We start from the raw sequence: 72,089 nt of genomic DNA, 5'->3' as shown, positions 1-72,089 counted from the left end.
ATAAAATGGTGCAACACTAATATTTAGTTTAGCGTACAGAAGCTTCTATATGTGCCTGTTGTCCTGTAGGGTTGAGAAGCCCTTAGGTGCTCCCAACACAACCAGAACTTTTAAAATACATTGAAGCCACAAAAAAGCCAGTGACAATACTCACACAAACAAGGAAAAAGTAGTGCAATCAAAAGCAACTATCCTTTACAAGTGTTAACATCTGCAGAATGAAACAGGAGAGATCAAAGGCTTCAGTCTGTAAATGTTTGATGTGTCTGACATTCTGTACGGCACGGTTACACTGCGCCGGGCTGTAGCTCGACTCTTTTCTATCTGTTTGTTTACTCAATTATTCAAAAAGGATGCAACAGGCTTTAAAAAAAACAGTGGATGAGTGCAGCCAGGTTATTCCACCTCTTGACCTCGGCTCTCCGAGTTCCTCTCCCGGCTGCTCTTCTCTCAACAGACCCGCTGTGCTGCGATCTCCCACTCGACGGAGCATCGGTAGAGCTCAGCCCCAAAATCGCACGAAGTTCATAGTGTTTTTAATCAGCTGGACGCGATTGAAATGTATGAGACAACCTTGTAATGCAGAGTGCGGGGGCGGTCCAGGGATCAGTCTGTACCCACGATAGAAACCTCATTGCTGCCTCGATTATGATAGTTTGGAGTAGATTTGGAGTTGAGGAAGGGAACCTCAAAAACAAAGACCCCAGGGTGACAAAGTATCTGGACAAGAGGACAAGTCCTCTCACATTTAAAATGATAGGAAACATCCATAAATCACAGAATTGCTGATGGTAAATGTCAACAAGTTTCTGCCTCAGAGGTTCTCGCTCAGGCAGCTGTGGTTGGTCACGCATCTCCTGTTCCACAGCTGTGGTTGAAAGTATTCACGCCCTTCGTCCGAAACACTGTAATCATTTGGTTTAATCCCTCATGTTCATTCAAATATATGTATTGACCGTGTTTGAGTTCCCAGTTTGCCGATTCGTGTCATGACAGTGGGGTGTGGACACTTTGCACTGCCTGTCCACTGATCTCTAGCTAGCTAGATCATTCAATCGAAATACCAATCAGTACAGAAGGCAGAAACCAAATATGTCTTCAAAGTGAATATGATACTCGCATCTGTACCCCAGCAGTAGTGATCATAAAGTGATGGGTTTTATTTTCATATGAACATGTGAAATGTTTATTATTCCGCTTCACGTTGGTCCTCAGAGACCCGCTGGTGTCGTGTCAAATTTTCTGCAGAATTCAGGACTTCTTCCCTTTTTTGTACCGCACACCAGGTTCAGAGTAATTGATTTTTATTCCGGTGAGCTATTGTACTCGGCCCTCTCAGATACAGAGATGAACTGTAGTCGTGTAACAGCCCGGGCGCCATTCAGCGGCACACAAAAGGGGGTTGCGAACGCAAGTTCCTGGGAGAAGGGGAAGCCGAACAATAACCTGTAATCTGCCAGTTTGACAAAGTCTTTCTCAGAGAGACGAGCGTGGTGCCTGTCCCTGGCATGGCGATGGGTTTCCACCTCCCGGGAGACTCACTCCCACTGACACACGGATGGGAAAGGGCCGGGCAACGTCTGAACAGAAGAGCGAGAAAGAGAGAGACAAGTGGCCTTTCAATGATACATATGAATTTTCATATATAGAAGATTCTTGCTTTTACTGGTGTGCATCCTGCGCATTGACGTTATACCATCATTCACTCTAGAGGCTTTATTAACCCCTGCTTGTCATCTGACCCTCTGGGACCCCCATCTGGGACTCGCTGCGGAGGGAGACGCTTGATCTGAGGAAATCTTGGATGCAGTCTATCTGAATTAAAGTTTGCCAGAAATAGTGAAGTGCAATTTCAACGTCTCTCAGAACTCCTGTGAATTTAATGACCGAGTTTTTAGTGCTTTTCAAATAATTTCCCCCTGCCCTTATACACCGTCCCTAAATAAGACTTTAATGTTTTTGAACGGAAAAGCCTGGATTCATCTCGGCGCTGTTTTACTTTCAGTGTGACTCATGATTGTTTAGCAGGGAGTGCGGTGATGAACGCGGTGCTAGCAGGGCGCTATAAAATTACTCCCATAAGGTGACAATGCGGGACGTTGGCCTTCTGAGAAGTCCACAGATTGGAATGGGGAAATAGTCATCTATTCAGAGTTTATACTTAATTAATCACTAAAACTCTCTCTCTCTCTCTCTCTCTCTCTATATATATATATATATATATATATATATATATATACAGCTCTGGAAAAAATTAAGTTCAGAAATCAATGTTAAGTGTCTATATATGTATATATAATGTGTGTACACATTTTGGTCCCTAACATTAATTTTGAATGTAGAGCGTTTTGTGGAATGTTTCGATCCATAATGCCTGATGAAACTGAAATGCCGTATTTTAAAGGACAGGCATGTGTTTGAGCCAGTAGCATTTTTTTTATCCTAGAATTGCATTTAATATAATTCGGCTTGGAAGTCTGTTTTTTCAAAACTGTTAAATTATATATATTTTTAAAATCAGAAATGTTGACAGTCTTTTGTTTATTGAATTCCCCTCCAGCCTCGGCAGCCGTACTTTTAAAGACATCTACAGGAACAAGACTTTGAATAATAACTTCCACCAAGAACTTTAAACACCGCGCACCACGCGTGGGTCCAAACATTGTGCAAGCATTGATTATGATCTCTGAGTTGCTGCCTCACCTTCGGGAGATCGTTAAATACTGAGGCGGGGACAGAGAGATGTTCTTCCGCTCGATGAATGCATTTCAGTAATTCCCCAAATAACGGCATCGGTGGAAAGGGACAGACAAACTGAGTTATTATTCCAGGAACTGTCAAGAAATCTCCGGCTGTTGCTGAATAATGAATAATTTGTTTTAAGATTGATAGTTTTCCAACAAAAGATTACATTAGCCGCCAGCTACAGTAATAAATATTTGACATTTTGGGTGGTTTGTGGGCTTTACTTTATGTACATTTTTTACAGGAGTGGTGATGATTTGAAGGCAGTATAGACTCTTTTGCTTTGTAATGAGGAATGATTTAAAAGTGACGGTTGAACCTGTTGATGAAGATTCTACAAGTAATACATGATTTACATGTCGTTTATACACACCTGTGTGAGGCGTACAGTTGACGTAACAAATAGTCATAAAAACGCACCTGCTGCAGACATACCACAATATTCCTGACAGTAAGTGTTCATTAAAGAATCATAGAGATTCCCAACAGTGTTCTGAGCACCAGCACATTTCCTGGCATGTAAACGCACTTTTACCCTGAAAAGCTTTTGCTCCTGCTCGTGCCACAAGACCTCCAAGCATACGGGAAGGTCCTAGTAGAACTGTCACATGTTTTCTGCCCCCCATTTCCAGATACATTAGTTTTGGGGAAGTGTCGTATCATACTGACCTTTAGTTACACCAGGTGTTGTGTTCCAGAAAAACACAGAATTGAACCTGTTGCTCCTGGTTTATTAATGAACAAGTCTGGTTCATTATTATTAATGAACAAAACTGAAGAACTAAACCTTTTAGAAAGTTAATAATAGCAAAACATCTCCAAAAACCTGAGGGAGACTGAGAAACAACTTTTTTAAGGAGCTGGACAACTATCGCAGATCCCAGAATGACCAATATGACTCACAAGACCTTACCCATAATGCATTCTGGGGAGCGATAGATTTGCATCAAGCTGATCAACCTTATTTAAAAGATAATTGGGCTGGGGGTTTGTCAGCCGTCGCAGAGTTTCTGTGCTAATAATTGTGTTCAGGACTCCTGCAGACCGAGGACAAGGAGTGCTTTTTGAAACACAGGACTGCGGGACTATATTGCTCAGTGTCATCTGATTACAGGGAAGAAGGCAAAGCAAGAGTTGACAATGCTGGTTAAAGCGAAACCCAGGAGAGAAAAAAAGTCCCAGAGGTCTGGAGAGCACGTTGACGGAGCAGGAGCCGGGCCCTGTGTGGATTCAAGAGACAAGATGAGTGACAAATTTCAGAGTGACAGGAGGCAGCCAGGGTCCGATAGTGCCAGTTCTGCTATCTGCTAAATCTCGGCCTTGAATGGCTCTGAACAGGGTGACAGCTATGAGATAATACGTTGTCAGGGGAATCGGCGTCCAATCAATGGCAGGCTTTTATTTCCTGCAAACAAACCCGGACAAACAGCGGTAAATAAAATGTAAAAAATAAATAAATAAACGAATACAGAGTAGAGGTCAAAGAGGATGGACCGTGTGTTGGAGGATGAACAGATTGAAAACCGAGGAGAGGGAAGGAAGAAAAGGTTTTTTGAAACGGGTTTGTGAAAATGGGACGACGCAGCTTCACTCGAAGAAAGTGTGCAGCATCTCGTGTGGGTTATGAGGGGTATAAAAAACTAATGAAGCTTTAAATACTGTGCAGTGTAAAACAAGAAACAGAGCTCTGAAGAGGCTGCCAAGACGTCTGCTTGCCGGTCCCCGGAGATGCTGCAGACGGAGGGATGGAGATCGTTTGGGATTAAAGATTTTCTAAACGAGCTAATAAGTTAACTCTGGTGTGTGCGTCTTCTACAAAACTGTGGCAACTGGTGAGAAAAAAGAAAAACCTGTTCCCATGCAGAGCTGTTGGACGGCGGCCATGTGTGTGCGTGTGTGTGTGTGAATAGTCCACAGATATTGGGGCCAGGCCTCGGTTAGTTGGATTAATTAACGGACAGCTGCCCAAACGACCACGGCTCACCCTTATAAACGGCACGTCACGTGAATGTCAGAGACGAGTCACTCCAGGCCCGGGAAAGTGCACCAAAATCACACTGTAGAAAAAATAGCACGGCACAGGTCATAAAGTAAACGAATAATACACGATGCACAGCCCCTAAAAGAGAGCACAAAGAGCTTGATTTGCCCGACTGATTTATTCGCTGCGGAACAATATCCCTGTAACGCGCCTCTCTTCTTTAACGTCCCGCTGACCGGACGCCGGCACGCGAGCGATTCATTATTTTAAGTGTGCGCATGGCGAGCCCCGTGATCGAGCGCAAGTTTACAGCAATAATTAAAGCCTCCAATAAAAATGATTAGGATCGGCTCCTGACATTCTCATCCAGGATAACTTCTCTTTAATTGCCATCGCAAATTTTAATGCCAGTTTTATGTTCCGTGGCTATAAGCTGTTTAAAGTTCAATAGCTGTACTTTTCAAAAACCTCCAGCCGATTTATTCTGCATGGCGGAAGGGGAGCGATTCAGAATTCCTGCGGTGTATTTATTAAATAAGGAAATAAATAGTCAGTGGAGATTTTTGGCCGAAAGGGAGGCCACTATTGTGTTCCTATAAGCTAGTTAGTCATTCCCTCTACAGCATCTGTTGAGGACTAATGGATGTTATAACCTCATAAACGTCATGCAATTGGACATTATCCCTTAATTAAAAGAACAGAGATGCATTACAATGATTACAGTGGCACGGCGGCCGAGTGGTTTCCAGGCGGGAACGAGTGTAAAACGAAGTTAATGCTTCTACGGACGCACAGCAAGAAACCGTCCAGAGCTATTCCAGGGAGACTTTAATTTTTAATTCGGTATTTAAGTCCCCCGGTTTCATTGCCATTAAGCACATGCGTGTGAGGGGACAGCAGGCGCGGAATCACGAGTGGTGCAAGTGACTGGTTAATTATTCACCGTTTGCCAGCCCAGCGACTTTCATGTTAACCTTTTGGATTCCAGCAGCAGGCCACTGGCACCGGACCAGCAGCGTCTACGCCTCCGTCATCTGGAAGCAGATTGCAGGTGTGTGTCGTGGAGAACGGAGCCCAGCAAAGTCACGGCTGCTCACGTCAGACTGTAAGGACAAATATATTAAGGAAATATACCCGCTTGCCTCACGAGAAAAGTATTCGATGAACACAGATGACCAGAGCTGTGAAACCTGGTCACTTCCTGCACAAATGATGCAGAAACTGTGGACGACACACAGGGGCAGAGAGATTGGAATAACAGGAAGAGGTGGAAAAGAAACGAATGCATCCGAGATCAAACCAAAATATGTGACATCATTGAGAGTGAATATGTTAAAATGGCGATGGGCCGGACACACTGAGAAGAACAGATCAAAGATGGATGGATCACAAGAGATGAAAGAAGACTTATAAGACGATCACTTAGAAGATGGGAAGATGAAATGATACACTGCAGGCGTGACGTGGAAAAGAGGCTGTAGATGCTGCTGTAAGCGGAGACCGGTCTGGACAGGTATTGAGGAAAGACTGTATTATTCACACCTCAGTCCTGTTTGGACTGGTATTCAGGTCTGTGGACTTGCATTGTGACAGGGTTGTGGTTTTGAATCCTGGGTGCAACACTGCTGCTGTACTTTACCCAGAATGCTCCAGTTAAAACGGTATGCTGGGGTACCGATGCAAGTAAAAGGGCCAGACCTTCTCTAAGCAGCCTTGTGTACAGTTCAGTGGGAGAAAGGACGCCAGGACAGAGGCGATGATGGCGGAGAAATACTCCTGACTTCCTGAAGGGGCTGTGCAGGTTTAATCCCCCCGTCCCCCACAGGACCACCTCGACACGGCTGCAGTATTGCAGTCAGAGGACATGTTAATGACGCCCATCTTCTAAAGCACAGCGGCTTATCCTCGGCTAAGTAATGGTGGTCCCTGAGTCTCCTCTGGACGTGTTGGCCATTCCCTACCGTCCACAGTTCCTGAGGTGATTGATGACCCCCCGGCGTGTGCATTAAAATATTGAAACTGTCGCAATTAGCTTAATGAGGTTGGCTGTGGGGCTCCTGCAAACACGTTCTGCCCGGCGGACAGCGCTGATGTGTTGTGTTTTCGGTGCTGAGGGTCCCAGTTTAACACTGTCAGGAAGACAAATGCCGAAGCGTTTCCAGCAGGTTTTGTGTGGAAGCACAGATCGTATGACCCCTCGTTTGTAGTTACCGTCGTAACTGAATGTATTGGTTTCATTAATATTGGTAATGAAACTGTAATTTTTGGACAGATGTCTTTTCTGAACCGGTTGAACACAGATTCAGACAAGAGAACCAAAACGTGCCTAATTGATTTAACTGAGCTTAGATGTGTGTAATATTTGGACTGCTACTTTGGACTCGATGACTATGGAGTGGCTACCAAAAGTAAAAAGTTATAAAAGATCAATAATGAACAGTTGTGCTTTAACCCAACTAATCACAGGATAATGATTCCAGTGAAGGGTGTGGAAACCGTCAGCTCCGATGGTTTGATTGCCACAGAGGCGACTGTATTTAATTTGACTCCCGCACTGCAGACTTCCTGCCGTGATCGTGCTGTGCTGTTGTCTCTGTACACATGTGGGATGCGCAGGGTGGCGAGGAGCAGCGCGGGGGGCAATTGGCAGCGCTTGGCTCAGTTGAAGGTTGGCTGCCTGGCAAAGGAAACCAGCTCTGGCATGGCATGGAAAACCCCCCAAATGGACAACTTCAGTTTCCAGCGAGTTAAAAGTGACTCCGGCCTATCGCGCCTCTCGCTGGGAAATGTCACATTGTCGACGGCCCTGATTTACAGTCACATGGTGCCCGAGCCATTTATAAATATCCCCAGCTGCCTGAAAACAAGAGCTATTTATGAGATTTCTTACTCGTGATGTGAGTGACCTTGGGGGTTCGGTATCACGAGACCCTCTCTGTGCTTTATAATCCCACACCTAAATGGATGAAGAGGAAAAAATAAAAGTGTTATAATTGCAGGTATAATAAGATGGTCCGGTCTATTCTTTGGGTGCCATCGGACAAGTATTTTACATAAAATGTGATCTATTTATTGATGTTTGGAGCTTTCCGTTGTGCAGCTGAGATCTCTGACACTTATAAAGCACTTTGGCACTTTTCCAGGCTGCTAACGAGGCAACTGTACACCAGCAAATAAAAGGTTCGGGTACAGAAGGTTGTTTTTTTCTTTTCGTGCTAGAAAGGAAATAAAAATAATCAGTGTGAGCTTAATTGCAAACCCCTCTTCATGTGTAAAGTCACCTAAACGCACCTGTGATCAAAAACAAGGTGATAGTTTGAGTTTACGATCGCCATACTGTGATTAGTTTTGATTAAGTTAATTATATAAAGAGAGACTCTCACTGTAGTTTGTTTCCTCCTCACTTATTATCCGTAACCTTTGCTTTCTGAATTGCCTTTATCCCACAAACGCAGTGATTGATTCGCAACGTTGTAACCTTGATGGCAAAGGCATCGGCGCAGCGTATTGACTCTGCTGTAATGGCACATTTAGCTCCGGTGACTGGAAGTGAAGGAAAGGTCACCCGGGGAGGATGCGGGAGATCTTTACTTTAGAAAATTACTACGGCGCTCGGCTTGCCTCTGCTGCTCCCCGGCGCGGTGATGGAGTGTCTTATTCGGGTCCCGAGTGAGACACGCCGGGGCTGTCACCTCTGATCGGTCGACAGGCGGCTCCTGTACCGACGAGGCCTGCCTTCATATGGGACGGACGGGTTCAGGGGAGATCTGACTGATGCTCTTACTGCACTTCGTCTTCTTCTTCTGATGTTCTTTCATAAGAACATAAGAAAGTGTCCAGTGGAGAGGAGCCCATTCGCCCCATCATGCTCGTTTGGTGTCCATTAATAACTAAGTGATCAAGGATCCTATCCAGTCTGTTTTTGAATGTTCCCACATTGTCTCTTCAGCCACATCGCTGGGGAGTTTGTTCAGATTGTGACGCCTCTCTGTGTGAAGAAGTGTCTCCTGTTTTCTGTCTTGAATGCCTTGAAGCCCAATTTCCATTTGTGTCCCCGGGTGCGTGTGTCCCTGCTGATCTGGAAAAGCTCCTCTGGTTTGAGGTGGTCGATGCCTTTCATGATTTTGAAGACTTGGATCAAGTCCCCACGTAGTCTGTCTTCTTCTTTTTCTTCTTCTTCTCCTTCTGATGTTCTTTCTTTGGAGATCTTTGGAGATGATTTGCCCATCGGAGGAGCCATGTATTCTATCTCTGGCTGTTCATCCACGACGTCCAATTCTGCACCATAGTCCTGCTGTTGTCCTGAAGTTAATTGATTAATTGAAACTGTATTTGTCCTCATTTGAATACAGCACTAAGCCTTTAGATTTTGAAGCCTAAAGCTCAAAACTGTTCAAAACAAAAGACATAATAAATCAATCAATCTTATAATAATAACATTCATGTTCATATGTACATACACAATGAGAAAAGATACGTGAATTGTAAATCGTACAGGTGGCACAGAGGGGTGTATTCGCCCTGTTTCCGTGGTGGGGGAACGGTGGCGTCTGCCCTCTCATAATTCTCTCTGACTGTACGATTAATCTTCCTCTACGTGCCCGTGCCGGTATCTATCTTTCTTTATTAAAGAAATCTCTTTAGCAGTTTTAAAGCTATTCCCGAGCAGTTGTAGAGGTGTGCACTGAATATGTTTCAACAACCTCAGTCTAATAGGAGAGCTTTGAGGCAGAGGAGACAAATGAAAAGCAATGCATCATTTTGTGTCATTAATTTCTCCTGGCATATGCTGATTTCACTTATCTAGCTTGACCTGCATTTAGAAAATCAAACAATCCTCTTTGGAAAGGAGTTTTTTTTAATGGAAAACCTCATTCAGCAGAATCTAAAAGACTTAACCAAACAAACAAATCATGCTTTTCACTTCATGTAATATTCACATCTTCCCTGAGGTGGCGAATACAGTTCCCGTTTTTAGAAGCAAGAAGACTGGAGTGCGGGCATCTTGACGTTTCCAGGGGGTGCATTCCCTCTCTCATCGAGTTAAAATGCCACAGGGATCCACGGTTCCCAGTCTCTGGAGTCGGAGGAGCTGCGACCAATAAATGTCAGGCGATTCTTTATTCTGGTGCACGCGCCTCTCCCCGAGATCCCATTAAGCTGGAGTGAGCGGGTTTTAAATGACGGCATTCCTCGTGTGGGACGTGCCCTGCGCTCCTGCGTCCAGAGGAAGCGCCCGACTCTGAGACACCACGTTCACTTTTCTGCATTTCCCAGGAGGTTAGTCTGCCTCATCATCACACGGCTGCACCCCCTCTTCCCCTGGGCCGCTGCTTATTAATTTATCTGTTTGTTTGCTTGTCTGTTTGTTTTAATCAAAAGTTAAAACTTCCCACATCCTTTCTTTACGATGCCTTCAAGGACTGTCCCACAGCACGCCCACCCCCTTATCTGTGTAAGTTTGTTCATATGTAAATCAGAGCGGCAGGGAGCGGAGGATTTTACAGCACGATTAGAGGTGTGTTAGGATTTCGTGTGGGTTTTCTCTTCTGTTTTTTGGGCCGACACCTGTTAGGGTCAACCTGCAAGTCTTCAGTGGAAGAGAGTGAGTCACTCTCCGTGACGGTGTGCGCAGAAAGTAGAAGAAATGATTAAGACTTTAACTTAGATAAACTTCAGATTCCTTCTTCCACAGGCACTGCATTGCACAGCGTAACAGGCAGGCGTCCTCTCCTTGTGTCTGTGGTTTGCAGGGCAGAGTGACCGCCAGTATTTCTGTCCCGATACTTTTGAAAACACAGTGAATATCAAGTGAAAGGGTTTGGTTGCTGCTGACACTGAGTATTGGAATAATTCTTGCGCTTTAATCCCACACAAGGCCTCCTAGCACTTTCTGGGGCTTGGCTTTCTGAACGATATCCCTTTTCTCAAGTGATAATTAACACTCCATCCCGCCAGAGGTCCAGCAGAGTCAATGAGGTGCTCGCCCGGCTTTATTGCCTTCGTCCTCCAAGCAGAAGCAAAGGTTTACGATCCAGGATATTTATTTAGTTAGTGATTAAGCAGCTGCCTGCAACCGATGTGAGGAATCTGGGGAAGAAAGTAGAGCTGGATATATAATCACATTTCACCGGCTCAGATGCGATTCTGGGCCGTGCAAACCTGGCATTACAGCCGACAGCTGTGGTCGGCGCCAGCAGAGCGATCTCTGTAGCTGCCTGGGACCGACCTGCAGAGGGCAGCAGGACTTTAAGTGTCCAGCAGCGATCACATGGGGTCACCGGGGGAAGGGGGTCCACAACACGTTTACAAAGCGCCTGCTGCTCTAAGGGTGAGCTCATATTAACCGAATCTCCATCTGTCTGTTTGATGGCTGTTAATCGGTGGCTGTAAAGGCTTTATATTAAGTGGTAATTAAGTTCTGGCGTTAAGGAGCAGAAGTAATTGCTGGATCTTGAGGGGGGGATGGAAACAGTCCGTGGGGATCTGTGCGGAGTCGGGCCGTGTTCACAGGCAGACCCCGGCGTTCAGAGCGAGGCATTTCGGCCGCGTGGGGATGGCGTGTACCGTGTGAACTCACTGTTTTGATCCCTGTTTTGTAAGCGACACAAAACAAAAAGCGAGAGAGATTTTTCAACTTCAAATGCTGTGTTTTTATGACAGATCCCTTTCCTGCTCTCTTGTGTATCTGCGCTGTTGTGGTTAAAGCACAATAAGTTGCTGCACAACACTGGTTTCTTAATTTGGACCTGGGGATATTCCTTTGTCTTCCACTTGCCCATACTGAAGCCCACGCAGTTTGAGCACACGCCTGCGCCGATCACCCGTAAAATATAACCCAACAATCAGCTAACAACCTCCATCCCTCCAGCCAGAAACCTGCTGAAGACATCCCATTGGCCGCTGGCTTTTCAAAGTGCTTTGTAGTCGTCCAGTTTAGTCACGGTCCATAATATAAAATCCGAAGGGAGTGTATTACATTCAGTACACAAATCTAATCTGTCGAGTAACCTCCTAGCCTTTTGAAACAGAAACCTCGGTGGGTGTAAGTGTAGCCGGGAAGCTTCACTGCAGTCGTGCTTATTTAATTCTTCTGCAATTTAATTTAAAGTACTTTGGCTGTGATGTTGGCATCACTCTTCTGCATGTGGACATTTATTATCTGCGTTTATTTTATTGTTTAAACCTAAAATGCTATTACAGATCTTCTTTTCGTAGTCATAATAAAAAAAACAGGGTTGCAGGTAACTTTGCACACACACACACGCACACACACACGCACATGCACACACACACGTACGCACACACACGCACATGCACACACAAATCAATTATGTGCTTTGGAACCTCGCTGAACTACCTCCCATCTAAACCCACATGAAGGAAAACTAAATTAAATTTTGTAATTGGCTACATTGATATGATTAAAGAGAAACAAGTCCGGATCGGAATTCATATTTGAACAGTGATTTGGATTAATAGTTGGGGGGCTTTCCTTTTACTCGCGCTCATGTCAGAAACGAGAGGAAGAGAAGAAAGAAACGGCAGACGATGTTTAATTTCGTTTTGTCCGCTGTGGAGGTAACTGATCTGGGGTATTTAGCGTTGGGGGCACCGGCTGCCCTCCGTGTCATTCATCTCCGTGTCCGTTCACACCCGCCAGTGGCTTCATCTTCGTCACCGTCATCCTCATCATCATCTTCTTCTTCTTCTTCTTCGGTGGGCCGGTACCCCATTCAGCCGTGCTCTCCGGCGTGTCGTTTCCGGTCTGTCTCTCCCGAGAAGCAGATGTGCCGTACCCTCCCGAAGAGCGGGACCCGGTGTGGATCGAAGCGTGTGCGTGACTGGAGCTGGGATCCGCTGATGTGGTTTGATGTGACCCTGCGAAGGCACCACCGTGCAGCGAGGAGCGCACGATGCTGGCAAGAGAACGGCACACCTGTCTCCCACTGCCACTCACCGGGTACGAGCCGATGATGCGAACGATGTGTGAGAGAGAGGTTCTCCTCCCGATGACTCATATGTTTTGCGTCTGTTCTTTGTGCTCTTCGGCTGTAGCTCGGTTGCAATGCAAGGACTTCAAACACACCATTATCATCTATCTGTCTATCAATCTGTCGATATATGTGTTTATTTTTTATGTAGCCGCCCTCACACACACTGTTTCAATAAGTTGACTGTGCCGGCCGATTGTGCGCCGACTGGGGACTGCACACGCGTTGGTCAAGCCTAGTGACCGAAGACTCAGTGAGTTCAATACAACACCAGGGCTACTGCTGTCTTTGAGGGAAGAAATACATTTAAATAAAGAAGGAATTCAGTAGGAAAATGACCAAAACCAAAAATAATCACAGTCATTCAAGTTCACACACTCTTATATGGATTATTATCAATCTCCCAGCACTTCTCTGATAAATAGTCGATATAGTCAAGAAAGTATTTTCTGGTTCCTCGTGCTACTTGTAGTTGTTCTTTTAACAGTAGCGTAATTAGTAGCGTTACACTCCTCATTTTAATACACTATTATTATGTCAGACAAAGAAATACCACATCAAATTACAGGTTCTACCTTGATATGATCTGCTCTGTCTATGTACACCTATCTGTGTGTTACATGTGACTTCACCCAAGAATGTGTTGTGTTTGTTAAAAATAAATCACATTCTGTCCCTGTGATGCGGACGCCAAAGCCCTAGTTTTTCTCTTATTCTCGTTTCTCCGCAGGCCGTTAAAAAAGACTGTTTCACAGTTAGAGCAATGCAACTGTGTTTTAACGATGAACGGTAAAGCTGAGGCTCTCTGTAGCAGCAGCAACACTTGTGTACAAAGCCAATCCGGGGAGAGGGGGAATACAAAGGGAAATCACATCGAGTCAAGCCCAGTTCAAGTGCCTCCTCAAACAGCTCAAGATCCCGTCAGGATCTGAGTGAAACGGCAGTCGAGGGCGTCTCGATACAGGCCATTGAGAGCGAGTGTCTGTGGTGCGCCGCGCTCAGAGGAAGAGTCGGGAGCATCTGGAGTTGCAAGTGAAGCGTTCGGAGATGATGGGTGTCGAGTGGCTGTGAACGGAGGATCTTGTGTTCGGCTGGTCGTTAGGGCGGCAACAGAGATGCCGAGGTGCGCAGATGCACGCAGGGATCCCCCGAGGAGGAAGCGCAGGCCGAGCGGTCAATAAACGACACCATAAATATTCTGAGCGCGGGACCTACGAAGCAGTGACCTGTCTGGAAGAAGACGCATGTTCAGAACGAGAGGTTAAGACACGGGAGGAGCTGCCTGACCCGTTTGCTGTCTCTCTCGAAGTCGATCGTCTGTGGGCTGTGTGGTCCGTCTGCTCGACTCAGCCATTGTCACGAATGGGTGTGTAGTAAAAATATTGATCCCACTCCCCTCTGGGCAGTATTCTCCATCTCTGTGGATTCCTTGTGTCCAGATGTTTCAGTTTAAACGCCTCAGAGATGTGCAGGGGCTATACATCGACCGTTTAAATGCCACAGTAGTACTAGCTGCTGAATAACTGACCGGGCTTGTTTATTTTGACCCACAAAAATGTGTTGATAGATTGTTTAGGAGCAAAACCTCGCTGGAAATGAGCGAATGAGAGACGCTGTGCTTTTAAACCTCTGCAGTTATCAGACACGGACAGTCACAGCTTAGTGTGGAGGCTGAGACTGTAAGATGTCTCCGTAGACAAATAAGGGATGTAATTCATGGGATGTTGCCTATTCTTAACTTGCCTTTTTATTTCCTATTTTTAACAGCATTCTCTCCTCTTTTAAAACCGAAACGTCCCCCCAAAAAAATGTTAACGGCACAGCAGAGTAACGGCTCAGTGATAATGTACATCAACATATGAATCATGGTGGAGACCTGGTAATTAAAATTAAAAAGGAAATTCTTAAGCACTTTTTTTTCCATCTTCAAAGGGATACCTTAACAGGAATGAATTTATGGTTAATAAATCCTGCTAATGAGGACAATTACATTCAGCTTCCGTTTTTAAGTGGTAGTGCCGCTACCTCGAGGCAGTAACTAGGGGAGACGGGGAATAAAATGAGCCCGGGCTCGGCTAATCTCCAGCTTCTCGCCCGCATCTCTTCCCTGGTTGTCATCGCACATCTAACATCTGAGACGTGTGTTATGCCTTCAGTGTGAAAGAAAATAACAATAACACAACGATAGAATAAAGTCGAGTCTGTTTGCTGTATTTCCCAATGCATCATCGCAGCTGACACTGAAATTTTAGGAACATCAGACATGTAGAGTCAGGATTTCATGCAGGTGTTGAGAGCTTTGATGGAAGATAAGAACATGAGAACATAAGATAGTGTCCAATGGAGAGGAGCCCATTCGCCCCATCGTGCTCGTTTGGTGTCCATTAATAACTAAGTGATCAAGGATCCTATCCAGTCTGTTTCTGAATGTTCCCAAATTGTCTCTTCAGCCACATCGCTGGGGAGTTTGTTCAGATTGTGACGCCTCAATCAAGTCCCCACGTAGTCTCCTCTGTTCCAGGGTGAAAAGGTTCAGGTCCTCAGTCTCTCAGTAGGACTTTCCCTTCAGACCTGGAATAAGTCTGGTTGCTCTCCTCTGAACTGCCTCTAGAGCAGCGATATCTTTCTTGAAGTGTGGAGCCCAGAACTGTCCACAGTATCCAGATGAGCTCTAACTAGTGCATTGTACAGTCTGAACATCACTGCCCTTGTTCTCAATTCGACACTTTTGAGAACAAGATCAATAAGAACAGATTTGTTTATTCTCTGTTACGTGTCTGTACTGTCACACTGAAATATGACTAATAAAGCTGTGCAAAAACATGCAAAAGAAACAGAAAACCGAGCCGCCCTGAAGCACCTCACCACGAGAGTTCACCGTGGAGCCCGGCGTGGGTTTCGGCAGTCAGGGCAATTCTGATAATGCTGAGCTTCAGCATTGTGGTGAGAGAAATACAGATGCGAGCTGTGGATTTATATAATGCTGGTGCAGCAGTAATTCCCATCTGCCAGGCGGAAAACAAATGTTTTCCAACGCGCCACTTTGATCTGGCGCTCTCCCCTGCTGCGAGGTGGAAGCGCCGGACTGATGGCTGCGGCGGCACATTACAAATGATGAGCCTCAGATCCCTGTGATGAGACGCTCGTATCTCGAGGAAGATAACCCCGGCCGTCCGTGGCGCTCTCTCGGACAGCAGGAACCCCATCGTCCCGGTACCGGTGAGGGAGTGACCGACTCGTACATTATTCCATTCTGGTGTTTTACCCCAGCGTTTACATACAGATCGCCACCCACTCTTCCAGGTGATTGTTGTGCTCGTGTCGTTCACCTTGAAGTGTTCCTCAAACCGTCCGACGCAGTTGAAGGTCCACAGAGCCCAGGCGGCCGTCGAGATACGAACTCTCACAGATCTTAAACTCATTATGAGAAATTGCGTGCACACATTAATGCAAGGCCAGTGCAGGAAATATTGTGCGTTCATGCTGTTCACATCCTGAAGCTTTTAGGATGAGGTAGTTGAAAGCTAAAAGGCTCCCGTGGAATAAAGATAAATACAGTCAGTGACTTCATACACAGCCCCCCGTGGAGGACGTAATTTTGTCAGTATAATTTCTGGTCTGAAGTTGAATAATTCCTCAGCTGTGCTATGGGTGCCAGTTCTTGGTATTTCATTATTGTTAGTGTGTTAATTTATCCACTGCGGACCGAGAACCCTTCAGTTTAGAGAATTGAGATACGAGAGAGATTGTGTTGAGGAGATATGAGCGGAAACTGCTGTTGCAAACACAATTAGGTCAATCACAACAACAAGCGCGTTTCTGTGGTGGCTGAGAGGGTTTCTCCAGGCATCTCTGCGCGACTGCCTTCGCTTCTCTCTGTCAGAGACCTGCACCAGCTGGTCTTGAGCTTCTCCGAGGTAACGCATCCTATAAACCAGGGGCTCCGAGCATTCCTGTGCCAATGTTTTCTAAGCGAACTTTGGCTAATTAGTTTTTATTCAAGTTGCTGAAGGACATTTCATTTGAAATATTTGTCTGCTGGACTGACCTCTCTCTCTCTATCTCTCTCTTTCTCCCGCTCTCTCTCTTTGCTAATTTTGCTGAATATCTTGACATTTATGGGAGTGAGGTATGTCAGGTGGATTACAGATGCACGAGAGATCTTTATTGGCCAGGCCTGCTGTACTCTGAGGGAAAGAAAAATGTCATTGAAACCCAACTGCGTTACAAAAATATATAAAAGAAAAAACCCGGAGATGTTTCTGTTTTAATGGAATGAAGGATCTCAGACTCATTTCTCGGGCACTCGTGACACGCGTTAAAATAAACACGCGTCACGGGCCTGCTGTTTGTCTGACCCGGGACAGGACTTGGGGGCTCTCGCACCAAATCTGGGCTCCAGATTTCTGTGGACGCTGTGCCTAATTGAAAAGGCAGGGGAACCAGGATGCCTAAAGTAATAACCAACTATGATAACTGTAAACTTTTTTGAAACCTCCTCGCATAAATCCAAATGTTAAGCAAACATTAATGTTAAGCAAAGAGCAGAGGCGGGGTAATAAACACAGATCTACTACCCCTGCAGAGGTGGGGGGGTATAAAGCTCAGTTGTACTATAAACACCATCACTTTATCAGGACCAGCATTTAACGTTTTAAAGATTCTCCGCATGAGCGTCTCAGGAGAAAGCAACACACTTAAACACAGCTTTGGGTTTACAGTCGTTATCATCAGGAAGACTTTTGTGTTTGTGTTTGTGGTTGTGGTTGTGGTTGTGAGAGAGAGAGGGAGGGAGACAGAGAATTTCCTAATGAAATTGCTAATGTCTATCTGTAGTGATTTGGACTGTGTGCAGAGAATGCATTTTGAGTTCATTAATTTGCAAATTATATTCTCAATAAAGTGCTTACAAAAAGATAATTGTGACTTTATTAACAGTTTCTCCGGTGACAGATGGTGTTGTGCGGCTCTGCCATGTAGCATTAGCTCTGATGTCGTCCTCCGACGCTCCCCCTGCAACAGCAAATCCACGCAGCCCTCCGACAAAACACCATGGAGGGAGACGGGTTTTAAGGTTTAAGAAGTAAAATAATTACATCTGAATATGTGTAGACATGTATTTAATATGTGGCAGTCGGCACAAAGCGTATTTACAGACAACTTGTAAGCAAACCTTGACACGGGCCTTTAGATGTTTTTGGCTTTATCTCTGTGGAAAAAAAATATCATTTTTAAGCAGGAACCCTCTCTGGATTATGATTGATGCCAGCACCAGGATTCCTTCATTAAATAAAGCTGTCGATGTCATTCGAAAGACCTGTGAAAGTACTAGTGGCAATGTTATATATGGTTTTTAATAAGTTGTGTAACAGAGGGATGAAACGTTTTTTTTAAGGGTCCGAATCCCCCTTCAAGAAATCGAATTTATTCTCTAAATTTACTTGAACCTGGATGTTAAAAAGATGAGAGAACTTGAATACATTTGGACGGTTTAATCCTCAAATGTTTTATTAAAAAGACAAAAACAAATAATGCCCAACAATGAGGCTCTTCTAATCCAGCACATCGTGTCCCGTTGGCCGCGCAGACGATCCCGTGAGGGTTTTTAATTAAAACCACAAATAATATATGAACAGAGAAAAGGGATTAGACTGTTTACTACCAAATCACAATTTAATTTCAAATCTTCTCTTGGATGTTTTCCAGCGTGTGGTGACTTGACATCTTCCCTGGGTAAATGATTGGCTTTGTCAAGAGCTGCTGGCAAGAGGGACAGAGGGGGAACCAGCAGGTCCTTCTGAGGGAAGTTCAGGGCTTGGACCTCCTGGGCTGGAGACCCGCGCCTCCTCTGGGGGTCTCTGTTCAGGGTCCCAGATCCCATGCCTCTATGGTCTCTCTGACACTTCTGTCTGGTGTAGTTGTGGACCAATCATGATCACTGTTGACTGAAGCAAGCATCCGATCCGATTAATCGCGTGAGACAGGATCAGGATCAATCTGGCCATTTACCGTCTGCGGGTCGGATGTTTAGTTATCTGCAGTAATGGCGCAGTGACTGTGTCCTGCATTGCTCCATTTTACTGTGAAATAATCCCTTGGCCGCTGTATTCAGCTCACACCGCTCCTCCCCTCCTCCTTTTTGTAATCATATCATATCATGAGACCTTAGAAAAGTAGAAATAATCAATAACGAATACGAAACCCCTCTTAGCGTCTCTCAAAGCCGGGCTGAACCGTCTTAAGTTTCGTATAATATCGCTGTACTGTTAGAATCAAAGTGTGAGATTTACTTCATATTGTATCTGTAATCCCTTTGAATCCATCCCCTATCTGCTGTTTAATGACATTTTTCTTTTTAAGTAGATGGTGTCTTTCATGGCTGGACCAGGTTCTTTGGGATTATTACTTAATTAGAGACTCTTCTGAGTTTTACTGGAGGTGATCTGCCCCGAGATTGAACGGGTTTGAACATAAGAAGATATTTATGTGACCTACAATCTTCCTCTCCAAACAGAGCCCCCTGTTTTGCCTCTCTAAAGTTCAGAGAATGGCATTATTTTTTCAGGCGGTGTAAAAATAGCTGCTCTGCGTTAATTCCACAAATTGAAGCTAAACATCGTGGCTCGGTTCACACTGAAGTGCGTCGCCCGCAGCCTCGGAGGAGCTCCTCATATCGGTGACAGAGCTCTGCTGCACACAGACAGAGACGCTGCCGGTCGCGTTACACTGAGCTAGAGTTCCCGGATCGTTATTTAGCGAGAAACCTACAATGTCACGTGCCATATTGGGAGGTTCGACCTTCATTGTGCGTCGTGCTTTATGCTGGTTTGAGTTCTGTAACGAGGCAGCAGCACACAAACACGCACACACACACAAACCAGGATTCCCTCCCCCCATGGCTTTTGTTTGTGAAGGAAGACAAATTCCCTCGTAATAAAACGGCTCTGCACTTAATGCATTTTCAACAGTTCACTGCTTCAATTACATGTATTTACTTACAAGTCAGAATTTATTCTCTGCCGGGCACAGTGCGTTGTGTTGTGAGCGGCGAATGAAAATGTTCCCTCTCTCTGTTGTGTGTAAACGTTGTTGTCGGGATTCAGCCACTCCGGATATCTGCGGGTCGGCTGCCCTGTGGATACCTATAATTTCCTCCACTTTTTAAATGCAAATAATCTAATATACTGAGAAAAATAAGTAAGTGAATCCACATAAAGCCCAGGAATGAATTCATTTAAAAATACCTCTGTGCATAAGAGGCCGCCGAACTGCCCTTTAGAAAGACCAAATTGAGCAGCTGCAATGAAATTATTTTGCATCCTTTTTAAATTAATTTGAAAGAGTCCTGTTGCTGTTCTTGCAGCTGGAGAAGCGTTTGTTAGTTATAAATATCCCGGAGCTTGTGATGAATTGTAAGACATGGGAAAACAGAGCAGAAAACCAGGGCCAGACAGGAGATCCTGAATGTCTTGATCAGTTTTAGGAGGTACTGGTTTGAATGCCGGCGGTGCCACTGATTGGATACGGCCTTGAAAGACTGGATTCCCTGAAGACTGACCCACTGTGATCGCTGTGTTAGAAGTCAGAAGCATTTCTCCAAAACCAGAGTCTGGGGTGTGTGCTTTGAGCTTGAGAGGACAAGCAGATGGACTGATCGTGTTGATGGACACGTGATGGTTCTCTGTCTCGTCCCACTGGCGCTGGTCCAAAGTGGGGGACGAGATGTGAAATAATTGCCCACTTTAAAAGTTTTGAAGAAAAAAGAAATGGAAATCCATCCCCTTACCACCTCCTCTCCCGTTCCCAGTCAGGGACTCGCAGTCCTAAGTTCTCACACGTTCAAGATTGGAGTCGCGGCCGCGGGGCTGATGGAAATGAAAGCTGCCGGTAAGCACGTCCTCCGCGTGTTCCCGTCCGTTCTCGGCTGTGGCGCTCATTAAGGTGCTGGGCTCGAGGGGCTGAGCGGGGGAGTCCTGGCAAGGTCGGCCTGCGAACACATGCTGCCGTAAGACGCGTACGTCCTCCTGCCAGACCGCAGCACAGCATCGGGTTGGCACCATCGGGCCTCCATTACCAGTGTGCTCGCCAGTATCCCTTTGCCTAGGTTTTAACCACACAGGTCCTTTGCTTAGTACCAGTGAAGCTGAGATGCAGTGCGTTTCGTTTGGTTTTGGACCTGCTGGGGACTGCAAATAAGACAAACAGTAGTACCTGTTTTGTCAGTTTTCAGCTTAAATAATTAAATAAATACAGGTTCTATCTAACCTTGTTCTTGTTTAATATGTCTAGTAAAAAACTAAAATACAACAGCCGTCTTGAAGGGTATAGAAGGCAAATGAAAATTACAATAACAATAACTTTTTACAATTGAAATCATACAAACCATCCCGGGTTCGGGTCAGAATCCCGTTGTCACTCGAAGCCAATACCAGCTGCAAAGGAAGATAAATCTGAGGACAGAAAAATACTTTTTGGCCTCCTAATCAGACGAGGGACATGAGGAAAGAGAAAATCCTTTGCAGAAGTTTTACGACTCGGGCCGGGTGACCTCTGGAGCCGCCCGCAGAAGAGCGGTCAATCTGCTGATTCAAACGGTCAGCAAAGCTCCTGTAATCCTCGCTCTTCTCTGGGAAGAAGAAATATATATGTGTGTGTGTGTGTGTGTGTGGAAGCACCGCTCCGAGGGAGAGCAGAGGAGCCGGGTCTGTGGTTGCACCCGTCCCCTCGGTGGTCCATATCTGGGATTGGTCTGCAGATTGTGAAGATAAGCTCACAGATCTGCGGTCGAGGACAAAACTGTCCTTCCTGTTGAAGCATGACTTGTATATAAGAGGCAGATATGTTACAAAACTTTCCAAAAAAAATTATAATGCATTTGGACTTAATAAAAAAAACAAATATATACAGACGGGTGACAATTAAAAGGAAAAACCCACATAAAGTGTCTCAGTGAGGTGTTGGGCACCACAAGCCCCAGAACAGCTCCAATGCTCTTGGCACAGATTCTAGAGTCTCTACTGGAGGGATGAACATCATTCTTCCAAAAGATATTCCCTCATTTGGGGTTTTGATGATGGTGGTGGAGAGCGCTGTCTAACACGTCGGTCCACAATCTCCCATAGGTGTTCGATTGGGTTGAGATCTGCGACTGTGAAGGCCAGAGCATATGAGTCACATCATTGTCATACTCATCACACCATTCAGTGACCCTCGTGCCCTGTGGATGGGGCATTGTCATCCTGGAAGAGACCACTCCCATCAGGAGAGAAATGTGTCACCACAGGATAAAGGTGATCACTCAGAATCACTTTGTCATGATTTGCAGTGACCCTTCCCTCTAAGGGGACAAGTGGACCCAAACCATGCCAGGAAAATGCCCCCCACAGCATAACAGAGCCTCCGGACCCCCTCACTGTAGGGGTCCAGCAGTCAGGCCTGTCCTGTTCTCTTGGTGTCCCACACATGCACTCGCCCACTTGTCCAGAACACGAGCCAGTTGAGCGTCTGTGTGACTGAAGCTCCTGCCATTCGTGCCCAATAATGACCCCTCTTTCACAGTCACTTAGATACTTTCCTCTCGCCATCTTGATCCAAAATTGAGGTCAACTGGGCTGCTCAGCATTTGTATACATGCACAGAGCATGATGTTAATTGCTTAATTGTATCATCAGAACACCTGTGTGGAGGAATCTGAATTCGTTCCTCCACTCATTTATTCAGGTTTTTCCTTTAATTTGTCACCCGTCTGTGTGTGTATATATATATATATAAGAGTACAATCAATTATTATAATATGTAAAGAATACAATTAATTACTTGTATATATGAAGAGTACAATAAATTACTATTAATGCCTAATTACTGGGGAGGCTAGAGTTGTGCTCTACTTTATTTCAAGTTCTATTTATCTCTTTATCTCTTTCTCATGCAATGCCGTACATTTCCTATTTGTAGCTCGTTGCAGCCGTGTGTTTGGGGGCCTGGGAGGACACAGTGTTTTTCCTACCTGTTAACAATGTACTGTATAGATGTGAACATGTGAGATGGCTGCTCCTCATCCCACACAGTTGAAAGAAGGCGAGAGTGTGAGCCTGGTGGATGTAACGCAGTTGTGAGTTGTTTGTTTTTAATAGGCAACGCTCTCTGTGTGGAGGATTCGTCTGCAGCCAGATCTCCGTGCCCTTAGCAGGGCTGCGTACGACACCGTCGTGAGGAATGTCAGCCTCTCCTCTCAGAGCCTCATTCACGATGGCAAGACAAACACAATCTGAAGCGGAGTAAACAAATGCAGATGTATTCCGCAGTGTTCAGCTCTTAAACACCTTATTACGGTGGCTCTCCGTGACACAGGCAGAAAAGACCGATAGCCGCGCTACACTGTCTGAAATTGTTGACTCTTCAGCAGAATAACGGCACCGGCCCACATGGAGAACGAGCGGTTTCTGCCCAGACGGGGAACTTCTACTGATGTATTTAACACGGTGTTGTGTCCTATTGAAACTGAAGCTGCACTTTCACTTAACCCCTGCTGGTGTGGAAACCCAATCGATGCTGAGGGATTAAATTGATTATGGCATGATCGAGGCACCGAGCACCGTTCAACGACACCTGCGAGTCTCCGAGGGCCACGGCCTGTAATGCACGGTTATTATGGCACCTGTAGTTTTGGGCTTGTGTTTTGACTAGATCGATATTGGTACTGAGGCATGTCTTCACAGTCTCAGTCACCCAGTAGACGGTTGGGTCCTAGTGTGATCCTCTCCTGATTTCCATAGGTCTTTTTGTGCAACCCAACACCCAAACCTGCAGAAAATGCTTTGTTGTTCACCGGGGTAACACTCGACACTCCGGCCACTTTCAACGGCCTCCGCTTCTGACCGTCGCAGTCTTCATTCTCCTCATATTTATGCCCAAATTCACTGAGTCTCCGAGGCCTGTCTGGGGGCAGGACTGTGCTTGCTGTGAAGATGGGCACATGTAAATATTATAGCCCTGCTGACATGAATCGGTTCTGCAGATAATTCATGTCTTTGAGCCTGCAGACACACACTGAATTTAAGCGCGTCTCTCTTAGTGTTTCGGGTGCCGAAGGACAGTCATTTTAGCAGCTCCTTTAGGCCTCATCTAAACTTTACATACAAACGCCAGGAATGTTTCTACCCATGATTGACAGTTGTGGCCCCAGGTTTATATAAATACTGCTTTATACAAACACCCACAGTATAGTCTCCAGTTAGACGGTACAAAACGACACAAGTCACCGCTTGGACAGTACAGAAAGACACTAACACACCAGTGTGCAAGTATTCACCCCCCAGAGACTTCAGTACATGTTTTTGTATTATAACATGCAATCAGAATGGTTTTAATTAGGAGGTTTTGCCACTGATCAACACAAGTTCCCGTAGACGTGTGAGTGTGAGTGCGAGTGTGAGTGTGAGAGGTCACAGCACAGTGGCGTGAAGTAAAACATCTGTCCGATGCTCTGAACTTTAAACTCCCCAGGGGCAACAGTACAACACCAGCAGTTAAGTGTGTCACGTGATCACAACACCAGCTCCTGCCGATACCATGAACTCCTTCTCTGGTCTTCCAAAGGGGATCGTTGGATGGATATAATTATTAATAAGACACACATATTGTTTCAGTCGCCTACAGCCTGACATGGTCTGTATTTCACATCAGTATTTCTGAAATTTATTTGTTAATTAAACTATTACTCTTCTCTTCTTAATGTCTGTAGTTGTAATAGTAGCAGGATTAGTAGTAGAGATTTTCGAGTGGCACACATGGGGGCGTATCGGCTGCAGTTTAAAAGAGTGTGAAGTTTGTTAAACCGCTCAAATTCTTGTGCGTTTCTCTCTTTCCTGTCCCCCCCATGTGAGGGAATCACGGGAGTTCAGGAGATTCCAGTTATGGGAATAATCCCAATGTTGGCCGAAGTGGTTCTGGTTTATCCATGATTAAAAATGAAAATGATTATTATTTTTTAGTTTGTAATTAAAAATGAATTGCAAACTGACAACTCTAGAAGGGAAATGTGCCTCTAATGAACGAACCCATCAGGTCGTTACTGAGCGCGGACATCTGTGAGAGGCACTGAGAGAGTCGTCCCACCAATCGTCCGCGTATTAAAATGACAATCAAATTGGGTAATTCTGAGTGATTGCCGCCATCTGAATATGCTCTTATCGTCTCGTATTACTGCGCTGAAAATGGCCGTCAGATTCGGTCAGATGACGACATATTTCATAACAGAAAGATCAATGGAAACAAATTGTCCCGAAACACAACAACAACAACACAAAACCGTCAGACTCTCCCTCCTCCAGCGCCGGAGCGCAGTCATCGAAATGCAGAAAACCCTCCGAACAGCAGCCGCAGAATTGGAGCTTACGTTTGACAGATCCCTCGAAGTCTTATTTATGTAAGGTTATGTGTGACGTGACCCGAGATTTATTTACGCGTCCCATCGCTGGCCTTTAGTAGGGAATTCAAGAGCTGTTCTTCTGTGAGATTGCTTAAGAGCAGTAAAGGGCAGATCCATACGGCGGTTCAAATTGGAAAGGCTTTGTCAAACAAACACAGAAACACACACAGGACAAATATAGCAAATAAAAACAGGGTATATAAGGTGTACCCTCGAAGAAAGTTGCCAGGAATCTCTGTGAAACTTCCCTCCATGGCAGAGGTGGTGCAGCCGGGCCGGTGTGATTTATTGCCCGTGCAGGGGTCAGCAGATGCTCAGCTGTCAGTGTTTTAACCAGGTGGTCGGGACACAAAAGGCTCTTTCTGGTGCTGGAATGGGTCTGGGAAGCAGCCAGCCTATCACCTTACAAAGCCAAGAACGCAAGGGATATCATATTATATAGAAGAACATCTAAGTCTGGTGCATTGAATTTGATTGATTGATTGATTGATTTGATTAGTTTTATCCACTCAGAGATTAGCGATACTCTGACGAAGATGGAGAGATGCATATCCGTGTATGAAATGGCTGGGGTTTTCTGAAGATTGATAATGAATTACTGGCTCATTAACGAAGCCTATTAGCCGCGTCCGTGTACGCCATCTCGCCAGTGGGATGGAAATGGGGTGAATGATGCACTACAATAAAGACTAATTACCTCTGGAGGAAAGAATCAGGGTATTTATTCTGATGCTGCCAGGGGTCCTGTTTGCTGCGGCGAGACATTTTCATATATCAGGCCGAACCACAGGTGACGCCTTCCACGGCGGTCCTCACAGGGTCGTCCCCACTCAGCTTTATGGGCTTTTGAGTCTGGAGGTAAGGCCGCTGTCACTGCAGCTGTGCCGATTCCAGTCCAAGTTTCTGCTTAACCGTTCCGGGTTCATCCCAGAGGTACTCTATAGCAGTGGTTCCCAAACCCTGGTCCTGGAGGAGCCACTACCCTGCTGGTTTTTGTTCCAACTGAGCTAAGTGAGTAAGTTAAGTATAAAATTGTATATGGAACTTATTATCTTATTAACTTTTTATCCATTACACAATTTAGAGAATTATTTGCACCCTGGAGGTCCTGCCTGTGCTCAAGGGGAAGGCAGTGGGGGGGGGGGGTGTCTGAACTCTGGCCTGAGCACGGCAGTGACATGTTGTAAAGCTGTGACACACTCCTAGCTGCGTTCATGTGGGCCCTGGGTCTCCCTGGGTTCTGATTTGTACCCCAGTGTAGAGATCAGCTTTCCACAACACTTTCCTGAACTCCAGGCTGCTCTGTTGTCGACCTGGCCTCTGCCCTGCTTATGTTCGGCTGTCAGCCACTATTGACCTCTGAGTCTGTTGCCCCCCGTGGCCAGGAGTTCAGCTCCGGGGCGAACTCGAGCACCAGGCGGTAAAGAAAAAAGACAGCACTAAACATACAACCGCATATAAACAGACCCCAGGGTCAATCTGATGCCGTGGCCACGCTCGGGCAGGAGGCAGGGGAGCTGACAGATACAGCAGTCCATCATCTGGCATCATCCATCCCTTAGAGTTCAGTTCATTAGGTTTATTTATGTGTTATATATATATATATATATATATATATATATATATATATATATATATATATATATATATATATATATATATATTGCAGCACAGTTTCCCACTGAGATGGTGTGTTTTGCTGAATTGTTTAGTGATGAGGTGTAGTAGTAGGAGGGGGAGGGACATCAAGACAGCCGGCATCAATTAAAAAGAAAAAATGAGAAAACTAACGTGGCCCGAGGAAACCTGCGATGCACGACTTCTGGAGAGAACTGGATGAAATGATTGAGGTTTACAAGAAGCTGCGAATTCCCAGGAAGGTTCGCACTCACACCCCCACACAGGAGGGCAGATTACCGGCAGAGAAATCAGTCCTGACAGGAAGAGGCCGCTTTGAGGAGCGCCGTCACAGCGGGCATCATTAAGGGGATTGAGTGAGACCCCAGAAAATACAGAGGTGTAGATCTGAAGAGCAGGACTGGGCTGAACAGGCACTGACACGGCGCGAGGAGACTGTAAATAAAGATATATATATTATACAGACGTGGCCGAAAGTATGGGCATCTTATTCAAATAATTCACCATTCTCCCTGACAAGTGTTGAAATTAAAACATATTTTGTAATCCATATATGCATGTCTTTGGTTTGCAGTGGAACAAAGCAAAAAAACTGTGAAGAACTGAATTCTTGCTTATTCTATAAAGACATTCTAAAATGGCCTGGACTATATTATTGATACCGTTTAGAAGTTATATTAAATAATTGTATTGTAGTGATACCTAATTAGTATCACTCTGCTGTTTTGTGTCACTGTGTATCAGAATGAACATGGAAAAGAGAAGGAAAACCAGAGAGTTGTCTGAGGAGGTTAGAAAGAAGGTAATAGCCAAGCATGGTCCTACAAGACCATCTCTAAAGAGCTTGATGTTCCTGTGTGCACTGCTGCCAATATTATTAAGAAGTTTAAGGCCCATGGGACTGTAGCCAACATCCCTGGACGTGGCCGCAATTGGAAAATTGACCCAAGAATGAAGAGAAGGATTGTTCAAATCTCAGGCGGATGCTCAGGAAACAGAGAGAGTGGGTTATGGTGCAGAGAGAAGTTTATTTAAACCAAAAAGATGTAAACAAAACCCCAGCTCCCCTTGAGTCTAAACTAAACACACATGTCAGTAATCAAACCACAAACCACAAACACGTTCCGTAAAGCGCTGAAATGAGTTGTCCCGGTAAAATGGAATTGATTCCCTGGCACCGGCAGAGGATATAAATGTGTGTACACCCACACGAGAGCGGCTTGGAGGCCGTAGTCTCCTCGCATGTGTCATACAGGACCCGTGTCGAGTCTTTGAAGCGACTGTGAAAGGAGCTGAATGCTCTTTTGTTCTCCAGGCAGTGGCTGCCGGTCCTGAGAATAGAAATCCATCGCTCTGAAATAAGACAGCCCTCCGTGAATAGCAAGCCGCTCTTCCCACAGAAACAGACTGGAGGTAATGGAGGGGTGTTGGGCTCGTGCCACAGGTGACAGTCTAGCCTCGGTCCCTGCAGGACAGGCATGGGCACATCTGGATCTGCAGCTGCAAGGACAGCAGCACACCTGGAGGGAGGGACGCTTATAGGACAGGACCTGAACTCAGCTGAATTTAAAACACATCTAACTGGGTTATACTGTGACTGCTTGTATACAGAGGAACATCTTCTTCTTCCTCTTCCTCTTCTTCTTCTTCCTCCTCTTCCTCTTCTTCACACACCCTTAGCATTCCCCTGGTAATGAGCTGGCTAGTTACAGTAGAGTTAGTTCCTACAATTGTGTTTTCAACTCAGAAGCTGTGGACCAAAGGGACAAAAACACAAATAAGTTACCACAGGTTCATTTCTATCACTGGCCGTTTGTGTCCTGAAGATTCAGGTGTTTCTCCAGCAGTTACAGACTTTACTGAGTGCTGGACGCTGAATGGTCATCTTAACTGGGAACCTGTAAGCATTTATCAGTGATAGTTCATCCTCAGGTCGGTCCATTAGTGTCGAGCAGTGCACTAGCTCTGACAGAGGTGTCTGTGTGTCTCAGCACCTCCTGCTGAAGAACATCTTGTGATGTCCGAGCGATCAAGGTTGTTTCCTTGTGAGTTTGGAAAACAAGCCTTGACATGACCAAACACAAGGAAGTGTTGACTGTTGTGACAAGAGAGAGGACACACACGCTGCAGGTCGGAACCGGGTTGACAGGTTCCTCACTTCGAACCCTCGATATAATTTATTGCATTCCTACAGCTGTCATTTCTCCACTCGCTCTCTTTCATGAAGAAAGACCCGGGATAATGAATGCATCTGTGATTCTTCTCGGCCGGCTGACACACTTGACTCTGTTTAATAAATGATGTACCATGTTTTCCCATTCATTATTATGTCATTAAGACGTATTAATTCCCCCACAGCTTTAACCTTTCGCTCGCACTGCCATCGGGATACTTGCAAGGGTTCAGTCCGTGCCTGTGTTACTGTGCTAATGCGATGTACCGCACTCTGTACAACGCGGTAATTGAAGCACACATATGTAATAAGCACTTAGAGAGAGAGAGTTGAAAAATATGCGCATTGGTCCACTTCTAACTGTTAAAGGGTGGCTCTCTGACAATGAGACTGAGGTGGATATTTTGACTGAATCTGGAGCAGAAATAGTTGATTTATTTCAGTTGTTCCTTTCTTTGATCCCGTCAGACAGTAGACTATTGTAACCAGCAAAAACCTGTCAACAAACTGTCTTAAAATTGTGATCCCTGCTTTGGTGAGAGGGATTAGCCGTCCACAGAGCTGTACCTCACCAACCTCACTGTGTTTTATGGAAGTCCCGTGCACCAGTCACTGGCCAGTCTCCTCCGTGGAACTGTCTACAGAACCAGGACCGGCTGAAACAGAATGGTGGATCTTATATAAACCCAGGCGGTCTCCTGTCCAATTCCAGATCCATCAGACAAGGGTCCGACTCTCAGACCTTCAGAGCTGGGCATGTTGGCCACAGAGTGCTAGTGGGGACGTGGGTAAAGATGCTAGCGTCTTGGGATTCTTAATCAAGACACCAGTGAAATGGGATGATCCAAACACCTATCACAGCCTGGTAGATGTATGAGAGGGTGTCCGACCGTGAGAGTCACGTGTGTTAGAACATCCAGGGTCTTATTTGATCCGTGTGGGTGTTTTTTGTCACCCACTTTTTTCCCTTTCCCTTCTGTGAGTGTTTGGGACTCTTTCTGTCAGGTCGGAGACGCATTTCCCCGGCTCGATTACCCTGCTCCCCAGAAGGAGCTCTCAGACCTTCCTGCACACTTTAAATGCTAATGCAACACGGGAGCTTATCGTTTATTTGATGTAGACTTTGCTGAGATTGTATTGTTTGTGTCATTTTCGCTCCGTTCTAGGCTGCTCCTGCGCTGCCTCCTTGGAGTAATCTGGTGGCTCGCGGCGCAGCGGTGCGGGATGTTGTTTATGTAGTGCTGAGAGGTATCACCTTGCTCGTAAGTTTTATGGAAAGTAGCATTTAAAGTGTTATTTATTACCACTTACACATTAAGTACGGACTATTCTGCTGTATATATAACAGGAGCAGATCTATTAATCTCGCGGCCGTGATGAATGTCCTCTGTGGGTCGTGTTGGCGAAGAGACGTCAAGTTAAGCATTGCTCTCCAACCTCGAGGGTCCCGGGGACGTAAACAATGCCAGGGTGGCGGCGCTAATTCCATTAAACGTCACAGTTTGGCGCGTTTGTTTCATTTGCGTGGCTTCATGGAATAAACTACTAGGAAGAAATTAAACACAGTGCAATTTTGTGATGTTAAAGACTCGAGAAATGATGAAATTAAAAAAGAAACGGTGCAATTCCTGGATCGAGAGTCAGAATTCTTGCCTGCCGAAAATAACTGCTCAGCAACAAAAATAGACTCACTGAAACCCCCCACAGCTGTCAATCTGACAGACAAGTCATTCTGGTTTGTGTTTGTCTTTTTCTTAAGAGGAAAGTACTTTTCTGCACTTATCTGTCAATCGATGGGATTAACAGTGATACTACGAACTGATATCCATTCATGGACTGAAGCTAATTGGTTGAAAACAAACCTGAAGTGATGTCATCTGAACAGTCACACTGCGCTGTTCGTATTGAGTCTCAGTGCCTCCAGAAACCTCAGTTGTTATTTTGTGTTGAAATAACTTAATTGATCGGGGCACCTGCCAGGAAATAAATATTGAAATAATCCATTCCATAATCCATCTGAACAGCATTACGAAATGAAAGTGTGAAGTGAGATAAATATGAAGAAGTGCTGCATCCAGCATTTTCTACTGTCTGTGTTTTCTGGTGACTCTCACTCTCCCTGACAGTAAACTGAGCCGTCCTCGTCTCGCTCAGGGTAGTTGAGTCCGTCAGCGCCTCGGCCTGGTCCTCTGATTGCTCCTCCGGCCCCCCACAAAACCTCTGATTTTGAAGGTTTTTTATGGCCACTGACAAGGCCCCCGCATGACTCAATGCCCCTCTCATCCTCGGATGTCGTGGATCCCCGTGCGTTTTTGGATGTTCTCTGGAATTAAAAACAGCAGATTTCATGACCAAAACTGTCCCTCTAAAGGAGCTTCTCCCCCCCAGATTGTTCTCATGAAGACAGGCCACCCAGCCGGTGCTGTAAATGCACAGATCAACACACGCCCCCGCGTGGTCACGCACAAATCAATCACCGCTGTCGCTGTTTTGATCTGTTTCACTCGGGAGTTCTTGCGGGCGTTTTGTCGCAGTCTGGCAGTGAAATGATGGTAATGTCTGCGGTCTTAATTGTGTCAATCCATATGATCTGGGAAATTGACTGATTTATATACATCGGCTTTCCTCTCAGGTCAGGACAGCCCAGACGTTGAGACCAGTGACCTTTTACACTGTGCCTGTGGCAATAGCATCTAGTTATGAATTAATAATTTAAAAAGATAATGTGCATGCGTGTGCATGCATGTGCGGTTGTGCATGTGGCGTGTGTGTGTGTGCTCTCTGTGCCTTTGGAAGTTCGTAGCCAGCCGTGCCTGATCTCCGTTGCCCTACGTCCCTCCACGCTCTTATCACGGCCGTGGTTGGAGAGGTACCAGGGAAATTAAATTTCCAATATCCATATCTCTAATGAGCAAACCTAATTTACTTGAGTATTAACGGTTCTCTTTGTCACTTCCAGTGTCAGGATTTTAATTGAATCTCGCATATGAGAAGAGCACAACAACATGCCAAACTAATTGCTGCTTTATTATGTGCCAGCGCGACATCTCCTCAGCAGTGGCAACAGGGAGATACATCACAAGGAATACAAACACTAATGTCGTCCTCTCGAGGGCTGAGAGACATCCCCCTCATAAACAGATGTAGAGGCTGGGAATTCAATGGCTGGGGAGGCGTGTGGAGGAAGTGAGATCATACATGAGGTCTGGAATGGAAAGTGTCCATTTCCACGTGTCTCTAGAACATCAACATTCCAAGGTATGGGCTTCCTGTTCCACACAGACCTTAACAACTCATTCAAAGAGAAAGCAAATAAATTATGTATCAAAACCATCTCAAATGTCAATCTTTAAAGTGACACACTTGTAGTACAGGTTGCCATCAAGTAGGGGATTGTGGTAGACATACAAGTGTTAAAAAGGCTTGTAATGTAAGAAAATCAATATTCTAGTTGATCTCAAATCTATCTATCTATCTGTCTAGTTAGCTTTCTCGCTAGCTGGCTATCATCTATGTGTAATCTGAGACTTTCAGAATAGTATAAGGTCAAGCAGATGAACTGCTCCTGCCCTGGGCTGTGCTCCTCTCCTCCTGTGCTGGTATTTACTGGAACTCTATCCAGTGCTGGTGCCAGGGTCGTGCCACTGGTCTGCCGGCTCGGCTCGGGCCTGATTTGTTTTCGGACTCTTGTCTGCGTTTCTGAAGCCGCTTGTTGTGATTGTCTAACCCCCCCAGTGTGTTCAGTCTCTTGTCAGGATCGTGACACAGATGCGATTTTGATCCATGATTTTGTCACTGCGATGCTGGATTACAGTCTTTCTGCTTTAGCATGTGAAGCCGCAGTCATTAATTCACTCACTTCGGATCGTCTGAGAACTCAGCTGCCTCTTTAATTTTCAACTTGACCAGATATTTTACCACTGTGTCGTCAGAGGACATGATATCCTTTACATTAATGACCGTACTCCCTCTCTCTCTACATATGAGACATTCTTCATGTTTAATTATTTAAAGTGTAAATGTTATCATATATGAGTAATGTATAATATGAAGTCACATAAATTAGATAAAATACAGACCCATGGGTAAAGCACTGCATTCAACTTAATTTATTTTCCTTGGTGCCCTAGCAGGCTCACCCCTGCTCTTTGGGACTCGAGACTTGGTCCACCCCTGACATATTTCTAATTTGTCCACTAATCTGTATCATTGTTTGGTAATAATGAAGGTGTTTCTTTGTAATCAGTGTCCTTCTCTGCTCCCGGCAGCGATGTGTGTTACAGTGTGTCCTATGAAGTTTCAGTTCAGTTCATGCATCCTTGGTATCCTGTGACATATACAGCAAATGCCAAGACCATAAATCTGCGAATGTGCTTTTCACATACCGTCCATTTTAGAAACCTGGATACGCTGCCGGACTGTGTGTGTGTGTGTGTGAGAGAGATATATATATATACGTGTAGTGGACTTGAGTGAACTTGAGTGAAAACAAAGCCAAGTGAAACAGATTTGTTAAATATATGAACATGTAAGTGGATCAGCAGATACTTTAAGAAGTCAAGAGTTATGTCTACCTTGGACAACAACTCAAGTCAGATGCAGATATAATGGAAGAAATCAAAAGAACAGTGAAGAAGCATTTGTAAGAAACCACACACTGTAGGAAGGAAATCTACCCACTTACCTGAAGAGAAAAGTATTTGATCAATGCAGACAACCAGAGCTCAGAGGTGCAGTGGTGCACAAAGACCTAGAAGATGAACACAGAAGATGGGAACACACTCACTATTAACACACATCCCCTCAGCCTGGATCTCCCTGTTTACCACTTTTCTCAGGTGGTCTCTGTGCGGACGCTGTCTTTATTGGTCTGCTCCTGGTCTTCAGACACACGTTGTGGGGTAGAACGGTCTTTTGCAAGTCCAATCGATGTGAGGATATCATGACTCCTCCTCTGCTCTTGGTTTGGTGCTCACAACATCTTTATATCCTCTAGTTTTATTCAGGCATGCAGAGGTTTTAAAGAAGGCGAAGGAGTAATTAGCTGAGAAAAGGGCCCACCTGTCAGACTTAAGTGAAGTGTGGGTGCCGGTCTTCACACATCCATTCTGCTTTTAAAGGCCATGGAGGGACTTCAAAGACTCGGCGTGTCAGACTAGGTTACTGATAACATACAGACCACGTTCTGCTCCGAATGAAATATAATTGTGTTATAGGTCAGCTCCCATCATTGTTAGCAACAAAACCTTCCCGAGCTGTGTTCAGAGTGTGCGACTGTGTGTGTTACATATGTGGGCAGTGCGTATAATCTGGTCTGTGAAAAGATGCACAACGACAACAGAATAAAACCGCAGCAAACATCTGCCCTACATTTTTAAAACTGACTGCATTGTTTTTAGTACCAATAGTTGTATTAGTTTGAAAGAAAGAAAAAAAGACTCCAGAAAAGAGAAGTTAATTAAATAGACACTCCTGCATAGCGTTTTAGTAATTAAACAGTTTGGCGGAAAACTTGCATTCAGGTGGCATATAATCTTGGCCTTTGAAAGCAGGCGTTGGATTGTTAACTGAGCTATAGATTTGTGTGCTGCTTTGTGCCAAAAATAGCAGATCTTATCTTCTTGAAGGCAGTCGGTTTCCAGAGCCTGGATGACGGCAGCCCCTCGATAGGAAAGTAAACTTTAAATGAAGCCAGTTATTCACGGCGATCTGGCAAATAAAACCGGGACAGTTTCTCATCCAGAGGCGGTTCCTTGTGCGTCCAGTTTAAAACACAGAGAGATTGAATTGTGGGGCATCCGTGTGTTACGAACAGGAGTGGGGTCATCCAGTCGTCATTGTCTTTAAAAGAGGATTGTGGTTCATACACAGTTAACAGTTTCCAAAGCAACTCGGATGTAATAGATCAATACCTGTAAAACAGAATTTAATAATAACATATACACACTTATTTATGAATTAATACTAATAAATGAGGGTAGAAACATTGAAGATGGGCACAGACATGTACAGTCACACACATTATATATATTTACACACACGCACACACAGTATGCCTCTTTTCACATTACAATGAAGATTAACTGCATTATCATTAGGCGTTTGATGCATTTGGAAACTGTTCAGACCAGGTGTGAGAATACGTCTGAATATCGCCCATGCTGGGCTGGAAATATATTTGGTGAATTAGGGCTAATACTCATTTTAATATAAATGAGGCCTGTATAATGGGATGTAACGATCGCTGTGCGCCGTGGGGGGCTGGCACGTCTGCTTAAAGATGCCCCTGTTAGTGAGTGACAGCCGAGCGATAAACAGGTCCCAATTAAACACAGGACGGCCGCGGCGCCACAGACCGTGAGTGGGCCTGGTGGTCCCTCCGTCAGCGGGGCTGGAGATGGAGAGACTGTGGTACAGTCCTGCTTGCACTTTTTCTTCTTCTTCTTCTATACATCCACCATTTCCATCTGGAGAACTGGAAATACTACTTCTCCTCTTCCTCCTCCTCCTATTCTTCTTCAAATCTACTTATTCCTTCTGGACATCTGGACATACACTTCTTCTTCCTCCCCTTCTTCTTCTATACATCCACCCATTCCTCGTGGACATCGGGACACACACAGAGGGCAGACGCATGCGACCGCCTCCGTGTCCTGGGCTCAAGCTGCCTGCGGTGTGGTGTCCGTCCACAGCAGTATTTCTGAGCCAGCGAAGGGCAGAGCCGGTTCTTGTCCTCCTGTCTCAGCATAGCGTCATTAATACAGCCTAATGCCGTGTTTATTTTAAGTGTTTCATTGTGGATCAGCTCTCAATGTCACCAGTAATCTCAGGGGCGTATATCTGCTGTCACAGAGAGAGGGCCGAGGGGGGGACTGTGTGGACTCCACTGGGGGAGCTGGAATACGTCAAGCAGGACAAGTGACTCAGATAAAGGTTGGGGCAGCTTCTCAAATATACCCTCGGCCCTGAAACCAGTGTCTGATTAAGCCACACACAGTGACACCATGCATTGGGCAGAACCCTAAACAAAAAACTAATCAATATACTATATATGTGTGTTTATATTTAAAGGCAGAGGAAGAGTAATATAATAATAGAGTCTGATTTCCAGATTCAGGACATAAGAACATAAGAGAGTGTCCAGTCGAGAGGAGGCCATTTTCTCCATCGTGCTCGTTTGGTGTCCATTAATAACTAAGTGATCAAGGATCCTATCCAGTCTGTTTTTGAATGTTCCCAAATTGTCTCTTCAGCCACATCGCTGGGGAGTTTGTTCAGATTGTGACACCTCTCTGTGTGAAGAAGTGTCTCCTGTTTCTGTTTTCTGTCTTGAATGCCTTGAAGCCCAATTTCCATTTGTGTCCCCGGGTGCGTGTGTCCCTGCTGATCTGGAAAAGCTCCTCTGGTTTGATGTGCTCGATGCCTTTAATGATTTTGACTTGGATCAAGTCCCCACATAGTCTCCTCTGTTCCAGGGTGAAAAGGTTCAGGTCCTCAGTCTCTCAGTAGGACTTTCCCTTCAGATCTGGAATAAGTCTGGTTGCTCTCCTCTGAACTGCCTCTAGAGCAGCGATATCTTTCTTGAAGTGTGGAGCCCAGAAGTGTCCACAGTATCCAGATGAGCTCTAACTAGTGCATTGTACAGTCTGAACATCACTGCCCTTATTCTCAATTCTACACTTTTGACAATATACCCTAGCATTCTGTTTGCCTTTTATATTGCTTCCCCATTGGATGGAGAAAGTGAGGAGTCCACATAGACTCCTAGGTCTTTCTCATGCGTTACTTCATCTAGTTCTATTCCTCCCATAGTGTAATTATAGTGGACATTTTTATTACATGCAGGACGAGTTTTCCTGTGCCGTTGTCGAGTTACACAATGTCGGAGTTTAGTATTGTTAGGCAGCCTGGAGTCACAAACACGTGCAGCTTGTTGTCCTGTGACTCAGCTTGTGTTTCCGTGTGTCAGACATGCACATCCACACGTGGTCCCCCCCGCCAGCCCTCACACATGATGGACTGTGATGTTTCACTACTAAAGTGTAATCTGTCTTCTGTACTGCCTTCTCTGAAAGATCTGGACTGTTATTTATAGTAAGTGATAAGACTGATCATGTGTTCCCTGTATTTCAATCCTCAATAATGATAATAATAATGATGATAATAGCTGACCAGTCCTTTGTAACATGTTTTTATTTAATTATGTGTTGGTTAGCTTCCCATAAATCTGTGGAAATAATGTGCTTTTACTTCTGGATGTATTTGCTGCAGAAATAAGTGGTTTAATCGACAGACTGTCTATTACGGCGCCGGCGGCCGAACACAATCAGTCAGGAAATGAAGTGGCGTGTTATCCCTCTGCACCCCCCACAGCCGTACAACACAGCAATTTGGTATTTCTAACTTCCCTTTTTACCTTTCCTTTCTGTTTTTTTCTTCATTTTCTCCTTTCTCTTTCTGTCGACCCCCTTTTCCCTCTTTTCTCTCTCTGCGCTCGTGTCGTTTCCAGAGTGAATTCTCTCTAATGGTTTATTTGAGCCGGAGCTGGTGGAGATAAATGCTTTTATTCGAGATGTGATTATTTGCTTTTTAATGAATTCGAGATGGAATCAGCGTCTCTGGTGGGAAAAGCCGCTCCGGGGCTTCGGCGTCATGTTGTACTGTGTGTGTGTGTGTGTGTGTGTGTTAGGGGGGTTGATAAGCAAACAGGGAAGTGGTATTAATTGTTGTACTGAGGGAAGAGCATTGCACTGTGCCATGTTTGTGTCTGAGGGACTGGTTTGTGTGTACTTGTGCAATTGTGTGCAAAGTGGTGTGTGTGTGTGTGTGTATGTGTGAGTGAGTGTGTGTTTGTGCAATTGTGTGTATGGCGGTGTGTGTGTGTTCATGTATGTATGTCTGAGTGAGTGTATGGCGGTGTGTGTGTGTGTGTGTGTGCGCGTACGTACGTACAGTGGTGTCACTCTCTTCCTGCAGAGAGATGCTCTTCCTAGGCATTGCGATCAGAGTGTGCCAGCACCCCAGTGTGCGTGCGTGTGTGTGTGCATGTGCGTGTGCATGTACTTGTACGTGTGCGCTAGGTTTGGATTCCCTCTTGTCATTGAAGTCCTCAAAACACTTGGGGAGGGGATGTGAAGTGTCCAGCGCACAGGGTTGTGCAGATTGCAGTCTTTAGCTTTGATCTCGAAGGCACCTGTACTGTGCAGAGATGGCTCTTTAACTGGAAACCATTAGTGGGTAACACAACACCAGAGAACTCAGACCGGCATTGAGAAATGAAGGCAGGCTTTAATCCCGTGTGCATCGGGCCCAGAGAGGAGTGACCACAGTCCAGTTATACTTCTCAAGAGCCAAAAAAAAGCAGTATTCTCTTTAATACAGAATTGCATCTTGAGATTTATGTAAAAACAGATGTATTTTAAATTTTAAAAAGGATCAATTCCCAAATATTTGAGCCCAACGTGTATTTTGAGATGCTACCACTGGAGTCAGTTCTCTGCCTCTTGCCGCTTCGTTAGGCTGTAACAGACAGACAGAGAGCACTGTGGGTAATCGCAGGTTGTTCTGGCGCCGCTTCCGGCTCGAGTATTGCGGCAGGAATTAGCCAGATGGTAAAGTTGCTGATTTTAGCGGATGCGTCACTATTTTAGGGTCTAGAGAAGAGGGAGAGGAACGTTTTTATTCACAACTATCATTAATTCAAACACATCTAGTGTATTTCTGCTCTGTGTTACTCCAGCGTGTTATTTTCCAGCTGATTATTATCATTGTGTAGTTGTGTAGCCGGCCCCACTGTAAAGCTGCTTGGGTGAGACGTGTGCCTCAGACCGGGAAAACCAAAATGCCTCTCCTGTCATGCCTGCCTGTGTCGGGGGCACATGATCTAATTGAGCTGTGTGCGATTGGATTTGAGCTGGAAACCAGATTCGGTGTCGTGTCGAGGGCAGAGCGCCACCGGAGAGGACGCGGCATGCCGGAGCGGCGGTTGCGCCTCCACGATGAGGGGTAATGACATTAGCGGTACTTACTGTGTCGCATGTATTTAGCATTACACCCCTCCGGCGGCCCGGTGTGTTCCCGTATGAATCCGCACAGCGCTGCCCGCCGCTGCTGTTATAAGAGGAAGAGAAAGGAAGACAGTTAAAACTCGGAGGCATGGATCCCCTAATACCTGAGCCAAGGATTGAAGGAAATCTTTGCAATAATTAGATAAGAACCCGAGGTAATGAGCCTCCGTTCTGATGAGGGCTGCAGATATTAGCCAAGCTGGCGACACACGGCAGGAAATGATATTAAAATCATGACTGCATTTCTCCTCTGGGATGGAGAGCAGCTTTCTGTTTTGTTTTTACAGACGTTTTTCGTCATATTTATCTGCAATTCATAGTTTTCACTGCATTTCTCAGACTTTTCTATCACTTAGGGCAGATAATCACACAAATATGCTCAACACAATATCCTGACTCACGCTGTGGGTCGGAGAGGAGCTCGCCTCTGAATCCTCTGAATGATGGACAGGCTGAATCTGCACAGGATGTCCTGGGCTGAGGATCGTTTTGGTAGTTTGAGTGATGATGCCTAGAGAAGCAACTCCTTAGAGCGATGATCTGAACAGTGGTCTCTGCAACACAAAATAGTACAATAAGAAGAAAAGCAGGTCAGTTGAATATGTGTTAATGTTGTAGACAGTAGCAACCAATGGATGAATGGATGAATTAATGAATAAGGAAGAAAAATGGTCAGTGAAGGTTTGAACATTAATCTGCTCCTCTTTTGCTGGTTGATCTGAGGTTGGTCCATGTTAAAATCGTATGTTTTCTGCTTTTGCGTTGCTCTTATTGTCGAAACTGTGCGCCGCAGTCCATGTGTGCAATCAGTGCGTCTGCGATACCTGTGACCCGGTTCTGCGTCTCGGCAGCTGCGTGGATCTGCAGGTGCCTCCCGGCGACACTGCGCAGCCGAGAGTCTGTGACACAATCATTACTACAGTTGGTTCATTCTTCATGGCATTCAAGATAACTTTGAAAATCACAACAAGAGAAGTAGGTATTGAATCAAGTTACATGTTACAATCCTGCTACAATCAACTGCTTATATGACATCAAAGAGGGAGAAGCAGAAACTCTGGAGTAACAACCCTGACGTGGCTCTGAGTGGCGGATCTTGAGCAGCTGATTGCTGTCGTTTTCTTGTAAAAATAAGTGCAGAGATTGTTTGTTTTTGTTATTTTCTCTTCAACACGTCCACTTAAACAACGGTGTAGTGTTTCTAATTACATTCTGCGTTCTCCCGTTTCTCTGGTGTCTTTAATTAGGAGAGATGGAAAAACAAACAAACAAACAAACAAATAAATGACAGAAAAACTAAAAGATATCCTCCTTGTAACAGTTCTCCGGGAGCTGCTGTCACTGGCACTCGGCATTGTTCTGCATCTCACACACATCTGCTCGAATTTGCAATTCATGTTTTTGATTTGGATCCGTTTTCGTAACACATGGCGGAGATTCATTAGGCTTTTGTGACAGGGAAGAGGGTGAAGAGAAACAAGACGACAAACAAACGAAGAAAACGACAAAACAACTACACTGCATAATCATAATCATTCCCTTTCCTGAACCCGCAGTCTTTTGTCTCTTCGCTGGCAGCAAGCGCGGTGCCATCGAGGGCTGCAGCTGCACGGGTCGCCAGCTGGTGCGTCTCTCTGCGCCAGAGCGAGGCTGGAGCGTCACGTGACACTCGTGTTCCCAAGCCTCGCACACGGAGAAGCTGTCGCGTCAAAACCTCACGTTTCTGATTTTGCGGCCCTTACAACTGGCCCTGACGCTCACAGCACTGACCCCTGCTAACACTGCGAACAGATATCAACAGAAAACGAACCATTAGATGATAATATAAGATAAGGTGTAGCTATTGTCAACGTATTAATGTCCAAAACTCTGCTGCTCGAGTCTGAACATGAACCAGGAAGTATGACTGACTCACTCCTGTGCTGGCCTCCCTGCATTGGCTACCTGTGTGTTTTAGAGTTAAATTTAAGATTCCTCTTCTCACTTTTAAAGCTCTGCATGGATGAGAACCCCTCTGTGCTCAATGGATACTGCTCTGCTATGCCATCACTACATGAAAGGCACTATATAAAATAAAGGTTATTATTTTACACCCAGGAACAAATATCTTCTTATGCAATTGTGCTCAACAGGTGATGATCACAAAGCACACAACCCATCCAAATCCCCCTAATTCTGCACACGTGTGAGGCTTGGACTCGTCTGGCAGCGATCATGGTGATTTGTCTGATGGCGATGATAGCAGCGCTGATCACAATTCACCGCCTGTCTGATCCGGTATTCTGCATTCTGATCCGGTAATTACGGCAAGACACACAAAACGAAGAAATCGATGTTAATCATATATATTTCTCCCGGTCTTTCTTGTGCGATGCGAATGTTTCTCGTTTCCTTTAGTGGAAGACAACAAAACACTCTGACCTCCTCGAACATCAGTAATTAATGTCATCAGCGATTCATAATGGCGTCCTAATGATTTTTTCTCTAAAATAGCATCCCATTAGTTTCTAATACGTTAACAGCAGACTCACAGTTGTAGCCATATCAAAAGAAAAAAGCAAACTTAGCAGGTTAGAAGGGGAAAAAAAATCCCATTAGCATAATTTATAGAGCACTAAAACCTCATTAGAGCAACTCACCTCTTATTGTAACGTAAATGATTTAAAACGCATTCTTCTCCCTTGTGATGGTGAATGGCACTGCGGTACCTGTGCCATCCGAGCGCCTGCTTTCTCTCCGTCTCTTGTTCAATGCTTGACACAGATTGAGTTTAAAAAGAAAGTAATTAAAATACTGGCAGCAGAAAACTTATTCTGGCAGTGAAAGAGGAGCTGCCCATATTCACCCCCGATCATTCAGAAGTTATCTTTAATCCTCCGGTAAAATTAGAGGCCGGCAATTCATCAAGCCGCGTAGTTGTATTGTGCGCAGGAACGCTTGTCACTGGCTTTTCTGTGGACATAATTGAAATTTCGCGAGGGTGTTCAGAGCACTGGTTGCATTGAAAACAATCTGGTGTCGATAAATTAAGGTTACTTATTTTTGGCTCGGGGAACTGTGACTTCACTAGTGCAAACTTACAGAACTTGGGCTATCTTTCTGTCTATCTATCGATCGATCTGTCTGTCTGTCTGACTGTTGAGTATTTCACATTGAAAGCCTGTTTATATTTAGACATTGAGATACAGTTCAAACTGAACTCTCTAAACACCTTTCAGAGACATTGGATTTTCATAAGATGTAGATGTTCTCTGATTGGATCGTTTAACTTAAAAATGGTTCTAAACCTTTCAACAGTGTTAATGTATATGTGTATTATGTATTAGAACATAAGAACATAAGAGAGTGTCCAGTCGAGAGGAGCCCATTCGCCCCATCGTGCTCGTTTGGTGTCCATTAATAACTAAGTGATCAAGGATCCTATCCAGTCTGTTTTTGAATGTTCCCAAATTGTCTCTTCAGCCACATCGCTGGGGAGTTTGTTCAGATTGTGACGCCTCTGTGTGAAGAAGTGTCTCCTGTTTTCTGTCTTGAATGCCTTGAAGCCCAATTTCCATTTGTGTCCCCGGGTGCGAGTGTCCCTGCTGATCTGGAAAAGCTCCTCTGGTTTGATGTGGTCGATGCCTTTCATGATTTTGAAGACTTGGATCAAATCCCCACGTAGTCTCCTCTGTTCCAGGGAGAAAAGGTTCAGGTCCTCAGTCTCTCAGTAGGACTTTCCCTTCAGACCTGGAATAAGTCTGGTTGCTCTCCTCTGAACTGCCTCTAGAGCAGCGATATCTTTCTTGAAGTGTGGAGCCCAGAACTGTCCACAGTATCCAGATGAGCTCTAACTAGTGCATTGTACAGTCTGAACATCACTGCCCTTGTTCTCAATTCTACACTTTTGACAATATACCCTAGCATCCTTTTTGCCTTTTTTATTGCTTTTATTGTACCGTGTGCTTTGGTGTGGATAGCCATTTTACAATTGAGCTGCTCAACGCAATAACAACACAGATCAAAAGAGAGAACTGCAAACTGCACTGATCTCTCGCTCAGCAGCTCCTTTCTCAGCCCAAGCGCCGCTGCTGAGGAATGTGTAATAATCGCCAAAGTGTCCGTCTTGAGCCTGGTGGGTGGACAATGCTGGCCACCAAATTGTCTCAGCGGGAGCCCGGTTTGAGGTTTGAACTATATAGGTCATCCAGGGATCAGGGGCTTTATTTTTATTTCACGTGCAGGAAGCCACACACCCTCTTGGCTCTTTTACACTGAGACATCCTGGAGGACTCACCCATCTTCATTAACACTCCCTTTATCGGTTCTAATTGGAGTGGAGCAGCCTGTGGAGTCCTGCGGTGTGTGTGAGTGTATGTATGTCTGTGTGCGTGTGCGTGTGTGTGTGCGAGAGGAGAGGCAGTGTTTAGACATTTTACTCAGGCGGCAATACAGAAAAATAGGCTTTGCTAAAAAGCATATTTAAATGCATGAGTTTTTTCTTTCACCATACTTATTAAGGGGCGAATGTGTAATCTTGGCAATTGAATGTCGTGTAATTATTTTTATATTTTAAACACGTATATTTTACTTAACACGCTCGTTTGTTGCTCCTTCGCAGAACACACAAGCACTCCGCACAACCGGCCTCATGAAATGATAAGGAAAGGACCCTACTGACTCTCGCAGGAATTACAGATTCCGTAATTGTGTGGTGCTGCTTTCACAGTGTGCCACCAGACATGCCTTTATTTATGGATTTATTTTTTAGAACAGCCCTAACTGATGGCTGCAATTCAAACATCGTCAGAAGCCACACCTTAAAAATACTCATATCCACCACCTGGAAAAGGCTCGGCTGTCTTTCAAGGTCTAGAAACTTAACAGTACCAGAGCACACATATCTCCTTGCTTATTAGTGTTCAGTTATCATCTTTAAACCACATCAAACCAGAGGAGCTTTTCCAGATCAGCAGGGACACACGCACCCGGGGACACAAATGGAAATTGGGCTTCAAGGCATTCAAGACAGAAAACAGGAGACACTTCTTCACACAGAGAGGCGTCACAATCTGAACAAACTCCCCAGCGATGTGGCTGAAGAGACAATGTGGGAACATTCAAAAACAGACTGGATAGGATCCTTGATCACTCAGTTATTAATGGACACCAAACGAGCTCGATGGGGCCAATGGGCTCCTCTCCATTGGACACTATCTTATGTCCTAAACTGTATACTTGCCGAAAAGTTGAACTATTTTAATTACACTTGTGCCAGTAATGAAAATCTTACCCGGTGAGCCAAGAAACACAGATATCCTGACTTTTCCAATTCCTGCCGCGGCCGGAAAGGAGATCAGCAAACTAAATGCACTCGGCGCTGTGAGAAAATGTGTCCTGGTGACAGATTGCACTGTTGGAATTACAGGGGTAGGGAGAACAAAGGGAGCAATTAATCAAGGTGGGGCATTTACCCCGAGGTCTATCATAAACACAGGTGCATGGTTAACGAGCTCCTAATTACATACTCACCTGCACATAATGGGAAAGGTGTCTTTGTAACTAGGGCACAGTGGCCGTGACCAAGGTCTTTCACCGGCGCGCCCGAGAGCCCGAGAGCGAGGAATGTGTGCAGAAAACATCCTGAGCGATTTGTAGGGGAAGCAACAACAAGCAAGCAGGGAGACGGGAATTCAGCAGTGTGTGCAGGACACGCAGCCACGCTTTTATTTGTGCTTCCTACTTTCCTAGTTTGTGTTGATTAGTTCCCCTTTGCGTGGTGGTGGTGGTGGTGGTGTTTGGTTGTTTTTCTGGAGGTTGTGGTGGTTGTGGTGGTGGTAGTTGTGGTTGGTGTGGTGGTTATTATGGTTGTTGGTGTGGTGGTGGAGGTTCTGGTGGTAGTTGTGGTTGGTGTGGTGGTGGTTATTATGGTTGTTGGTGTGGTGGTGGAGGTTCTGGTGGTAGTTGTGGTTGGTGTGGTGGTGGTTATTATGGTTGTTGTTATGGTGGTGGAGGTTGTGGTGGTAGTTGAGGTTGGTGTGGTGGTGGTTGTGGTGGTAGTTGTGGTGGTGGTGGTGGTGGTGGTTGTGGTTGTGGTTGGTGTGGTGGTTATTATGGTTGTTGTTGTGGTGGTAGTTGTGGTTGCTCAGGCTCTGGTTCCCTCTGGTTTATTATTTGTTAATGTAGTTGGTAAACCTGCCTGTCTCGGGCCCTGGGTGCTGATGTATTAAAGCAGGAGAAATGTGGCCAAACGATGACACTGGAGCGAATCAACACAAATACAACGGGAAGCTAAAGCAGGAGCTGCTCTTTCCTGGTGCCTTTTCCTCAGACGCCCCCCCGCATTTCTGTGTGTGAGTCTCCCAAAATGCCCTTCATAGGGATGTTGCGAAGGCGAGACAGGAGTGATGAGAACAGCACAGACAGAGAGAGATTTGGGGTGTGTGTTCTCTAAACACCGGCTCCCTTCCCCTGTGCTGTGCAGGCCGGCGCTCAGAGATGCTCATAGAGAGCAGGGGAGACATGCTGGTGCTGGCCGATCCGGTCCTGAATCAGTCTCACAGCGCTGGTCCTCCGGGATTTCACCAAGAGGAGCAACCAGTTAATCTGCTGTTGCTCCCCCAATCTAATCTCATCTCACATCAAGCCTGTGTGTTACAGTTCACTGCCATCCTCAGCTGAACTCTTTGCTGCCTTTTTTAATATTTTATTTATTTTTCTTTGCCTGCAGGAGTCGTTTTTATCTGTTTCGGTGTCAGTTCCAGTCAGATCTGTGATGTTGTGTCTCAGGGCCCGGTGGATTTCCAGGGCAGGATGAGAATAACCCATCTAACCTGCAGCTGAAGACTAAACCCCAAGGTGTCTGTGTCACCGGTCGGTTTAAACTGTGATCAGGAACCGTTTAATCAGCAAAGAAGCCGCTGCATAAAAACCCTGATAATTAGGGACAATGATGTCTATTCTGCAAAGTGTGTGATTGGGCTGAACTGGAGACGTCAAAGTGGCAGGGCATACAGAACCAGCCTCCCTATGATAAATCACGCACAGCGATGCCCATCTGCTGTTTCGCATACTGACGGAAATAACTAACTTTTTACCTCCTGCAATTTGTCTCCGTGTCACTCCAACAGGGCTGCAAGGGACTGACATTGAATAGCACAACAAACACACAAACGAACTTCAAGGTAGTGCAGTGTTGTCCTTCACACACACACACTGCAGAACAGGAAACTGGAGAGCAGGCATTCTGAGTCTGTCTTCTCTCCGTCTTTGTGTCGCCCATGTTTGTTTTCTCAGGAAAGCGCAATTAACCCGATGGAACAGATCCAGGAAGTTCCTCAGCTCGCACTGCATCTATATGGAGCTCATTGTGTCATGCCTGACTGCACAAGATGATCTAGGGGCACACATTCAAAACCCAGGTGTGGAGCTGAAACCCTGCCCAGTCCACGGTGTCTTCTGTGTGTTGAGTGAGTTCTCACAGCTTCTGTGCTTCTGTCCAGAGAGGAGCTCATCTTCTGGCTGTGAATGCCGTCAAAGTCATTGAAGATAAAGGGTTTCTGCTTTGACTTTTACTGGGATGTTTTCTGTTGTTGTGGTTCTATTGAGTGTGGTTGTTTTGTGGTTCATTTTGGTGCATTGCGAACAGCCATGTTGTCTGGAGAAAATCAGCATTGTAAAGACATCTTTCTCCCAAACTTCGTAAACGTCTTTTTAAAACTGTATTTAGGTATTTAACTCTGTAGTTAATAATCATATATTTCACATTTGGAGGAGCATTGACACAGGGGCATGTAGGTATTAGATATCAGTCTTAAACAGCTCAGACTGTGCTGAGGGCCTGCCTGTTTCTCAACTCCTCAACTGTCCGTCATCGTGCTCTGAAATCACCCCCTGGTCTTCGGACTTCTTTCATGTTCAGGTTTATTTGCAGTCCATTTGAACGGCCTTCTTGTTGTTGAGTGCCTTTCAGAGCCCCGATTCATTTGAGCCCTGCGTCTGTGTAATTACAGACAGCATCTACACACACGAATCTGCCCCCAGAGCCAACCTCGTGCGATTGATTTTCACCAATGGAACGTAAATGGAAAGTCCCTCAAACGTCAGGCTCTGACAGCAGGCGCTTATTGGGAAGTGTTGGGAGCTGCTATCACTCGAACTTTCCTGACAGCGTTCTCTTAAACATTTCACAGCCAACATGAAAAACAAACAAACATCTTTCTGCAAACCAAGACACGCTGGACAGTGTAGCCCTGGGGTCTGAGGGGGTGTCGGGCCTGGGGATGTGATGTCCGGGACCAGGCCATGTGTCCGTCACCTCCCAGGACAATAGGAGACACTTTCTGACCACAGGACGTTTCTGCGCTATAAACATCTGCTCTCCATGATTGTTTCATAGTCTTCCTTTCGCCTGCTGCTCACATTTTACATTGCTGTGTAATAACACGTCTGTGGTACCGTGTTCTTGTTTTTTTTGTGTGTTTTGTTTTTAATCATCGCATTAAATTGGTCTGAAGACATTTTTTCTCCCCACTACTTGGAAAAAAAAGAAAGAATGATTTTAAACCCCTATTAGTTATGCATTGAGCAGGAGAATGGATTGTTTCAAGGAGGAGGTTTAGACGTCTGGTCTATTGATTCGTTAAAAAGCCTCCATTCAGCTCCGGTCCGTGTTTGAAAGCGAACAATTCACACAATGGGCCACATTGCATTGTTTACAATGCATCCATGTCGGGTGCCGGAGAGACACCTCAGAGCGGGGCAGGGTGCCAGACAGATCCTGGTTCTCTAGGGCCCTGAGGAAAGAGGAGCTCGGTGGGAACTGAACCATCATGTTGTCCAGATCTGATCCAGGAGAGCAGGGAGATGCCAAGAATAATCCCGTCGAACCACCTTCTGAGCTACTGAACTATTCTGGGTTTTAATCGACCTCAGTAAGTAATGCAGTGCTGTAGGCTCTGCATTCATAAGAACATGAGAACATAAGAAAGCGTCCAGTCGAGAGGAGGCCATTCACCCCATCGTGCTCATTTGGTGTCCATTAATAACTGAGTGATCAAGGATCCTATCCAGTCTGTTTTTGAATGTTCCCAAATTGTCTCTTCAGACACATCGCTGGGGAGTTTGTTCAGATTGTGACGCCTCTCTGTGTGAAGAAGTGTCTCCTGTTTTCTGTCTTGAATGCCTTGAAGCCCAATTTCCATTTGTGTCCCGGGTGCGTGTGTCCCTGCTGATCTGGAAAAGCTCCTCTGGTTTGATGTGGTCGATGCCTTTCATGATTTTGAAGACTTGGATCAAGTCCCCACGTAGTCTCCTCTGTTCCAGGGTGAAAAGGTTCAGGTCCTCAGTCTCTCAGTAGGACTTTCCCTTCAGACCTGGAATAAGTCTGGTTGCTCTCCTCTGAACTGCCTCTAGAGCAGCGATATCTTTCTTGAAGTGTGGAGCCCAGAACTGTCCACAGTATCCAGATGAGCTCTAACTAGTGCATTGTACAGTCTGAACATCACTGCCCTTGTTCTCAATTCTTTTGACAATATACCCCAGCATTGTGTTTGCCTTTTTTATTGCTACCCAATCTTTCCATTTCCAAACCTTCTCTCAGACACACAATTTCGATTCCTCCTGACAGTGCCTAGTTTATTTATACTTCCTTGGCTGTAATATATGTTTCTCTCTCTCAAATCTTCCCTAAGATCCTGTTATCGCTCCGGTGATGCAAACGACGCTTACTTTAGATTCAGCGAGATAGTAAACCCTTTGATCTCACTCCATCTCCCTCACACACATTCCATCAAGCCGGTAAAATCAGAGCCACTAACGAAGGCGATGCCGTTTTTGTCGCGTTATTATTCCTAGAAAGCTTCCTCTGAGCTGTAAGGTATTCTGGGCTGCCGTGTGTTTGTGTCCCTCAGGAATGTCCTCTCCCTGTGAGCCCGGCCGACCTGAAGGCCAGAGCTTAATCATTTATGGTTGGGACCCGTGTACGGCCGGAGGGCATCCAGTTCACTGGCTGCCTCTGAACCCAGCGGGGGCCACTTTTTGAGATCACTCTCCTTTTCTCAGTGGATTCAACCAGTTCGGGAGACGGTAGTTCCCTGGGATTTCCTCACTTGCTGAGCTCGAGGTGTAGAGGTGATCTAATATGATTGGTTGGGATGAAACCTCCTGAACAAAGAAGAAATCTGTCACAAATAAATGATTATGGCACATCTGTGACTGGTGATAATATTGAGGTGATAATATGAGTTTCAGTTAAACTGTTACACAAATTGGCTGGGACTCGTTTATAGCTCATACAAAGCCCTGCATGAAAATAAGACATTAAAGTATGAAGTTCTGATGTCAGGTGAGGTTATAATAGTCCGCAGTGATGCAGTGATGGCAGCTCCAGCAGGTCGGCCGGTTCCTTCCGTCTGCGATTCGTTAAAAATGCAGTAACTGTCTGACGGACACTTATTGTATCTGACATCCTCCTACTGGAAGTGAATCTTTTCTTTGTTTCCTTTCCCACGTACCTGTAGCTGCCAAGATCCTAATCCCTGCCTGTTCTTCTACCCTCTACACCTCAGGATGAACACGCGCTCCTTTGATTTCACCTCCCAGTGTCACACATTTCCTCTCTGATTATTTATGCTGTTTGCAAAACAGACACAGCTGGGAATCTGAAGATGCGTTTAAAAAAAAAGAAAGTAGAGCAAATGTGTGTTTCCGTGCAGCTCCCGACGACGGTACCGTGTTTGTGTTGCCACACGTGACGCCGTCCACAGATTGAGGTTCCCGTTGAAGATGAGGAGATGATTATTTCTCAGAATTAATTTGCTGGTTTTCTCAAGTTGTAATTATTTTCTACCGGCGGTGTTTTGCTCGCTGGAGAGTTATTCTGTGGGAACGGCAGCTTATAATTAGTTGTCCTCTCTGGCAAGCGGCGTGATTGGTTCGACTTGTTAGTGCCTGAGTGTGTAGTTTATCAACAGCCCGTCCTAGCTTGCTTTCTCTGCTTTTGATTTGGTGTCGGTCTTGACAATCTGTGGGTCTTTTATAACGGAATCAAGGAGCATGTTTACGCCGTGTGAAGCCGCAGACTCGGCTGAAGCTGATCAATGGATATCCACGGTGTTTCACTCTCCCTGCTCTTAGAGGGATGGGTGGGTAATGAAGAGGCCTGGGTGGTCCCCAGTTCAAAGCCATCGCTGGGACCCGCTGTCAAATCAAGGTCCTGCTGTAAGTGAATCCACAGCCACCATGCATAATTTATTAGCCTTAAGTAAGTCAATTGCTTGAGATAAAAGGAGTGATAAGATACTTTTTCTTCTCCTTCTTTTACTGTTACTTATTTTTCTTCTTCTTCCTCCTCTGTCAATAATAATTATTTTGGCCAGATATCCCTGATTTCCTTCAAAACTGAAGCTCACGATAACATTAATATAGATTACAGATTCATACAGATTCATGCCTCGTTCAGAGGAAAACAGTGTGTGAGATTGAAAGTCTCGCCAGCCAGGTCCTCGTCAGTCCCAGCTCCGCTGTGGTCGTCTCTGTCAGAGTCTCTCGCTCTGAGCCGTCAGCCCCCACATCCCCGCGCCCCTCTGCCCCTCCCAACATGCAGATCTCATTCCCGGCGACTCTACAGCCTCGAGTTTGCTGTTCTCTCCGGCCCGTCTCTGGCGCTGCTCAGGCTCCTGGCGCTCCAGATTGAGCGATTGCCTGTGGCTCCCGCATTGTTAACCTCCACAATCAGACTCCTCCACGGGCTTGTATTTTTAGAAGTTATTTACCCAGGGCAGCCTGGCGACACGGCGAGCACCGACTACGGGGGGGTCCGGTGGTTCGCAATGGAGGGACGCGGTGTGGACAGGCGGACAAAGTGACTCGAGCCCTGCGGCCAGGCGGCGGCCCAGAGGGAATATCAGCCATGATTTCCTCATTTACGACCCCTACCTCCGAGCCTCTGCTCCGATTTGTCTACAATCATGGAGCTGCAGTCGGCCGACGGCTGTTGCGTTTCATTGCCCTCTGTAGAAGAGCGAACCCTGACCTCCGGGCCCCTGGAACACTGTTTTCTTTTCTTTCCTCTCCTTGTTTTGTGCCGGGCGGTGGGATCATCGCTCTAATGATGTCTTGTGCAGGCGCAGTGTCTCTACCTGTGCCCTTCTGCTGTGCAGCCTCCTGTCATCACCATCTCATTAGACTGATTGTGCTTCGCCTCAGTTGTAGGCAGTTGTAGGCATCTGAAGTCTGCTGACACACACGTGTGTTTGTGTTGCGCTCGCTGGATCAAACACGGAGAGCGTGCTGGGCTCTGGAGTGATTTGGGGAGCGCGCCTCTCTCAGCCTTTAAACACAAACTCCTGGAATGATGTCGAACTGCATAAAGAAATAATAGATGGATTATAAAAATGTTAGCGAGTTACGTGAAGAGAGCAGGTCTGCTGAGCTTCAGTTTCCACTACGTTCGCATTTTGTACAGGTGGGCGTGCGCTCAGCTCAGACCCTCGGGCCGAATGCGCTTCAGACATAAGAACATAAGACAGTGTCCGATTGAGAGGAGGCCATTCGCACCATCGTGCTCTTTTGGTGTCCATTATTAACTAAGTGATCAAGGATCCTATCCAGTCTGTTTTTGAATGTTCCCAAATTGTCTCTTCAGCCACATCGCTGGGGAGTTTGTTCAGATTGTGACGCCTCTCTGTGTGAAGAAGTGTCTCCTGTTTTCTGTCTTGAATGCCTTGAAGCCAAATTTCCATTTGTGTCATTGTGACATTAAAATGGAGGTCCAAACTAAAGGACAATCCCCAATCTCGCTCTCTACAGCCAATCGGGTCCCCTCCACTCGCCGACACACAGGCATAAGTGTCCTGTAACAAGCAGCGTCTCATTGGCTCAGTCCAGGGAGTTCAGATCCCGTGCTATGACAATACGTTACTCTGTATTTCTGAGCCATTTCCTTCTCTGTGATGTTGTTCTTGTGTAGCTGCAGAGTTGTGCTGTAGTTTATCTACTGTGGTTCTAAAAAAGAAACGCATTTTCTGACTGTGATTCGTCTGCGCTCTCTGATTGTCCCCGCATTGTTGTCAAATTATTTCTACCTTCAAATCAACAGGATCTCTCTAACAGCAGTGTGTATCTGTTCATTGGTTTATTTATTTATAGGAAAGCTTTTGGAGAACTTATTTATAGGTCTGTAGTAACCAGACGTTTGTTTCTTCTCCATTCATAATCTTCTCTTTGGGATTTTGTTCAGCTGCAGACGCACAATTCACACACTGTCGATGACACGTTTTAATTCTACACCTTGAGCGAGTTGCAGCGCTGACTTTAACACTTCACTGAAGACAATTTATTCAGCTGATTTGTGCCGTGTATTCAGACAAGCACACAGCCCTGAGGGACAAACGTGCTCTTCTGGGAAGTAATGTTTGGCAGAAGACAGAAGTGCACACGCAAACGCACACTGACTCACAAACACACACACATGCACACACACTGACTCAGAAACACACAGACACACACACACTGACTCACAAACATACACACACACACTGACTCACAAACACGCGAACGCACATTCACTCACAAACACACACACACACTGACACGCACACAGACTCACAAACACACATGCAAACGCACACTGACTCAGAAACACACAGACACACACACACTGACTCACAAACATACACACACACACTGACTCACAAACACGCGAACGCACATTCACTCACAAACACACACACACACTGACACGCACACAGACTCACAAACACACATGCAAACGCACACTGACTCACAAACACACACAAACACACTGACTCACAAACACACACAAACACACTGACTCACAAACACAGACACACATGCACAGTGACTCACAAACACGCACACATGCACACTGACTCACAAACATACACACACGCACACACATACTGAGACATAAACACATACACGCACACACACACATGCACATTTACTCACACACACGCAAAAGCACACACTGACACACGCACACTTACACACATGCACATGCACTCACATACATACAAAAACACACACACAAACTGTCAAACATACACATTCACTCTGTCACTCACACTCACTCACACACACACACACACACACACACACTCACTCACACTGACACAGACAAATATTAGCATAAAGCGCACATGCCTCCGCCTAAAGAGACATAATTACTATTGACAGAATTAACAGACAGATTAAATCCCAGCAATAATTATAAAGTCAAATGCAAAACCATCCAGAGTCGTAAGCAAACATCTCTTGTCATCCATCTCCTCTAGGTTCGGTTAAAATCAGTTGAAGAATTAATTTATGTATTAATTAATGTATTTCTTCATTGCAATATAACTGGGCCAGAATGTTGTGCGATTAGGTTTAATTGCCAGACTTGACAGACACAGGGAACTCGGACTGAACCGGCCAACAGTTTCATAAACATAACAATTACAGTTTAATTAATCAGAAAAATGAAAACGAGCTCAATCTGTGTTTTACTGTGTGTTTGTAGCGCTGTGTCAGACTGTGTAAAGCCTCTGTGAATGTGTGGCATTTAACGAGTGGGTATTGTGTGGCCGCTGGGGGGCCTTGTTTATGGGCTGTGTGTGGGGGTCCGGGGCGTGGCAGAGATAATATCGGGTTTGGTTGGGATTGGGGTTCAACGGCATAGAGTGGGGTTGACAGAAAGGACTGGTTGGCAATTACATGACCGGATACAGTCAGGTCCATAAATATTTGGACAGTGACACAATTGTCATCTCTATCAATTTTGTCTCTGTACGCCACCACAGTAGATTTGAAAGGAAACAATCAAGATGTGCTTTAAGTGTAGACTTTCATCTTTAATGTGAGGGTAGTTACATCCAAATTGGGTGAACAGTGTTGGAATTACACCCATTTTTATATGTGGTCCCCCCAATTTTAGGGGCTCAAAAGTATTTGGACAAACTAACATAATCATGAAATTTCAATAATATGAGTTTCAATACTTGGTGTCAAATCCTTTGCAGTCAATGACGGCCTGAAGTCTGGAACCCATAGACATCAGCAGATGCTGGGTTTCTTCCCTGGTGATGCTCTGCCAGGCCTGCACTGCAGTGTCTTTAGTTCCTGCTTGTTCTTGGGGCATTTAGCCTTCATTTTTGCATTAGAAATCAAAACAATCCAATCAGAGAGAGAGCAAAAACATTAGGTGTGGCCAAATCTACTATTTGATACATTCTTAAAAAGAAAGAACGCACTGGTGAGCTCAGGAACACCAAAAGGCCAGAAAACCACAGGAAATAACTGTGGTGGATGACAGAAGAATTATTTCCCTGGTGAAGAAAAACCCCTTCACAACAGTTGGCCAGATCAAGAACACCCTCCAGGAGGTAGGCGTATCTGTGTCAAAGTCAACGATCAGGAGAAGACTTCACCAGAGTAAATACAGAGGGTTTACCACAAGATGGAAACAGGGAACAGGAAGAGCAGATTAGAGTATGCCAAAAAACATCTAAAGAACCTGGAACGTGGAACATGGATGTTGTTCTGGAACAACATCCTATGGACAGATGAGACAAAGATCAACGTGTACCAGAATGATGGGAAGAGAAGAGTATGGAGAAGGAAGGAACTGCTCATGATCCGAAGCAGACCAGCTCATCTGTGAAGCATGTTATGGCATGGGGATGTATGGCTGCCCAGTGAACTGGTTCCCTTGTATTTATTGATGATGTGACTGCTGACAAAATCAGCAGGATGAATTCTGAAGTGTTTAGGGCTATATTATCTGCTCAGATTCAGCCAAATCCTTCAAAACTCATTGGACGTCACTTCACAGTGCAGATGGACAATGACTCAAGCATACTGCGAAAGCAACCCAATACTTTTTTAAGGCGAAGAAGTGGAATGTTCTGCAATGGCCAAGTCAATCACCTGACCTGAATCCAATTGAGCAGCATTTCACTTGCTGAAGGCAAAACTTAAGGCAAAACACCCCAAGAACCAGCAGGAACTAAAGACACTGCAGTGCAGGCTTGGCAGAGCATCACCAGGGAAGAAACCCAGCATCTGCTGATGTCTATGGGTTCCAGACTTCAGGCCATCATTGACTGCAAAGGATTTGCAACCAAGTATTGAAACTCACAATTTAATTCATGATTATGTTAGTTTGTCCAAATAATTTTGAGCCCCTATAATTGGGGGAGCACATATAAAAATTGGTGTAATTCCTACACCTCAAATTAAAGATGAAAGTCTACACTTAAAGCTCATCTTGATTGTTTCCTTTCAAATCCATTGTGGTGGCTTACAGAGCCAAAATTATGACAATTGTGTCACTGTCCAAATATTTATGGACCTGTGTTGTATGTTTCCCTACAAAGATGAAGAGTAACCGATTCTACTGAAAGACAATTCAAAAGTCTACATTCAAATAGGTATTATACACATCAGTGAATCTAAATTTGTAATATGAGTTTTTATTGGAGGGGTTTTGATTGCTACATGCACATGATCATATATGTTTCTTCTACCTTTCTTTAACTAACCCCCCGTCATGCCAAAACATTTATAAATGCAATTAATTAGACGGAGGATTCAGCAGGCTGTCGGCGGGGAATATCTCACACCAGGACCCTGGAAAGAGGATCGAGGGCATCTATCCCCGCAGATGCGTGTTTGTCCCGAGTAAATGGGCTTTTCTCAGGGTTACCGGGGCCTAAATAAATTGTCCATGAAAAAGAATAAACACTTGCCGGCTGGTGGGAGGCGTGTGTGGCGCAGGGAGGGTCCTGCTCTTATAAAGTGCGCTGATCCTATAAATTATCTCTCTTTTCATGATGGGTCTGACTGGCTGTGGGTGAGGAACTCAAACAGCTGTGTCGGCGCACAATAAACAGCCTGTCCTTGACTTTACAACGAGGAGAGTTTTGACTTGAATGGATCCGTGGTCTTCAGATGAAATACGGTCTTTATGTGGTGTTGCGTGCGTGTGTGTGTGCAGCTGTCGATGCCTTCAGTCGGGGAAATCAAGTGACCAGAGAGGGCTTCTCTAAACTTGAACAGCAAGTTTGACAAAGTAACAGAAGCCATCCAAAATGAAAATAAAGCAACAAAATAAGGCTGTGAATGAATTTAATGTACTCATTCTCTCAGGGATGTTTACAGCAACACAAAAAACACCAGGCTCTGATTCCAGGGACGCTCCAAGGGCTCAAACAGACAAATGTGAAGCTTAAGAGCACACAAGAAGAGGCCCACTCACCGTGTGAAACGTCTGCTCAATAAATCATCATTTCATACATCATTCATAGGAGAAATGGGTTATTTCTCACTCGAGGTTAGTAAAGGCCTGGCCCGGTCAGTGGACTTGGCCTGGCTGCCCCGCGGAATCTCTCTGGGGGGACATCACAGTCAGTGTTGCTGGATGTCTCTGCCTGGATATCCACATCTGATCTGTGGACAGTAGGGTCCAGGGAACGCGCTGGTGTAACCGGACTGATTGTGTACCGGATGCCTGTTGCAGGGACGTCACTCCACTGAAGCGCAGATAGTCTGTTCTGATGTGTTGCCACCTACTGGGGTTGGACATGTCTGTAGGCAGGGGTCTGGTGCGAGAGACGTGTTTTTATTGTGTTTACAGTGCGCAGTGATCAATACAGAAACCCAAAATAACACCCGAGCTCCTCTCGAGCCTCAACGAAACCTGTAACAGATCCATGACTACACAAGGAACTGATTAAAGACGAACACATGTCCACAAACCGTCGGCCAAACCCAAGTTCATGAACACATTTCCAATCTCCCAGTAATGTTACATATCTGTGTTTGTTTTCAGATGCATTTATTTTCAGATGCATATATATACACTCACCTAAAGGATTATTAGGAACACCATACTAATACTGTGTTTGACCCCCTTTCGCCTTCAGAACTGCCTTAATTCTACGTGGCATTGATTCAACAAGGTGCTGAAAGCATTCTTTAGAAATGTTGGCCCATATTGATAGGATAGCATCTTGCAGTTGATGGAGATTTGTGGGATGCACATCCAGGGCACGAAGCTCCCGTTCCACCACATCCCAAAGATGCTCTATTGGATTGAGATCTGGTGACTGTGGGGGCCAGTTTAGTACAGTGAACTCATTGTCAGTGTATATACTCTTCAAATATATATATATATATATACACTCACCTAAAGGATTATTAGGAACACCTGTTCAATTTCTCATTAATGCAATTATCTAACCAACCAATCACATGGCAGTTGCTTCAATGCATTTAGGGGTGTGGTCCTGGTCAAGACAATCTCCTGAACTCCAAACTGAATGTCTGAATGGGAAAGAAAGGTGATTTAAACAATTTTGAGCGTGGCATGGTTGTTGGTGCCAGACGGGCCGGTCTGAGTATCTGCTCAGTTACTGGGATTTTCACGCACAACCATTTCTAGGGTTTACAAAGAATGGTGTGAAAAGGGAAAAACATCCAGTATGCGGCAGTCCTGTGGGTGAAAATGCCTTGTTGATGCTAGAGGTCAGAGGAGAATGGGCCGACTGATTCAAGCTGATAGAAGAGCAACTTTGACTGAAATAACCACTCGTTACAACCGAGGTATGCAGCAAAGCATTTGTGAAGCCACAACACGTACAACCTTGAGGCGGATGGGCTACAACAGCAGAAGACCCCACCAGGTACCACTCATCTCCACTACAAATAGGAAAAAGAGGCTACAATTTGCACAAGCTCACCAAAATAGGACAGTTGAAGACTGGAAAAATGTTGCCTGGTCTGATGAGTCTCGATTTCTGTTGAGACATTCAGATGGTAGAGTCAGAATTTGGCGTAAACAGAATGAGAACATGGATCCATCATGCCTTGTTACCACTGTGCAGGCTGGTGGTGGTGGTGTAATGGTGTGGGGGATGTTTTCTTGGCACACTTTAGGCCCCTTAGTGCCAATTGGGCATCGTTTAAATGCCACGGCCTACCTGAGCATTGTTTCTGACCATGTCCATCCCTTTATGACCACCATGTACCCATCCTCTGATGGCTACTTCCAGCAGGATAATGCACCATGTCACAAAGGTCGAATAATTTCAAATTGGTTTCTTGAACATGACAATGAGTTCACTGTACTAAACTGACCCCCACAGTCACCAGATCTCAACCCAATAGAGCATCTTTGGGATGTGGTGGAACGGGAGCTTCGTGCCCTGGATGTGCATCCCACAAATCTCCATCAACTGCAAGATGCTATCCTATCAATATGGGCCAACATTTCTAAAGAATGCTTTCAGCACCTTGTTGAATCAATGCCACGTAGAATTAAGGCAGTTCTGAAGGCGAAAGGGGGTCAAACACAGTATTAGTATGGTGTTCCTAATAATCCTTTAGGTGAGTGTATATATATATATATATATATATATATATATATATATGTAACATTATTGGTAGAGGAAGGCAAATAATAATAAATGCAACTCTTCTATAAAATATGCAGAGTTTTATCCTTAAATAAATGCATAATCTCTCCGGTTCCTCGTATTGTTTCCCACATGAGGGTGTCTCTGTTCGGCAAATAATGGCCAAGGAATCTGCACCGGTGCGCCGGGGCTGAGTGTCAGGGTGCAGACGGAGAGCCTGGCGTCCGTGGAGAGCAGGCGCCATCACTCAGGCCTCCCTCTCGCTCTCTCAGCCCGGTGTCTATTGGCTGGAGAATTAATTTTAATTAGAAGCTGTCCTGCTTTGTAGTCTTAAAAGAATCGATGGCAGAGCTCAGCAGCGGGGGACGTTATATCTCGCCGGCCGGCGCTACTGTCTGAAACAGCCACTTTGACACGGCTGTGAGAGGCGCCAACAGCTCGCCACTGTCAACAATAAATATGAGCTACACAAAACAATTACACCCTAATGAGAGATTAATTGTGTCAGGATTAAGTGCGCTGCCGATAGGGTGGTCAATGGCATTATTTATGACATGTTTATTTCCATGAGTTGAGAACATTAGTCTTTCTTTTAAAATCAAGAGGCCCATTGATTATTTTTCTGCCCAGGTGATATTATATGACCCTTTATGGTTCTGGTTATTGACTTACACCCGATCGATATTGTAAATGCCTTAACACCCGCAGTTAAACTCGTTTGTCAGGCAGCGGGGCCACAAAAGAAACATGTATCGGGGCCATCGCTCGGGGAGAGTGCCAGTGAACATTGCGGGCAGCGCCGGGGACGGGGGATAATGAAGAGGAGGACAGAACGGGCGCCGCTTGGGCTTTCTGTGGTAAAATGATGGCTGTGGTCCGAGTCTGGTCTGTTTAGTAGGTTTCTGGGATGTACGGAACGGACATTTTGTCTTTATCTGGACAATCTGACCAGCAGTTCATCGGCAACAGTAAAACTAGGGTCAACTTCGCCGATGTGAGAATAACGACAGCACAGAACGATGAATGGTCCATGATTTATTTGGTGTATTCATTGTTATAGGCTAATTATGGTTATCTTCATGATTACAATTCCAGATCCGCACTGTTTCTGCCACAGTGATTGTTAGATTGTTTGCGCACAGGATATTTGCAGAAAGACACTTTGCCTGGATTGAACGGAGCTTGAAAAATGTACAACAAGTATTTGCTTGAGAGAATCTGCTTCCTGTGTGTGATGCAATACGAGCCGAGAGCAGGCAGTGAGACGGGCAGCCCGGGGGTCCGTGGCCCTTCAGCACAACTCATTGTTCTCAAACACAGATTTAAAACAGAAACATTTTAAAACGGCCCACAGTCCCTTATCCTTTGTCTGAGTTTACACAAGGAACGCACACATCTGTACTACACACACAGTGTGCACACACATAACAACCATTTAAAAAATAAAATCACGGCTGAGCCCTTGTCTAATCAGACCTGCTGTAAAATGACTCGAACACAATCGTGCGGGCGGGGGATTATGCAGCGCTGTCTGCCGAGGTGTTTGACATTATCCTCGGGCATATCTACATGAAAGCAGTCCCCACGGAGTTTACCTTTACTATCTCATTAGCATGTACACAAATTAATACCCTAAACATTACATTGCCCACTGCCCATTGAGTGTGGCTGATAATAAATACAGTGTTATGTTTTATTTTTGTTTTGTTGTGTTGGGTATAAGCTGTACATCATAGCTTTTGCTTTTGTAACACAACAAATAGACAACTGTAAAATCTGACGGAATATTGCTGCCCCAACACGCTGCGCTGGCCAGGGCGGATGTGGTTGTCGTTGGCACACGCTGCCCGCGCTGTCCACTTTGTTTTGCACTTATGTTGTAAGTCGCCCTGGATAAGGGCGTCTGCCAAGAAATAAAAATAAATAAAAATAATAACAAGCTGACAGGGTGTAGACTCCGGCGCCCCCCCCACACGGCTGTCCTTAACCGTTCCACCTCTGCAGATGCTCTGGGATCCTGCCAGTCCGTCCCTCCATCGCGGCCATTTGGACAACCTAGCTACCGACTTAACAGCTATAAATCAGCTGACACAGAATCCATTGGCAGCTGCTCCTTCAGAGACGGGACCTCTGTGTTTCATTGAGCTGGGACAATTTAGATAGGTGAAAGCACAGTCATATATATGTGTGTCTTGATTTGTTGTAGATGATGTTGCTGCCAGGGCTTGGGCTGTCTTGGTCATCTCTGGAATGCATGAGATTCTGGATCGGAGGGATTCAGGGTTCAGGAACTGTTTACAGAAGCATCTATAAAGCCTACATTTCATCCCTCGGCGCAGTGCTGTCGAACCCGAAGACAATTCTTGTGTTGCGTTATCGGAGTGTAGACTTCTGAGGTGTGTGATGAAATACGCGTGGGCTGCAATTACAATCCTGGACACGTATGCAAATATTGAGCAGTGGCCCTGTTACATGGTAAACAAAGATTAATGTGCCTTAAAGCTACAACAAACAGAAACTGATTTACTGTAAAATAAATAAAACAGACTGCATGGACGATTCCATGTTAACTCACGGGGTCTCGGAAGAGATTCACACATTATCCTTCTGGAATGCTTTTATTTGTTATATATTCTAGCTCTTCTATCAGAGCGGTCAGAGCTCAGGCTGAAGATTGTCCAGCTCCCCCCCGCTCTCCTCTCCGAGCTGTGGCAGTGAATCGCTCTCTGGGAGTGAATGTATAACTGCTGCTCCGGCCGACAGACACACCAGCGCTGGAGTCTCGCTTTCTGTCAGCTGAGCCAGTCTGATGGCCAGAGCCAGTGCTGACTGGCGATAGCAGCTGTGAGGACGGGTTCGGCAGATCTGTCCACATGTGGACCGGGACGTGTCGGGACCCGGTTCCTGTGAGCTCAATGTGTACAGCCCGGCTCTCAAACGAAAGCAATGGGGCGAATGGCCTCCTCTCGATTGGACACTCTCTTATGTTTCTTAAGATGTTTCCTCTTGTTTCAAAGTCTCTTATCCAGCCCACGCCTGCCAATCTTATTTCATCTTCCCCTCGTGTTCGTTGTTTAGGTGTTTCTCCATCTTGGAATCCATTCGAGAGCGTACTGTGATCTCTGATCTGTTCTCCCCGCACCACGTCCGACCCTCTGCCATTTTAACATCTTCACTCTTTCAGTGATGTCATGTATATACAAACGAGTCGACCTGTTCTTAAACATCTGACCCAGTCAGCCGCTCTGCCTCTTGATGTGCGTTCAGACTACGCCCTCACGCAGTGTTAGGGTCAGGGTCAGTGTTAGAAGGAGCCGCGAATCTGAAACCTTTTGTGTATTTTTTAAGAGGGAAGGAAACATAAAAACTAAAAGCCCTCTCAGCGGAATACTGACAGGCCTGCTATTTTAACCGAAGGCTTTTCTCTGAGAGGAAGTCTTCTCCGCCTGCAGGCATGAGCCACCTCCAGACTGCGTGTTTGGCACTGATTCCTGCCTCGGATTTCGCCCGCAAAACCGTATATGTATTTTTCAATTTGCTGAAACCTATAAAATTTTATATCACAGGTGTCAAGCTGTTTATTTATAGACTTATTTATGTCATTCCTTTTTGATTGCACAGCAGCATCATGCTAGCGCTCCGCCTGGGAAATTCTCCGCGGCCCGCCTGCCGATGATTGCTCCAGCGCCGGCTCTTTGTTTGAAACTCTCGTGTCAGGACTGTCACTGCTGACCTGTGTAGCTCTGGCTCTTGCTAGCTTGTATATAATATTTAAGAAGGATTTTCACACCTGTGTGAACACTTGTTTCAATGTAATGTAGTTATATGTTTTTTGGACTCTAATGTACGATAAGGTTTGTGAATTAGCTGGTAAATTAACGTGTGTGTTGATTGGCTGTGTGTGTGTTTGTAGCAGGCTGTCAGATGTATATTGTAAAAAGCATTGGTGTCAATTTTCAAGCACTTGTGTGTAGCTAAACCCTGATACACACACACACACATTTTGTTCCCCCTCACTTGTCTGCCCAAAATCAATAGACGTGTAAGAGGATTATGTGACTTTTTTCCTACATTTCCTGTTTTCTCAGAAACAACACAAACAAGGACTTTATCTGTGTGCGTGCGTGCGTATGTGAGTGCGTGTGTATGTGTGCGTGTCCGTGTGTGTAGGCATGTGAGTGAGTGACCATCGATCCTGGCTCTGCCCACCAAACTCCCAGCAGCCCCTGCTTTCTTCCAGACGTGTCTCTCCTCTCGTTCAGATTCCTCCTCTGCGAACAATCCGACTCCCCGTTCGCAGCTCCACACTTCCTGCAGACCCTCCTCGATGTGAACTCATCACAAACCTCTTTAAAACTCTCCTCGGCTTTGTCTGAAGACCCCGTGCTTGTCTTTTGTTTCTTTTCTTTCTCCTCGTTCGGTTCAGATGCGAAACTTATTTTCTGCTGTGCTTATTTCCTTCCCCTGAGACTCAATGATTAATAAACAGACCACGACAACAACACATACATTGAGTTTAGGCATGATGTAAACCAGGCTTGTGAGTTAATTGTGAGACAGTTGATGTATTAAAAAAAGAAAAGAAGAAAATGCTGACTCTGCATTCTGCAATGTGCCGTTTCCGTGTCCTAGTTTGTAAGCCCCTGTTTTCAGTAATGTTGTGCTTTCAGAGGCTGGGCCCTGGCCTGCAAACGGTACAGAAACCACAGATGCACCACGGCTCTCCAGAAAGACGATCTCTTCTTGCTCTCCGTGCATTAAAGGGGCGAAGGGGTCCTAATTGTGCTTTAGCATCATTAGGACTGTGTTCATTGGCCGCTGGAGCCACAGAGGCTATAGAGACAGAGATGGACTGGAATCAATCAGGCCCTGAGCCGAGCCACACATGACGGAGAGGGCTCTTAGTCTCAGTATTCGAGAGCCATCACGTTTGGTTAGTGACGCTCCGCTGGGAAGATTAAGTCCTCGTCTGCAGACAAGATGGGAGTCTTCAGTTTTAATTCTGGGTCCGTCCTATTTCTGTGGAAGGGAAGTTACCTGCGCTGGAGGACAGCTCTCTGTTTTAGTCTGGCAGTGGACATTTTTCGTTTTTTTAACATTAGTTAGTGTAACATTATCTTTGTATTGTCATGTTGTATTTTAAATAGTTTCATATATACTGTATACTATAAATGTAGAATAAAAGTCAGCTGGAGATTCAGGACTCTGCGCTAATGATAGGGGGGGTTCTGACTCTGCGCTAATGACGGGTACGCAGGGTTTCTGACCCCCGACCTGGCTTTTAATTATGTATTTGGCTTTCTTAGGTGTCTGCGTTGCATGGAACACCAGGATGCCTTGATGAGTTGCGCCATTAGAAAGATCCTCTCGACGCGGCTCCGGAGGCAATTAGCGTAATCATGGCATTAATCATAATTTCAGTGCGACCATTTAACAGCGTTATTCCGGCGACATCCTCCCGCACACCGCATCATTTAACGGTTTGTGTCGAGTGCGTCACTCGCATTAACCTGTGCGTTCCAGTCATCTGTCTTCCCTCAGCGTCGACGCCTGTCACTGTGTTGATACTGGCGTGTGGAGCGTCGTGGCGGGCAGAGGCGTCCTCTGGCACAATAAAGCGAACGATCGGCGCTCTGTCTTCCACGGGGGTGATGTCTTCATTACCCCCCGTTGCTCAGGGTGGTGTGAGCTCAGGCAGTGGAGTCAGGGGTGCTCTGTACCGCGTGTGTCATCGCTGCGCTGAGAGCCGAGCAGGGAGACTCATCTCTCGCCTCCTAATTCAAGTGTCAGATGTATGTGCCAGGGATGGGTCATCTGAACATTCACCCCTGTGTTGGGTCACACTTTATTTGCGGGTTCACATACTATGCATGTAGTAGCCATTAAGTATTCATAGATAAACACACAACAGAGACATTTATTGGCACAGAAGGCTTTACAAGGACCTTATTAGACATGTCCCTTATTGATTAATTGTGTTAATATAGTTTTTGCACTCCCTATTCTGACAGTTGTTGTCCAACTTAGCAGCTTGTTAATCATCAGTACTGTAGTAATCTAACAACCAATCACAGTGATCTGAAAAAATGTCATGGCGGCCAACTTACATACAGAGGTTATTGGTCGCCAATTAAGGCCAGTATGGTTACTTCAGAGGAATCTGTGGTTTTATTGCCTGATTGGCATTAATTACACATATCATAGGAGTCATATTTAAGAGCTCAGTGCTTCATCTTAAAAGTTACGCTCTTTATAAAAAAAAATGCTCTTCTGTGAACCAAGGTTCCTTATAGGAAACAAATAAAACGTATCAGAGTTAACAAATCTGAATAACTGGAATGAAATACTAATTAATAGTCCCAATTAGTCTGGTCAGTAAGAGGCGAACCTTTAGTTAATAAAATGTCCTTGACTTCTCACTGCCCAAGCTGAGACAGAATAACTACCACCTTGCAAAATACTAATTACAACGATCGATACCTGTGATCGGTGCATAGACCCACAGCACTGCAGGCGTCTTACTATGACAGCTACTAGCAACAATGATCAGATATCAGTCACTCAAACGTCTCATGCGCTTCGTGAACTTCCCCAGAAACACGTGTCCCAATCCCAACCAAAAGGCACCGCTAAATTTGAAAGGAGCTGTTTGGCGACACTTTGTGTTTAAACTGCGATGGAGATCACAGTGTCGTGTGACGCTGCTTCCCGACTCCAGAATGCATCTCGATGGAATAAAGTCCACGTTGATCCCTCCTGTCAGGATCCGAATCTGCCTTTTGACCCACAGCCTGTGGCCGCCTGTATGTTAACTATTGAGTCACAGACAGAAAGCGCTCTCATTAATCCTGTGGAATTAGGAGGGTTTATCTCCCCGCTCCCTTCCCTGGCAGTAAACTGTCACTGTTGAGATATCAATTCCAAATCCCACTTTTTCAAATGGATTTATCTCGTTTTAATGACGCTAAGGCCTGGCAAAGTAAATACATAAATAAATGATGAAAAAATGCATGTATAAATAGACGGTTAGAGCGTGAGAGTGTTTATTTCCTGTCATCCATGTCACAGGAGAGAGGGCTGGCCAGGCCGGTTATCGCTGTGTGAGATGGATCAAATTGTGTTTGTTATAGCGTAGTGACACTAAAACCTGTTTTTCTCATTTGCAGTAAAAACAAGGCAGTCCCACAAACACACGCTAAATCTATGTTTACTCTCATACCATTAGACACACACTCACCTCAGCTAACCTGCACGTACACACATACACACGCACACACACAATACTGTTACTGTAACCACATGACCTGCAATCTGTGCCGTACCTTGTGTCTTAATATTGACGGGCACCTGAAGTACAATAACCAGATAATCGACACACACACACACACTCTCTAACTCTAACACATCTTATACGTCACACAGCTTTCTGTGCTCAGGGGTCTGAAGAGGACCCCCAGGGATGAACGTCAAAGAGAGGCTGTTCCACTGTGCCTTCATACAAGCGGAAGAGGGCTGCTTGAGTGACACATATTTGGCCAATAGGCAGCTCTCTTATACAAAATGCGTTCCCTGAGGTCCCATTGTAACGACACAAGCTCCTCCCCTTTTGGGTACCATTCTCGGCTGGAAAGATAACTCATATTTCGCTGAGCCTCTTCTCTCTCCATGGTGGGACACCTTTTCCACCTTGCTGTCTCTTCAAGCCAGTCCTGCATTGATAACACAACAGCAGGGAGTAAGGTTTGTCTTTATTTGTTTGTCGGATTGTTTGTATGATCTCCTCAGAACAATAAATGTGGTGACACAGAACTACAGACAAGGTTTTGACACCTGCAGACTTTCCTGTACTTCTCTGCTCACATTTGACCTGATTTGTTTCCTTATCGGCCCATTGATCGTGAAAATATTACAGAGAGGCTTTCCCTCGATCGGATCCCCTTTTCCTTCACCGATTAGACAGATGCATGGCTTCTGTAAGGCCAGAGACACATTCTGTGGCTTCCTGGAGCCCAGAGACACTCTCTCTCTTCCCGTTGTGTTGTTGTCGTTCCTCTCCGTCGTATTTCTGCACCGCTCTTATCACTGATTGATGCTCCTGTGGTTCACTGACGGGGGGGATTTCATCAGGACTCAGTCAGGGAATCATCAGCGGGAAAGTGCTGGCGATCCGAGGCACTCAGCTCTCAAGACGGATGCCTCGTGTCGCCCAGATGTTTTAAACTTCCTCTTTTTCCCATCAATCTCTATACTCTGTGTGGAGCGGAGGATGGGTTCTGTTATGGTGGATGGAAAACATTTACCGATTTGTCTTGTTCCTTTATTTTGTTATTTTTATGTTGATCCAATACTGGAATGGCTTTGTTTGGTTCTGTTTTATACTCCTTTTTTAATTAATATCAAGTCATGTCTCATCTATTTTTGCGTTGGACTGTTTGTTTGATTTTGTGCTTTAGTGCTTTAATTCAGTTATATTTAAGATCATGAGAACATAAGAATGTGTCCAGTGGAGAGGAGGCCATTCGCCCCATCGTGCTCGTTTGGTGTCCATTAATAACTAAGTGATCAAGGATCCTATCCAGTCTGTTTTTGAATGTTCCCAAATTGTCTCTTCAGCCACATCGCTGGGGAGTTTGTTCAGATTGTGACGCCTCTCTGTGTGAAGAAGTGTCTCCTGTTTTCTGTCTTGAATGCCTTGAAGCCCAATTTCCATTTGTGTCCCGGGTGTGTGTGTCCCTGCTGATCTGGAAAAGCTCCTCTGGTTTGATGTGGTTGATGCCTTTCATGATCTTGAAGACTTGGATCAAGTCCCCACGTAGTCTCCTCTGTTCCAGGGTGAAAAGATTCAGGTCCTCAGTCTCTCTGTAGGACATTCCCTTCAGACCTGGAATAAGTCTGGTTGTGTGGGTTCCCCTTCTTGCTGTCTAGAATAGTCTGCTATTCTTCACAATCCGTCCCAATATAGGGGGACAAGTTACAAACCCTTTTGGCATTCTTGGAGATGAAATGCCATTGACCCGGGCTTGGTGGCCAGTTTTGAAGAGTGTCCCGGTATTGTCTGGGCTCAGTGTGACCGACACCTTTAATAACATTGTTTTAATTTTAATACAAAAAGCAGCAAATGTTTTATTAAAAATAGTCAAAAACAGAGCCACAGACATCCCTTTGTGTTTGATTGAGACTCACATCTGTTATAATATTTTTTATGCTGCAATTGGAGATACATCAATAAGAAGATGGATAAATAAATGCATTTTGTTCTGAGAAAACCGCAAAAGAAAACAGAAATAAGCAAAGGCTGGGACCCTGAACGCTTGGAACTATAAATGCGATTCAGCCTTATCTACAGATGGACTTTCTGAGGGCTTGAAATTATTGTTTCACTCAAATAAACAGATTGGACGCATCATGCATCCTTGGTGTCTATTGAAATAAATCTTTCAAATCTGATTTTTTCCAAAGCAATTTCTTAGCCTGCCTCCCCTCCTGTCTCTCATAAATTTCTGCGCGACGAGTGAATAAATCTCCCTTACAGATACAGATAGAGTCAGGTGCGCCTGGGCTGACAGGGAGGCCCGTGACTCGAGTCTGAGCTCCTCCTGGCGCACTCACACAACCTCACACACACACACACACACACACACACACACTCACGCACACGCACTCTCTCTCTCACACAACCTCACACACACACACACACACACACACACACACACACACACACTCACACTCACGCACATGCACTCTCTCTCTCTCACACAACCTCACACACACACACACACACTCACACTCATACTCACGCACACGCACTCTCTCTCTCACACAACCTCACACACACACACACACACACACACACACACACTCACACTCACGCACACGCACTCTCTCTCTCACACAACCTCACACACACACACACACACACACACACACACACACACACTCACACTCATACTCACGCACACGCACTCTCTCTCACACAACCTCACACACTCACACACACACACACACGCACACTCTCTCTCACACAACCTCACACGCACACACATACACACACGCTCTCACACGCACACACAACCTCACACACTCACACACACACACACACTCTCTCTCTCTCACACAACCTCACACGCACACACATACACACATGCTCTCACACGCACACACACTCACTCAACCCCTCTCTCTCTCACACACATTCACACACACACACTCTCTCATACTTGTGCGCATAGAAGAAGAAACGAGACCTGGCTGGCATTTTAATTGCTCCCTTATTTATGTTAACTGAGCAAACAGACAGTTGTGGAAATGATTTAGACGGGCAGCTGCCGCGCACACAGGCCAGAGAACCCACGTCCCCTCCCTGCCGGCCCTGCCCAGCCCCGCCCCCCCGCAGGAGCACACTGTGCAGCCACGCTCACATCACCTGACACCTGACATGAAACATCACGGTTATTATCGCCTTGAGAGAACAGCCTCAGAAACAGCGGCTCACCTTTAACCTTTATGGCCGTCAGTGCGGTTCTGTCACACATTTCAGACAATTTAATTTCTGAGGTAAACACTTCCCTTTTTCAAGAAGACCCCAAAAAATAAATACGACTTATCTGTACTACTACAATGTGAATAGGTCACATGATGTTTTTTTGGGATACTTAGTCCAATGGGGAGGTATTGGGCACTGGGCAGCTTTCCCAACATGCGTTGCAGGTGTACAGCGTGTCCAGTGAACACAAACACCCCCTAGAAATGAACTCAACACCTGCTTTTGGCAGCAAATCTCGGGTGAGCCCTCTGTAGCTGCTGGCCGCAGTGCCCTGATTCAGCGTTCTCCCTAAAGTCCGATTGAAAGGTCATTGACAACCGAGTCCAAGGCAGGACAGAAATGGGTCAGTGGACGGTGGCGCAACCGCTTCTGCGCGGCCAGCATCAAAGATTGTCATATAGGTTTAAGTAAGACTAATAACTCCGCTGTCCGTGGAAGGGCTCCAGCACAGGGGGGAAGGAGAAGTTAGGGAACGCACTCGGATCAGGAGCATATTCAGACGGGGCTGCGTTGGACCACGTGACAGGGCAGTCATTTCTTATACAAGGTGGCTTTCAAGGGCTTGGCATCAAAGGTATCATGTGTCCCACTTCCCGCCCGCTCGAACACTGTCAACACTGTGGGTCAGCGATATGTTGCGCCACCGATCGCTGACCTAACTAAAGTTATTTGGCGGCTCAAATCAGGTTTTAAAAATCACTTTGCGACCATCTTCTCCTTCTGCGCTGTAGGGTAAGGAAGAGTTCAGTTGGGCTCTGTGTTATTCTTGTCTTGGTTGGCATTAATAATTTAAGTAATCGTCATGTTCTTGAATGCACTGGATGTTCAGTTCAGGAATAAAACATGCACGGGGCCCCAGATGGGTGCCGGGGGGCCCGGGCTGACAGAGCCGTGACTCCTCAGAAGAAGCGATGTTTGATTGAAGTCACAATCCTCTGGTTGCTCTGTGGTGAAAACCCGAGATCCTGAGGTAGAAAATGTTTTTTTTTTCTATTTCTAATGGGTTAATTCACTGGAGGACAGGGCTGTCACTCCACATCATGTGCATTAGCACCTTGTGAGGAGCGCAGAGACAGGTGAGCCGTCGCTGGGGGGCGCGCAGGTACCGGTGTGTCTTATTGATTGCCCGATCGCATCTGTGCTGACTCACTGGGCAGGGCGTCAGTCTCGGAGTGGAGGCCGCTATTGGTTTCTTATGCCAAAAGGCAGCGATTGGCATTAAACTCTTCCAACACGTAGCTCCGCCATTCCTGCCCTCCCTGGCAGAAGGGAAAGTGGCATTTTACACTCCTTTCACTGTAGACATCTGGGGGAGCACAGCACAGCACAAGGATGGCTTCTCCCTGCTAACGTGTCGACGCAGTCACTCAATGCTCCTTTCTGTGGTGCTGTGTGTGGATCCTGCCCACGCCCTCACCCCCGGCCTTGGTGCAATCCCACACAGCCCCCGTAAGGCGGCCCTGGGCGGCCCTGCGCTCGTCCCCCTACCGAACCGAGCGGTGCGTTCCTTAGCAACGACAGAGCGGCTCCTTCCTTCGCCCTTCTCAGCTCGGAGATAACGCGCTCTCGTTTCTAATTTACTGGGATAAGCCAAACATGGCAGCCGGGGGAAGCAGTGGCATCTCTCAGAGAGGTTTACGGGATGGGGATTTAAGCCCCTCTGTACTCACAGCACACCCTCTCTTCCTCTCTCCCTCTCCTGACTCTTTCTCTCCCTCACAGATGTGTGTATGTCTGTCTGTATGTATGTATTTGGGGGGTAGCTCAGTCAGAGCGGTGTCTGGTCATGTCAGCCTGCTCCCGTGTCACATTAGCGCTGTATCACTCCAGAAAGGTGGTGCAATCCTCCAGGGACCCTCCTCCTCGGGGGTGACAGACTAGTCACCTTAAAACGGCCAGGGTTTTAATCCTAATCCTCATGCGACTCAGGCAATTAAATGATCAGCTGCGAGTATTAATATCAGACTAAATACTGCACTTGTCTTCCCACGCAGCGCAGCGCTCTCGGCAGGGGAAGTGCAGTGGCTCCGGTCCCCGCTGTGCCGGTTCACAGGGTAGACACGGACAGGTCAGGGCCACGGCAAATGGGTCAGTACTCAGGCGAGGATGACGCTTCCACACCTCCTCTCCTGCTTAACCTGGGATCTGCAGTAAACCCAGTTTTCTGCAGTTAACCCACGTTTGCCAGTTTCTTTGCAGCCCGAGGTAATTGACAGCCTCCGGCCCCAGTCTTTCAATACAGCTCCCCGTTGCCAGACAGCTACTGGCACTTTATCTGTTTTTAATCTGTTGGCTTTAGACTCTGTGCCAGAAAAGCTTATTTATTTATTTTTTTGACAAATTTCTCAGGTTTATTTTGTAACCTTGTTACGTGTTGAGATTTAAATGATTATCCACTGACACAGCAATACTTTAAATAATAAAAAAGATGTTCATAAGAGGTGGGGAAACTATTACTAGTTTAATAATAATAATAATAATAATAATAATAATAATAATAATAATAATAATAATAATAATAATAGTTGCTTATTTAACATTCAAGCCCTTTGCTGCTATGAACACAATTCGTTGTGTATTGTAAGTCTTTTGTTTTGGTTTAGTATTAAGTAGCGAAGCCAGTTGACTTGATAAAGTATCTCTGTACCAAAAAAACATCTAACTAAAATAAAGCACAGTCTGAGGAGTCATTACTATAATTCAGTTTCTCTCTCTCGGCATGGGTTGATGAATGGGCTAAACCCTGGGGAGAATGTATGAGAGAAACAACATTCCTGACATCCACGTGGCAAAAGCCTCCGCCTAAAACAGTTTTTGTTTTGTTATCAATTACCGGCCGACCGCTGATCAATTCCAGTGGCAGGGTAACGATTTGTTGTCAGACGCTGGCCCTGGAATGGCAAGTGCGTTTGTAGCTCTCCTCCCTTCACGACGAGAAGCAAAACAACAACAACGCGTCGGGAAAGCACGTGTTGAATAACCATCAGGGCCCGGGGTGTGTGGCTTGGCTCGTTGTGCGACCCTTTCGCCTCTTTTAAAAGCAGATTGTATTCTCTTTCAATTTTCCACTGATGTGCTGCCAGGCCCTGCGATGCTATATAAGCTTTCTTGATATAATGAC

At 45.5% G+C, this 72,089-nt stretch overlaps 1 long non-coding RNA gene across 1 annotated transcript; it reads right to left on the bottom strand.

The window, feature by feature from the left end:
- Positions 1–38,239: 38,239 nt before the first annotated feature.
- Positions 38,240–44,437, bottom strand: LOC136766291 (uncharacterized). Its single transcript, XR_010821720.1, has 5 exons — positions 44,301–44,437; positions 41,668–41,781; positions 39,430–39,582; positions 38,990–39,071; positions 38,240–38,480 (listed from the first exon to the last, which is right to left on the bottom strand). It is a non-coding gene; the product is annotated as an uncharacterized LOC136766291 (long non-coding RNA).
- Between the last annotated feature and the right edge of the window lie 27,652 nt (positions 44,438–72,089).

This window comes from Amia ocellicauda, chromosome 13 (assembly GCF_036373705.1).
Source record: "Amia ocellicauda isolate fAmiCal2 chromosome 13, fAmiCal2.hap1, whole genome shotgun sequence".
Classification (NCBI taxonomy): domain Eukaryota; kingdom Metazoa; phylum Chordata; class Actinopteri; order Amiiformes; family Amiidae; genus Amia; species Amia ocellicauda.
This window is presented reverse-complemented; position numbering and strand designations above follow the sequence as displayed.